At 36.4% G+C, this 72,089-nt stretch overlaps 1 protein-coding gene across 1 annotated transcript; it reads right to left on the bottom strand.

Annotated features, from left to right (window-relative positions):
* Window positions 1–47,258: 47,258 nt before the first annotated feature.
* On the bottom strand, window positions 47,259–59,430 carry LOC132635887 (probable protein S-acyltransferase 14). The gene is made up of 7 exons (XM_060352482.1): window positions 59,015–59,430; window positions 55,389–55,608; window positions 55,207–55,298; window positions 50,022–50,145; window positions 49,838–49,923; window positions 48,758–48,823; window positions 47,259–47,902 (listed from the first exon to the last, which is right to left on the bottom strand). The coding sequence occupies exons 1-7, from the start codon at window positions 59,228–59,230 to the stop codon at window positions 47,780–47,782; spliced, it is 927 nt and encodes a 308-aa protein (XP_060208465.1). The 5' UTR covers window positions 59,231–59,430; the 3' UTR covers window positions 47,259–47,779.
* Window positions 59,431–72,089: the final 12,659 nt, after the last annotated feature.

Here is a 72,089-nt window from a genome sequence, read left to right as displayed (position 1 = left end):
TGAGACTCAGGCCCTGGAAAACAAAGGTGACATTACAATGGATAGTATTGATAACTAGACCTACTACTATTGTGAGCATCCCTATGGGACAGAAGTTGTTAATTGGAGCGGATTTAGACATTGACTCATAACTACTAGATGAGCTAAGTAAAGATACATCCTTGTTCGGATTGCTATATCGGTTGTGTTATTTGGTTACAAGACTGTAAGGTGAGTATGCTAAGACTTCACACATGAATTATTGTAGCTATAGATTAGGGGAAACGGTATGAATAAGATGTAGTATAGTGAGGGGTATATGAATTCAAGATTTGAAGGTGAGGCAACGGATTTAAGAATGATACAAGTAAAACCCTTAAAAGGGGGAAGCGAATAAAGAGGATACAAGTGTGGAGATTGAAATGATGGACCCTAAGATGTGACGGATATAGACTCTAAAATAAAGGGTGAGAGTTATGCAAAAATGAGTCTAATGACTAGTAAATAAACGAACACGAATTGAACAGGCATCTAAAACTGTAATGGAGACCATTCCCAAAGAGCTTGAACAAACGTGACTTTGAGAGGAGATAAGTCAAGAGATATTATAAAAGATAGTGATGCTATGCTAGAATGGAGACAAAGGCACTAATGGTAGAGTCGTTGTTAATGATATTGCTATTTATGAGTGACAATTAAGAAAGGAACCTAAGGTTTTCTATAGTAGAACATAAGATATGATAATCAAGGAAAACAAATAAAGGAAGGAAGAGAGCACGACGAGATAAGTTGCTACAGCTAGACAAAAGACTTTTGGTATGAATGATCACCGAGCCTAGTCATGGTCGGGTACACGAAACACCGAACCTTCGTGGTCGGGCATGCTGTGTAAATGATTGTACATGAATATGACCATGGATACGATATGTAAATGAGTACGATTATGAATACAGATACGGATATGGGTACATGTATATGTATAGATGTGTATGTACACGAATCACTTAAGAACGATTTTGTAACTTGCAGATATTTATGTGTCACCAATGAAACCAAGGGGGTACTTAAAAGAGGAGTAAGAGGTTAAAAAAGGATAATGTAGTCATGATGCTCCGGGTCAGTTGAAGGAAAACATATGGTAAATTGAGTTGAAATGTTGAGTTGGGATTATCGTTAGGGGCAAATAGGACAATTACTTGGAATATGACATAAGTACATGCTATACGCTTCCTACGGTAGCCCTGGGGTGTGACAACTTACGAATGAAATAAGATCACTGAATGAAGGGGAAGCTTAGTCCTCGATACATTAGGCCTTATGAGATTGTATGCAAAATAGGCAAGGTGGCTTATGAATTAGATCTACCATCCATGTCTTGATGCTTCGTAAACATATTGGAAATCCTACTAGGATCGTGCCAGTAAATGATGTTCGAGTGACAGAAAAGTTGATCTATGACAAGGTACCCATTGCCACATTAGATAGGCAAGTATGGAGACTTCGAAATAAAAAAGTGGCCTCAGTTAAGGTCTTATGACAGAATAACAACCAAGAAGAATGATTCGGAAAGCGGAAGAAAATATGAAATCCAAGTGTCCGCACTTCTTTCAGCCCTGGAAGACATTCGAGACGAAACATCAAGATCATGAGGTATGTATGATTTCTTTTTATGTATATGGGTCGCGTGTGGCCAATTTATATTACAATTGTGTTGTGGCCCTGTGAGGCAATATTATTGTGGGATTTTGTGACAGGATGGTAGTGCCATATTACAGGAGAAGCTCTAGCGAAATTTTCATAGAATTCCCGGATAGTTTAACATTCGGGGACGAATGTTTCCAAGGGGGAAAAATGTTACACCTCGGAAAAATTTTCCGTTCATGCACAGTGAATAGACTGACGAAGAGTGTGACTTATGCGATGTTTTGATAAGTAAGAAATAGCGTTAGACGGTCCTAATCGAAATTTTAAAGACATTGGAGGTGAGGGAAGAAAGTTGTCAAGGAAGGCAAGGCATACATTGTGTATCGGAAGGAATTATGAGTAACGAGTCAATGATAATTTAATGATGCTTTGGAGAAGAGTAATAACGTCCTTTAGATTGGTATTGAAGTGTTAAACAAGTGTTAATAAGGTTCCATAAGGATTGGAGATCAAACGAGTCGACGAGAACGAAATCGGAACAGTTGGGCATTATACGGCCCAACATACTGGCCATATGTTAGGCCGTATATTTAGCCAAGAGGGGAAAAGTTCACTGGACTAAACATACGGCCATACATATGGCCCGTATAAAAGATGCGGACCGTATGTTGGTTCGTATATCATTGACGGGTCAGATTTTTGTGTATTATTAATAAGGGACCCAAGATCATTTCATTTCATTTCCCATTTCACTCCCCTTCTCTCTAGAACACCCTAGAATTTTCTCCACTCTTCAACTACAATAATTCAAGAGAAAACCGTGATCAACTACATCAAACCCAAAAAATAGAGTATATGAAACCTATCAAAGTTCATCTACAGCAAGAAATCCCAAAGGAGGTGAGTTAGGGTTTTTGTGCAAGAAGCGAATTCCTACTCAAGGTTCATTCATACATTATCTAAGGTAAGTTTTATGATCATTCTTAGTTGTATAAGGTGTTGAAAGTTAAAAACACTTGGATTGTAGAAAGATATAGGAAATGGGTCATGAATGTGTGAATAGTGACATTGTTGGGTAAAGGTTTGGATGTAGTCATTATTATCGATATGTTGTGATTGTAAATATGTTATGAATGACATTTAGAACGTGGAATAAGTATTATATATGAGAAAATGCAATAATGAACTATGACCATGATTATGGAGAAATGGGGGGTGAGATTATGAATTGCGGATAATATAGATGGATGGTGATTGTTGCTTGTGATATTGTGAATGTTGTTATCAATGTTTGGGAGTTGATATAGAATATGGGGAAAGTTGCATAAACAAAGGAAATACTGCCCAATTTTCTTTAGCTTTAGTAAGTACGTTTAAGTAATCGATTAACTAATGTTCATGCGACTTCTCTTGAAGGTAGAAACGTGGGAATCGAAGGAGAACAAACAAGCGATAGATTAGTTAACCGTAAAAGGTATGTGAGGCTAGTCCTTTCTTTTTATGGCATGAATCCGATGGCATGATTTTTCCTTCTTCTCCATAAATTCTCTATATCCCGGAAAACTAATAGCCCATGTTCATGAATAACCATATGAGATGAGAGATATTATGATTTCAATAATGATGATGATGAGTTAAGTATAAAGATTCTAGAGTTCATAATATGATGTTCCTATCGAGTTAATGATGTTGTTTATTGTATACACTCACCTCATATACTATTTCTTTCAAGGTGAGGCAGAATACTTATAAATGTTCCATAATGGAATCGGGGGTTCACGACCTTATGTCACCTCGATAAATTATAGCTATCTTCTAGTTGTTATGCATGCATTATGATGAGTACATGTGGATGATATTACATCGTGCCTATATGGCACGGGCAGACACACCACTTGCAGTGGGCAGCTTACACCCCGGACGCGGGAGGCCTGGACGCAAGTTAATAATTATCGCACCGTACCTATATGGACGGGCAGCTTAATTATTATCACACCGTACATATATGGACGGGCAGCTTATACATTTCTGCATACATGATGACGACGATTATGAAGTAAGCCAGCACGCATTATTTCTTTTATAATTGACAGTCAGTTATAGTTGCTCCTTATTTGATGCTTCCTTTGTCTCATTGACGTATTGTTATTACTTATTCCTGTCATACTCAGTACAATGTTCGTACTGACGTCCGTTTTCTTTGGACACTGTGTTCATGCCCACAGGTAGACAGGGAGGTGATCTTGATCCAGACTCGTAGGAGCTATTAGCTGACTTGAGAGCACTCCATTGTTCCGGAGGTGCCGTGATTATTCTTTTGTGTATATATGTATATTTTTGTCACGACGGGGTCCTGTCCCGTCCATATGTCTAGTACTCTAGTAGAGGCTCGTAGATACGTACGTGTGGGTAGTATGGTCTCACGATGCTACGATTGTATATATATATATATATATATATATATATATATATATATATATATATATATATATATTATTTTTTATTAGCCGAAGGGCTTATGTATATAAATTAATTATGTTTTCAAATGAAAAATAGTTGTCTTATGATTATGAGTATATGAATGGTAAAGAAGTGTATAATGACTATGACGAGTAAAGAAATGAGAGGTGCTCGGTGGTTAGCCCCGGTTACCCGTCACGGCCCCTAGTCGGGTCGTGACAAAAGTGGTGTGATTGGTAAGCATGAGAAATGACTGGTATGATTAGAACAAATAAGGATGAACAGAATATACTTTGAAAATGAGAAAGGAGTTATGTAGAAGTAGTGTTTTCCGAAGGATACGGAGTAGTATGATATTCCTCGTGCACAAAATAAAAGATGGACATAAATTGGAGAAATGATAAGAGAATTCAAAAGGAAACACCTTGGACAAATGTAATTAATTGAGCATGAGTATGGGACAAAAGGAAATATATAGCTACGAACTTAAGGTGTAGTACGACGAGAAGTTGGTAAGACAAAACTACTATTAAAACGAATTTGATATGATTTTGAGTAAGTCAGAAGTTAGTGTTGGGTATACAACAAGGGTGAAAGAGCATGAGGCATAAAGGAGCATTGCGTGTATGTGACTTCACCTCGGACATAATGAAATCCTTAAAGGACAAGGATTGTAGATTTGCGAAACAACTGATGTATTGTGAGGTTATTAGAGGAAACAGGTGATATCCGTTGGGATAAAGATAGTGTTATAAGAAAGCTTGGGACACTTATCATTAGAATATAAGTGCTACCAAATGGAGAATTTGAAACGACTATAAGCATTAGCTAATTACTGATTGGAATGAATGTGGCTTTGGATAAATTGCTACATTAATTACATTGCTCGGGTACCGACCATCAGATAAGATTTTGTACTATATATCAAGAGTTTTCATCGCCTCGTGATTGTGTTGGAGTTTCATACATGGGTAATCTAAATTATAGATGATATAAAGGAAGACATGGATATGGTGCGGTATACCAAATGTATTGGAAATGGAGACATAGAGTAGAATATAAATAGATAATGATGTAGGTACACCCAAAAAGGGGGAAGCGGATTAGAGAAATGCAAGTGTAAGATGAAAAAAACTGACACTACAATACATTTAATGTGAAAACTTAAATTTCAAGTGAGATCCCATGCTGAAACAAGTTGGTAAGATCTGAAAGCCAGCGATAAACGGATAGAAGCCAAGATGGCATTTGAGACAATGCTGAGAATTATTGGAAAGGATCTTGGATAATATGACATCAGAAAGTGGATGCTTATAAAAAGGAAGAATACGACAAGAAAATGGTAACGAATAGCTTAAGAGATATTATAAAGGATAGCAACGCTATACTGGATTAGAGGCTAAGGCGTTGGCAATAGGGTTGCTTGCTAATGATACTGTAACTTATAAGTAGCAAAGGAGGAAGGACAGGAAATCTCCTATAGTGGGATATGAGAAAATGTAATGGTGAATAAAGAAAGGGAAAGGAGAGGAGTATGACAAAATAGACAGCAAGTGAGCTTTAGTACAATAAGATATGTATAGCAGAATAAACCAGGAAAAGGAAAGACTATGACTAAGATTGGATACACTTTGTACGAATTGTACAAGAATAGTTATGCAACCTACGAATATTTGTATGCTAAGGACGAGACCAAGTAAGTACTTGATAAGAAGGGTAAGAATTCAATAACAACAATGCGGTTGCAATATTTTGGGTACACCAAAGAAAGGTGTAAGATGGTTTGAGGCAAAACTACAGAGGTATAATTAGTATTGAGGGCAAAAGCCATATTTGAGCCTTGGCATCAATTGAAAGAGATAAGAGAAGAATATAGGGTCTGCATAAAGACTAGCGTGGCAACGCTAAGGTATTTTCTGGGCGGATTTGAGCACCTACACATACCCGTGTAAAGATTGCAATAAGATGCGTGATAGGAGGACTAAGAGCAAATTTGAGTAAAGGGGCAATAGAAGAATTCGAGTCAAAAATAGAGAATCGACACGAGATAATATGCCTAAAGTATTTCCAGTTAGGGTAAAGGAAATTACGAAATAAATTAACCAAGACAATCGAAAGAAGCGGGTTACTGGTTACTGGATGACAGTGAAGTTATAATATGAGGGAATCCTAGCGCTACTTGATAGCCAACCCTAAAGATCAAGACAAAGAACTAAAAGCGAAGTGACAATTAAAAACCTTTAAAAAGAAAGTCGAAGAGTGACACATGAAGCTGAGGATTCCAGAATACGGACTGTAACAGCAGAGTAAAGCAAAAACATTAGAGTGGAAAAATGTTACCCTCTGGGAAATTTCGTTTTACTCACAGAACCTGCGAAGGATCCACAGGTTACCAGAGTCATACGATACCCCAGGGATATTAAAGTCTAATGAACCGACGAGGGACGTCTGCGCGTTATTAAAATCACATTTAAAGATTGAGACGTAAGATAAAGGAAATGATACCTTAAGGGAATAACTATAGGAGAAGAAGGAGTCAAGTTAAGACTAAGCGCATAAGGAAGAAAGTAAGATTTCAACGGAAGAGCCCGCAATACAACTGACAACCGACTGCGAAGCAAAGAGGAGAGTAAAGGAAATGACATGGAATTACTACCTCGGGAAGCAACAGAAAGAGGAGATATTACAGGAATGACTATGTAGAGGCCTGGAATGCGTTTTAATGAATTATAGCGAATCGACCAATGGAAGAGGTATGTGAAGGGCATAATTAAATAAGAGAACACTGAGAAAGTATTGGGAATTCATAATCAGTTTAACATTAAAGGACGAATGTTCTAAAGGGGGGAAGGATGTTATACCCCGTATATTTATACGTCAAATTATTCGCAAGCAAATCCACTCAAGTTAAAGGCGGAATTATTTTCGGACACGAAATAGGAACCTTTAATTTTCAATTTTAATTATTACATAAATTGTTTATAAATTTTATTTAGTGTAGAAATATTATTGGAAATTAGAAACTAATTAATTATGATTAGATTATTAAGTAAGGATTAATAATTTATTAAAATTAATTAATTTAATTATTAGTTGTGGGCCCCACCCGAATATAATATATATATATATATAGTGGGCTGCCACGTGGCACCAAGTAGGCTGTCACGTGGCATCAATTGACCAAGCTTAGTGGCATTAACGTGTCAACTTGTGGAGTAACATATATATGTAAGAGTTGATGAATAATTAGGAACTTAGTTTCATTTCTTTTGCAAATTAAAACAAAAAACAAAAAAAAAATAGGAAGAGAGCATGGCCATGGCTGCTGCTCACGGCCAGCCATGGTCAAGAAAATTATGTTGTTGTTTGCTTTGATTTAATTCCAAGATGATTTGCAAGTTCAAGGAGGTGATAGCAACAATTGATATTAAGTTGGGGAAGAAGAAATTGTAAAATTGGAGCAATTGAGCATAGAACTTCCTCCGAGAAAATTTAGGTAAGATTTTCTTATTTTGTGGTGTAATTGTGTTAATAGTGTTGTAATGGAATTATTAAAATTGGATTGGATGAAATTGGAAGTAAGAAATTGCATGAAATCGATGTTATGCGAAATTGTGGGTTGAAAGGGATTAAGAAGGATTGTTGGGTTGTTGGAATTGTTATGGGCTGAATTGTAAGAATTTTGTATGTATATCTCTATTGTTGGTATTTCTGTGATAACAGGAGAATAATTGGAAATTCGGGTTAGGCGAAAATATAGGGGAAATGCTGCCCGATTTCCGTTAAGTTCTTAACTAATGAAAATCTTAATTAAGAGAGTATGAATCAAAGAATGAATCCTATAAGCGATTGGTCACGGATTTATAAGCTAAGAAGTATAGTTTACTAACGATAGTGTTACTTTTATATTAAATAGGCTAAAGGGGTGACAAAGCGAACGGGTTGCGATTAATCGTTAACGGGTATGTAAAGCTAACCCTTCTTTCTTTTTAGCATGATCTTTATGAAACAAACAGACGACGTATATATATGACTCCAAAGAAGCTCCTATTCTTAGAGCCACTAGGATGGCTAATGTTCTTGATTTCCAGAAGCTATTTCATTGTGTCTTGATACGTGTTTATGATTCCCGAAGTTCTATTTTGATATAATCCATTGTGACATTCGAAGGGTACTTGATATGATTATTGTCTTGATTTTCAAATGATAGTTCATCTTGATTATTCTATCGAGTCTCGAATATGATTTAGTTTGCATATGGCTGCTCACTACTCTGTTCGTGCATGCCTCAATATATCTTTCACCGAGTCCCGGGCCGGGTATGTTTTCGTGCACAGTTGCACTGCATTGTTCACCGAGTCCCTCACTAGAGGGCCAAAATATGATATATATATATATATATATATATATATATACTGGAGTTATGTTGTGTTATGGTGTTATGCTATGTTTATGGAGTTATGCTGTGTTATGGCGTTATGCTGTGTTTATGGAGTTATGCTGTGTTATGGCGTTATGCTGTGTTTATGGGGTTATGTTGTGTTATGGCGTTATGCTGTGTTTATGGAGTTATGTTGTGTTATGGCGTTATGCTGTGTTTATGGAGTTATGTTGTGTTATGGCGTTATGTTGTGTTTATGGAGTTATGCTATGTTATGGCGTTATGATGTGTTTATGGAGTTATGTTGTGTTATGGCGCCAAAGACGGGGTGGCGACCATGTTCACCGAGTCCCATAATGGGCCGGGTATGATATATGATATTGACATGCATGATTTATGTTTCAAAAGGGCAAGTGTTTTGGTATTCTGGACATTGTACTTGTTTTTTGTACTCCCTGTTTCAGTTATGATCCTTTTTACTGTATTTCATGCTTTATATACTCAGTACATATTCCGTACTGACCCCCTTTCTTCGGGGGGCTGCGTTTCATGCCCGCAGGTACAGATAGTCAGTTTGGTGACCCTTCAGCATAGGACTTCTACTCAGTTGTCTTGGAGAGCTCCGTTGTTCCGGAGTTTAGACTTTTGGTACAGATCTTATGATATACATATATATGTATGTTTATCCAGGGGTACGACGGGGCCCTGTCCCGTCATATTTCACTGTTAGTACTCTTAGAGGTCTGTAGACATATGTGTGGGTTGTGTATAACCTTTGTTCAGTTGTGTCTATACGTTGTGCTATGTATATGTTCGTCTGTAATGGTAGCCTTGTCGGCTAGCATATGACATGATATTGATGTGTAGTGGCAACCTTGTCGGCTTGCGGATCATTTTATGATTTGATCAGTTGTGACTCCTCAGGAGACAGTCTATCTGGATATATATGTATATGATGACGTTATGAACCGTTAGAGTTCTTTTGCAAGTTTCCATATTGTTCGTAGTTTCAGTTTGGCTACATATAACAGGTACGTATACGGGTGTCCAGGTCGGGCACTAGTCATGGCCCACGGGGTTGGGTCGTGACACGACAGAACGTTCAAAGTCTAGAAATATAGCGCTACATGAGTATTTGAATCATCTACTCAAACAATGAAACAATTTGGAAAGGGAAACCCACTTATTTCTACTCTTTCCAATTGGTAGAACTATCACTTATGGTGAACTCATCATTACCTCTCTCCCAATGATCATATGATCATACTGTTCTAATCCATGGGTTTCTAATCAATTCAACCCTTTTACAAGCAGTTTTTATGCTAAAGTTACCATCTTTATGAAACCCTAAGTCTCAATACATCATTCTCATCCATTAGAACTTGAATTCCCACCCTAGGAAGTGATAATCTATAACCTTTGAAGGATAAAGAACAATAAAATCACTAACGATTCATTATTCAAGGGTTTCTTATGTTCTGGGACTTTAGTCCTTTCATTCACCATTAGAGAACCTTAAACTAATCATGGAACCTAAGTTGATGATGGAATGCACAAAGTAAAGGGTTGAGACTTACATTTAAAGAGTATTTTAGCCCTAGCCTTAGAAAATCGCTACAAGTGTTCTTGGGAACTGTTTTGGAGTTATGTGGCGAATGAGTTCGGAATAAAAAATATAAAATGCTGATTCTGCTCCCCGTCGACCGCTGGACCGGTCGATTTGTTGTTGTGGCGGTCCCGCTATAGCGGGACCTTTCTCGGTATAACAGACCTGATTAACTTTTTTCGCTCCCGCGGCAGCAACCATCTACCTGCTACGGCAGACTCACTACAACAGTACCACAACCATTGCAGCGGTCCATATTGACCAGTAGCTATGGTTTTTTTCCACCGATTTTTCACCAAAAATTCCAACACCAATCTGAGGCCCTACAGATGCAAACCAAACATGCACATATACATAAAAACATGCTATGTAGGGTTGTTCACGGTTTTGGTTAAAACCAAAACCAAACCGGAAATTTAACCAAACCGAATAAAAAAACCGACATTTGGTTTAGTTTGGTTTGATTTGGTTTTAAATTTTAAAAACCGATAATGTTTGGTTATGATTCTATTAAAAAACAACTGACTAAATAACCGAACCAAACCGATAAATTATATACATAAATTTTATAATTGTTTATATGTATAATATTAGTTTTTCATAAATAATTATAAATATTTTATACCTTTTAATCATTAATTTGATTTTTTGTCTACTTATTTCACATGATTGTTTAAGGCCCATGTTTTTAAGAATATGTCCAAGCCCATGTCTTTAAGTCTTTTAACTCTTTAAGTGTTAAGTGTAAGCCTACTAACAGAAGCTCACGTTAGAGTTTAATGTCTTTAACTTAAATTTTTAGCCTTTCTTTGTCAGCCATTTGATTTTAGGTTTTTCTTTTCTTTTTTTTTCGAATTTATACCTTTCATTTTTCTTGTCTGAATGGGTCCTAAACTTCTAATATTTTTCATATGAAAAGGACAGAGGTTGTAGATTTGGAGGTTCTTATAGAAGATACTTTAGTAATATCAGCATTTGCTGCAACTCAAGCACATGGTAATGCCCTAATACTTCTTCCATGGGTAATCCTCCTAAAGCAAAAAAGAACAACTCCTTGTAGTTGAGACCCTAGCCTTGGGGATAATGATAGAAAAACATCTGAAGTTTGGTGTCACGACTCAACCCCGTAAGCCGTGACTGGTGCCCGACATGGACACCCGTATACATACTCTTTAGCTATATGTTCATTTCACATCAAACTCAATATGGATCTTATAACGACCAAACCATGGTCTTAGAACTGTCACATAAATATTCATATAAATGCAAGCCGACAAGGCTGCCATCATATAATAATATCATATGCAAGCCGACAAGGCCGCCATCATATACGAACATCATACCACAGCACATCGTATAGACACAGCTGAACAGAACCCATACACAACCCACACATATGTCCACAGACCTCTAAGAGTATCAACAGTAACGTAACATATGACGGGACAGGGCCCCGTCGTACCCTTAGTCCACATAGGCATATAAATATATATCCGAGAAGGATTTGTACCAAATTCTGGACTCCGGAACAATGGAGTTCTCCAAATAACAGAGGGGAAATCTTAAGTTGTCGGATCACCAAAGCGAATGTCTGCACCTGCGGGCATGAAACGCAGCCCCCCGAAGAAAGGGGGTCAGTACGGAATATGTACCGAGCATGTAAAGCATGAAATACAGAAAACGGGATCATAATTGAAATAAGAAGTACAGAAAATGAGTACAATAACCAGAATACCAAGTACTTGCTTTTGAAACATAAATCATGCATGTCAATATCATATATCATATCCGGCCCCATTATGGGACTCGGTGAACATGGTCGCCACCCCGTCTCTGGCGCCATAACACAGCAGAACTTCAAAATATAATATATATCTCCGTAACACAGCATATCTCCGTAACACAGCATATCTCCGTAACACAGCATAACTCTGTAACACAGCATAACTTCATATCACAGCATAACTTCATAACACAGCATAACTTCAGAATATACATATATATATATATTGTACCCGGCCCTTTAATGAGGGACTCGGCGAACAATACAGTGAAAGTGTGCACGATAACATACCCGGCCAGGGACTCGGTGAAAGATATATTGAGATATGCACGAGCAGAGTAGTGAGAAACTATATGCAATTCAAAACATTTTTAAAGACTCAATAGAATAGTCAACACGAACCATCGTTCGCAATTTCAAATAATAGTCATCTCATATACCTTTCGGATGTCCCTGTGGATTATATCAAAATGAATCTTTGAAATCATGTGTACACATTAATATAGATGAATCAAAACATAAGTTATGGGAATCAAAAATCAATAGCCATCCTAGTGGCTCTAGGAATAGGAGTTTCCTTTGGAATCGTATATTCATTTCACAACGATCATGCCAAAAAGAAAGAAGGGTTAGCTTCACATACCTTTAGCGTTTATTCGTCACACAATATGTATACGCTGCCCAATAATACTTCAACCAATATTAAGATGCCAACAACTACGTTTAAGTTACGGGGAGATTCAAAACGTATTCTAACGTTAGTAACTCCTTTCTAGATGTTTAGGCGACGTTTACTCTTGTATCCAAACCAAGTACATATAACCAGCCCAACATCAATAACTATATGTTCAATATCAATCCGGACAGCCCACACAATATTCCAAACAGCCCACATTCACAACATGCAATAACAATTCACATACGGCTACTACATTCTCAAGTTACTTCTAATAGTTTGTAGCCTTAACGTTTGCATGTAACAACTTATAACAGCCCATCCAACATACAATATGATGTATACTCTTAACTTATAATTAGTCTTTCCAACTTAATGAAAACACAAGTCCAAAACCGTCCCTAACCAACAACACATCCAAAACAGTCCCTAACCGACAACATAACAATGTTCGGAATTCTTGCAAACGTTTACGAACATACTAAACCAACCACATACGATTTTTACACATAATTTCATGTCATCTTTTCATATAATTTCAGTAAGTTATGACCAGATATCCACACGACAAGTACAACATCAATTCATACGCAACTACGCTATATCGTCATTTCTATAATCCTTACAACAATTCTCAAACGACTTTAGTTTCAACTCCAATCATTAAACACCTTCATTTCCATCATAAATTTCATGATAATAACAATAAAAATATCAAGTAAAAACAGTTCACTAACTTCCTCACAAAACAGTCCACACACGGTTTCAACATGCTTCAACATCACTTCACATAAAATCATAGAATCACTTTATTTTCATACTAACACAACTTGACCTTTAACCTTCCAATTCTTTTCATTATTTTTACCATGAGATCTATGATAGTAACATCCATATTTATTAAAGAAAATTAGTTCATTAATTCCACCAAAACAGTCCCCTCGGTCACAACAACATTCCAACACCAACATTCATGATTTTATGCATGCGATTCATGTTCTTCAAGTTACAACCATACTTCAACATCAACACATATAAACTCATGGTTACTATCATGTTCCAACATCATCACACCTTATTTCATACATACAACTTATATCTATTCATCTACATCACCCTTAATGCATGGAAAAGAAAGTTAGATCTTACCTTGACAACTTGACTTCTCTACTTGGCTAGAGTTGGTGACTTGAGATGAAAATGGTTCTTGTTGCTCCAAATACTATCTTCACGTTTTAGGGACCTTCTAAAGGGTTGAAACACCTTGGAAAATAATTTTTGGATCAAGACTCAAAGAGCTCAAAAATCAGCCCCTTGGCCGAATGCTCTCTCTCTCTAGGCTTAGGTTTTCTTTCTTTGTGTTGTGTAGTTGAAATGAATTGTGATGGCTGATTTATTGGTCATTATTTGGTTCAACTTTGATGCCTACAAGTTGGTCACATGCTCCACTTATGGCATGATTCATTCCATTAACTTTACACTTAATATTTTCTAATTTTTCTCTTCAACTTTCGGCTAAGTGTGTTGGCTGATTTTTCATCTTTGTTTCCTTTCTTCTTTCTTTTCAATTGTTTACAAGACAATCTCATGTGTGTTGAATGATTCATACACCACCCTTTGTCTATTGTAATCATGCCAAGATGGATGAGCAATATTTAATGTGAAGTGATCCCTCCACCATGTTATGTCCTCCTAAAATAATGTATACTTTCATAAAGTAGTGGATGCCCAAATATTCAATTTTAGGCTTCAACTTTTTCCTCCTCAAATTTTTCAGCCCTTGGCCGAATTTCACACTTGCTTATAAGTGTATTTTGTTGTCCACAATATATTGAAAATGTAGTGGATGAATCAACATTTAATTGCACATTTGTATGTCTTCCATTTGCCTTATTTTAGATGACTTTGAGTCATCCGTTTTACCTTGGACGTTGTTGCTCTTGTTGGCTCCTTATTGTCACAAATTTTTACTTAACACCACAATTAAGTAATTCCTAATCTCCAATAACATTTTTTATACTAAGTGAAATTTATAACCGATTAGTTGTAGTTTAGAAATTAAAAATCCGAGGTTTCTATCTCATGTCAATTCCTTCGCGAATAACTCGACGTATAAAATACGGGGTCTAACAGGATCATTACACAAAGTATTTTTAATAAAATGGGAGAATTGAGGGTAAAATGCAAGTTCTGCCCCAAAGTTTGGGATCATTACGCAAAGCTTTTTTATTTCATATATTTTCATTTTAATTTTAGGTAGTCTTCATGTTTAATAAATATGTATGTTTGTAACAACAACTAAAAGCTCCTACGCTCTACTTTATTTCCAGGTATGTGTATTAAGATGACAAAAATGGTGCAGCCACTACTAAGTTAGTTATTAGATCTATATGTAATTCTTTAGCAACTTTCAGTAACTTGAGTACTATACTATCACTAATAGTGAAAATGTTTCTATGATGTATGTTCCACCTTAAACTATAAATAAAATTTGTCATTTGAACCAAAAAACAAAAGACAAAGACATGTCTTTTTCAACTTTCTAATGTTTTACTAATAAGTCTCATGGCTGTTAGTCATAAACCAAAAAATCAAACCAAACCGAACCAAACAGACAATAACCAAACCGGTGGTTATTATTTTATTTGGTTTGATTATGGTTTTAGACATTTAAAAACCGACTAAATTGGTTTGGTTATGGTTTTAATCACTAACCGACCCAAATCGAACCATGAACACCCCTAATGTTATGGACTCACCCGCGGCCTCAGAATTCCCAACGGAGGTCTAGTTTACTAAGTCACCCCCATAATGACCTAGCGGGTCGTTAAAAGGAAACATCAAAATAAAAGCTAGATACTTACCCCCTCATTGAGACGAGAACAACGCCGTGAAAATCACCTCAAACGGAGCTCTAGAACTCAAGATATGTTCATAATGATAAATGAACGCAGTTTGATTTTTAATACACAACGATTTTCGCTCCGGCGGACCAATTTCTGCCCCAGCGGACCAATTTCTGCCCCGGCGGACCAATTTCTGCTCCAGCGGACCAATTTCTGCCCCAGCAGGTCTGCTCCCACACCCAGAAGTCCGCCCCAACGGACACACCAGGTACAACAATAGTTGTCCGCGCTAAAATGACCATAACTTCCTCATACGAAGGTGAAATGCGACGATTCTTTTTCCTATGGCTTCATAATTACGATATGGATCTAGTGGTTCAATCGAAACACAAAGCAAAGGTTGTTTAATCAATATGGTACCCTTTATTGTAAAAGAAACTACGGTGAAAACATCGAATACGAGCGCGACACAATCCACATCCATCCAAAACTCAACGGAATCTCACCAAAAATTGCGGACAAGTCAAAAATCATCATACGAACTTGTTGGAACTTTCAAAACATCAACACACGGTCATCTTGACCCGATGTTGACAACTCTATCTCTTTAAATTAACTAAATTCTCCACCAATGACTCAAATCACACTCAAACCCTTCGGGAACCAAACCAATGACTCCACTATGTCATAAACCACATTCTGGACCTAAAGGAACTATCGAAATTTGATCACAGGCACGTTTACCTAAAAGTCAATTATTGGTCAAAGGTTTTTCCCTTTAAGACTCTATTACACATAAGTCATCATAGATCTGGCCCGATTACCTCGGGAATAGTACCACCCATCCCCGCTAGTCAAAATCGTACTAATAGGACTCGGAGAAAGGTCAATGGGGATAAATGGGTCAAAAGCACTATAACAACCAAATTGGTCGTTACAGGCGAATTATTCTTTTCTATTATTACTTTCAATATTGTTTTGGTACCATGTGTCATGTTTCAATGCTCATAGTCGACATCTATTGTCTATAACCACTTCAATACCAGCTATTTTCAAAATGTCTATATGATTTTTGGAGTGATATTTACTTGGGAAAAAATCGAGTATGTTGGAAGAATAAGGTAAGAATTGACCACCTCTCCTAATCTGTGTCTTTCCTTAAAATATGTTTGTTAATTTAGAACGACTATTCGTAATATTCATACATACTGACTAAATCTTATTTAATCTCTTTGCAGGCAGAACATGCTCAAAATATAAACCTTGCAAGTGTATGGCAGTTTATATTAAAGGAACTTTTAAGAAATGTCTATAAAATTAATTAGACAAATGAGTACATTTCAAATTGTAATATTTTAATGAATGATAAATGGATTAAACATAACTATTCCCAATACACTGGGTATGTTATTGTTGTCGTTGTTGGATTAAAAAATTATTAAAGAATCCAAATAAGAGAATTATGTGTAATATAGTAAACCACAAAGGAAAGTTAGTATTATATGGGGTAAAACTCGGACTTAACAGCCGAAAAAATAAGGAGGTGACACGTGGAGAGTATAGACAAATCAAGCATGACTCAGTGAGGGCAACACCATTATCAACATTTAAACACGGCCGGTAAGGTTTGTCTTATCCGTTGATAATCTAGATCCACAAAGTGAATCCTCCTAGCTCCAGAAACTCGTGACCGGGAACGATACGGGGGTCGATCAAGATAAATCCAAATTGCAACTATTCCAGGAGAATCCCAGGATTCCCTTGCAATGAACTGATCATGTAGATAATGATCATCACGGGGTGTGAATAACATTGGAGACATTACCTAGGGTAAGTTTATAGAAACACCCCTTCCCCTCACTTGTATCCTATCAGATTTTTTTCTCTAAAGCTATTACTTTCACTCAATTGTTGTTCTCAAGCTCTTAAGTTCAAAAAGTTCATCTCGGTGACGTAACCACAAAACTGACCCGGAGACACAACAATAAGAATCTCTTATGCTTTATTTGATTACTTTATTCATTATTGTTATTACATTCTATTTATTTAATCTAGCAATTTATCACTAAGAAATAACTATTTGGTCATCTTATATGTGTGTCCTTTAACTACTTAAACAAATTCAATTGTTATCCTAAATTACAGATTTAGGGGGTAAACAATTTGGCGTTGTAACGACCCGTTAGGTCATTTTAGTTGTTTTCTTGTTTTGCCGATTTTGCCCATGTGAAACCGCCCCTTTTCTTGTTTTGGATTGCTGTGTAGTGGGTGTGGCTGGCACAATTACCGAGTTAGTTGAATCTCTTAAGTTGGAAAATTTGCTAAGTTAAAAGAATCCTTAAGTGTTTGGTTGACTTTAGGCATCATCAGGGGTAATGGAGTGATTTTGGGAATTTTGTCGGTTCCAATAGCTCCGGGATGTTGAATATAGGCTGGTTATGTATTTGGTTCAATTCTCGAGGGTCTTGGGGGCACTTTGGTCATTTGGTTAGAAAGTTGGTTTTTTGTCGTTTACGGTTGACTTTAATGAAGGTAAAAACGTGAACTTCGGAGGAGAATGTGCAAGTGGTAAATAGTTGAACGGAAAGGTATATAAGGCTAACCCTTCTTTCATAAGGCATGGTTCTTTGGCCAAACATCTAAATATTCTATAAGTCTATGACGTCCTTCAAATGATTCTACCTTTCGAGCTATTGAGCTCATGATCCTCGATATGTATTACGATTGTACTAAGTTCCTCCGATGACGAGTAAGCCTATAAAGATAGATGTAATGAATGACGATAATAGTGAAAATGATATTGATGACGACTATAATGGTAATAGCGATGACGATAACGATGACGATGATGATAGTGATGATAATAGTAAAGATGCTTATGAGCTATTATTTATATGTGTCTATGTATGACTATTATGGAACCCCGAGCTTATAAGGCCGGGTAGAATATGTATGTATGTTTATGTAACGCGCGCGCACCACTGCAGTTGGGTACGGACAACACTGAGCCTTGGTAGGGCCAGGTATGTGTAACATTGAGCCTTGGTTGGCCAGGTATGTATGATCACCGAGCCTAGCTATGGTCGGGTACGTGAAACACCGAACCTTCGTGGTCGGGTATGCTATGTAAATGATATGTGTATGACTTGACTATGTATATGCTATGGGTAGGTATATGATATAGATATGAGTATGAATACGAATATGATACGATTACGAATGAGAAAATGTACATGATATAGATGGGAATAAGGATTGTAAATGAGTACGGATATGAATATGGATATGGATACGGATGTATGTACACAATCACGCACTCGAAATGGAAAGTTCCTATGTAAGGCAAGTAAGTGCTTATGATGATGATTCCACTATCTCCCATCTCATGCTATTTCTTATATTGCTTATTATGCTTCTATATTGATATTGATTATGCAACACATACTCAGTACATTCTTCATACTGACGTCCTTTTTTTTGTGGACGCTGCGTCATGCCCGCAGGTGCCCAGGGAGACAGGCTTGATCCATAGCTACATTCTCAGAGATTACATAGCAGAGCTCCACTTCATTCGGAGCTATAGCTTTTAGGTACTTATTCTTTTGTGTACATAATTATGGGCATAGCGGGGTCCTGTCCCGCCTGTATGATATGTTATACTCTCCTTAGAGGCTCGTAGACATGTGTATGTGGTTAGAGGTGTTTGGCCTTGTCGGCCTATATTTTGGATTTCCTTTTGTTAGCCTCGTCGGCTTATGTACATTGATATGGGCATAGATGTCAATGATGATATAAAGGTATTGTTGTCCCATGGGACTAGTGTGATTGGAGAATAGAAATATATGTTTTATTATGTGGCTCACCTAGACGTAAGTGTAAAGGTTCGATAAGAGGTGCCCGGGTGGGCTAGCACCGGGTGCCAGTCGCGGCCCCCTAGTCAGGTCGTGACAGTCCGTAAGAGAAGACTCGTGGACGTGAAGAATAGTCCACTGAAGCAGAAATTGCTGGGCAGAACCCTACTAAAAATCCTATATCGCACCTTAGACATTTCATTCTCATATTTGGAGTTTGGGAGCTCGGCTAAGGGTGATTTATGAGAGATTCTTTAAGGTTATTCAAGAGGGTAAGTTCCTAATCCCTCCCTTATGATTATATCATCCAATAATATGGAAATTCATGCTAGAAATCATGATTTGGGAAGGGGAATTGTGGGCTTTGAAACCCTAAATTAAGAGACTAAGATTCTTTCAATTGAGCATGAAAATGATGACAATTTTTGTTGATGTTTTTGAGTTATGTACTGTATAAATCTTGGGTAAATTGATTTTGGGGTGAATTTCCTATTTTGCCCATCGTGGCTCGGAATCATATTTTGGGTGACTTTTTGGGTTTGGATTTAAAGAATGCCTTATGGGTATCAATGGATTCATATGACTTCCAAGAATATTAATTAGACCATATTGAAACCGTTTTCCAAAAACAATTACGAAATTGACCTTTGGGGTTTAGAATGAGGTCTATGGGTTGACTTTTTGGACCCAGATCTTCAATAAGGTAATATGGACATTGTTGTCTCTTATTCTTACACTTAATCCGTATTTGAGCAGATTGGATTATTCGGAAGCTCTACGGGAGGACAAGGCTCTATTGTGATTTGGCTGGACTTTTTACCAGGCATGTTGAGACTATAAACTCTAACTTAAATGTTGTAGTTGATAAAACTGAACTAAATAAGAGGGTGTAACGGGGTTAATAAGGGGGTCCCGATACTCGTGAGGTGACGAGCACCTGTATCGGGTACCGGTGACATGTTATGGGAGCTTGTGCAATTTAAATTGTATAGTTGGTCTAAATGCCATATTTAGGGCACTACCTGGTAGATAGTATAATCCTATAGATCTATGAGTGGGGTATGATGTCACACCCCAACCTTGGTAAGGCATGACTAGCACTCGGCACCCTACGGGAACCGAACGAACCAAATTGTAACTCACATTTTTTGTATCTCGAAAGGCAACATAAGACCAAGGTACCATAAAACATAGGGGCACAAGCCCAAGAGATAACATACTTGTGTCTTCAAACTAATCTCGAGTGCATATGCCGGTAAGGCTATCCATAATAATGATACAGCATAGTATAAGTCGAGATGATTATAAGACATCTAACTATGCATATATTTCTACGAGCCTATATAGGAGTACATGACATAAAGTGGCCAGAACAGGGCCCCGTCATACCCATGCAAATGCATATGCAGCCATGCTGACTCACAGGGAAACTCCGAAGCAAGTGGAGTACCACGACTCTGCCTGTTGAGCTGGTATCCTTACTGAAAGATCTGTCAAGCTGTATCTCAAGACCTGCGAGCATTAAACGCAGCGACCGCGGCAATGGGATGTCAGTACGAGCAATGTACTGAGAATGTAAGGCGGAAAGTGCAACAAATAGCCATATAATAAAGAGAAGAAGGATAAGAATCAACCTAGCATTTCTGAACTACCGATGGAAATCTAGCATATGTATACATACCTCTTCATCTTCTTGCAGTCTTTACTAGGTCTGTATACCCTACCATGGCCCAGGTTACCTTATCATCAAACGTTATCCGAACATGTGTTGTGGCGTGCAACCCGATCCATATATGATACATGTCTCTCTATACTCTCGCATGCTTAACTATATCTAGGTATAGTGCTGTGTCTCTATCTTTCTAATCATCCTGTACTAACTGCCCAACTGATTAGTGGTAACTGCCTGACCGACTGCAGCCCGGTGGTAATAACGGCCCGTCCTATTATCGCCCGGCGATAGAGCGCAGCTGCTCGACTGATCAGCGGTAACTGCCCGACCGGCCGTAGCACGGTGGTAACTGCCCGACTGGTCGTAGACCAGTGGTAACTATAATCAACATCACGATCAAACCTCTACGAGTAACTCTATGCACTTCTCATGGCCGCCACTTATTGGCTAATGTCTACATAATCACATGAGACTGGTAACACATCTCTGGCCACAACATATAGATACATGTGCTGCAGAACGTGCAGCCTGATCCAATTTCTCATATATAATCCCTTATATAATTCTAGTACTCATTCCTTATCTATTCACTTCTAAGCTCTTCTCGTGACCATCATTTATCCGTCAACGCTTATAATGTCATATAAAACTCATAAGCATATTTCTAGGCCCTTAAGACTTCTTCCCACTTAACTAAACATTAGCCAAATCCTGAGATACATCATAAGTCTCTCTTCTAGCACCAAATACCTCATTAGGGATCCTTCACTAGTACTCTATTCATGTCCCACAAAACATTCCTTAAGACACCTTCCTAAACTCGTTGGATTATTATTGTTATGGAACTATCGTCATCGCTCTATCTCACCTTGAAGGAACAAGTATCATAAGGTGAGATCAATCACAATGAATAATTTCAAAGGTCGTGAATAAGCTCAATAATATCATAAGGATCATGAGATTCATAGGCTTCTAGCATTTGTGGAAGCAACAATATTATGGATATAGTACAAAGGTTTACAACAAGGAATCATGCCTTTAGAAAGAAAGGGTTTAGCCTCACATACCTTTCGGTCTTCTTAGTCGCCCAACGTTTATTCCCAAGCTCGTATGTCTACATATAAATCATTTATACTATCATTAGACTCATTGCCACACACTTGACTCAAGCATTTAAATGAAACCCCTTTTTGAATCTGCCGAAATTCGGGCAGCGTCTCCCCTGTTTATATGTCTAGCCCAAAATCATAATCCAACAACCAAATATAATAACAACAATACCAACATCAACCACAATATTATGAATACCAATATATTCCATAAAATATCCCACACGACATTTGTCCAATTTTTCCACCAACAAATCCACTAAACTTATATCCATAACAATAAGGAGAGATTCATGCCTTATTCTCGCTAGTACCGCAATATCTCCAATATTTTCCTTGAATTCCAACTAAGATTCACCGTAATACGATATTATAATCGCAACTACGCGCTGTCCAAACTTAAATCTGGAGATTATACTTAATTTGTGTTAAAACATTTTGGAGGAAAAGTTGGGAGAATTTTCTAGAGAGTTTTGGATATTTTGAGAGGTGTTTTGGATGAAAAATGAGGGGTAAAACCCCTTTTATAAGGTTCCAAAGTCGGTTCGTACTGTAGCAGTACTGTAGCAGTACTGTATCAGTGCCACTACTGTAGCACATCGGTTACTGTAGCACACGTTTCTGTTCTGTCAGCCTAAATTGTAACGTCCATAATTATCTACTCCGATGTCGTATCGACGAGCGGTTTGTTGCCCTGGAAACTAGACTCGATGAACTTCATTTTAGACTTTTGCTTTGCTTCAAAATTTCTCATATACTAAAAGATATTCTTTCTCAAAGTTGGACCGAAATTGCCCCTCATATTTTCCATAAAATCCAAGGTCTCAATAGCTTATTTCTTCAACTCTATTTGGTCGAGAGACTTCCCGGTACTCCTCATATACCACTTTGTCCATAAGTATACCCAATAATTATACCATTCCTTAAACCCGAAAGATGGCTCATCTTGATCATAATTCCACGTACTTGTACTTAAACTTAGCTAACGTAGTACGGGGTGTAACATATGAAGCCCATGTTTTCTGTCTCTTTGATTGTGAGTCTGTCTTTTCTGATATGTGTGGTACTCATCACTCCTAACTGCACATTGAAAAATGAAAATAAAGCGAAAATAATGACTTTATTGTGTAATTGGCTAAAGATAGGTCCTTTACAGCTTATAATAAATAAAGATGAGATCTTTTACTGTATCCATTGGCTTCTGGTCCCTGCGCATGTTATAATCATGCCTTATTTTGTATCTCATGCATTATATATATTGAGAAACATATGTGGATTCGAGAGGAAATGTTTCAGGACAGAGTGATGAAGTTAGCTTGAGACAGAACCTTATTGTGTATAAGAGGCTAAAGGTGAGACCTTTGTGATTATGAGAACTTTAAAAAGGGAATCTTATTTGTATTCCGACTTCTTATTATGGTGCATGACATATCCATGCTTATTATATACCTCCTGCATACTTATCATGACTAAATGTAAGGTCATTTACTGTATGCATTGGTTTGTTGTTGTTGATCATATCATATTCATATATATCATGGCATCTCATATGCATTGATGGAACTAATGAAAGGTCCGAAGGGTAATGATTCCGGATGAAGTGATGATAATTATGAGCCAACGGGCTAGTTGACAGGTATATGAGCCTAGGGGGCTGAGATATGATATGTGGAAAACCATTATCCGAGGGTGCTACCAGAGTGGTCCGTGATCCGATGATTTTACGGAGCTTTGGTATATGGACCTCGCGTGTCCCCCGTGGGTCAAGATTCGTTGATATTCGAACGTGTGTATATCGAGTGATGGAAAGGCCTTGCATTACATTGCACGGCATTACATGGATTTGTACTTTATATTATATCATTCATTCAATCTCGTTGTTATTATTATGGTTTGAGTAAGTTGATGGTCTATTTTGGCTTGATTGTGGTTTGGATTGCCTTTTTGGCTTGGGATGACAACCGGATTAAGGACTTAGGTGCTTATTTGATCTCTCGATAGCCCAAGGACTTAGAAGCTTATTTGGTTACCTGATGTGCTTATGGATTAGGAGCTTCACATAGGCTTAAACTGAGATTATTACAGCTTGATATATTATTACTATTATTGTGCACTAATGGCGGTTAAGTGTGGAAGTAGTAATCGTAGGCCAGCCCTCGTCTCCATTTTCTTTAGGGTCGATCGACGATGCTGCAGAGTACACGTTGTTCCCCGTACTCATGCTACACTTGTTGTACTCTTTTCGTGTGCAGGTTCTATTTTTAGATACAAGTGGAGTTCGAGATGCTGCTGACCGTTGTTATGTTTATCTGACGATTCGGGGCGAGCCATCAGTTGATCCATGGCACTGGATCTTCTTCAGTTATCATTATTGTTGTCTCTTATTTATGTACTTTCCAGATGTATGCCTAGATTTATACTTCATTTAGTCGTTCTTGTACTAGTGACATTAGATTTGAGGATGGTTGTACCTCTATTATCGTGTTTTATGAAAATAAGGATAACTTGATTGATTTCTTTTCCACTTTAATTCCTTTATTAAATTGTTCTAGCAGGTTGTGGATGGCTTACTAACTTGGTGGGAGTTAGTTCCTTCACAACTTATGAAATTGGGTCGTGACAAATTAGAATCGGAGCTTTAGCCTTCACGACTTATGAAATTGGATCGTGACAAATTGGTATCAGAGCTTTAGGTTAATCGATCTCGCAAGTACAAGAACAATGTCTAGTAGAGTCTTGAGGATCAGTGCGGAGACGTCTGTACTTATCTTTGAGAGGCTATGGGACACTTAGGAAAATTCCATTACTTCATTCCTTATCGTGCGTATCTGATTTTGGTAAGGTCTAAACTTCATTGTTCCAATCTCTCACTGATGGTGAGGACACATTTTTGGGTTCGAGCATGAGCGGTGGAATGCGACGTCGCGTAGTATGGTACGAGGTGTCACCGTGATGAGGACTTTGTTTTGAGATACGTGTGATGGATCTTCAATTACTCGACGGAACAGAGGTGTATGAAAGGAATTCGAATGGATCATTCTCAGTTATAGGATGAGCCTAAGTGGTGGATGTGCTCACCTGGCAATTAGAGGTTATAGATGATTGACTCTTGTGGAAATGATAGGGTATAATCCCTTGGTATAATCCCTTGGTAAAGGTTGGGGTTTGCGGGTTTGTTTGATATCTCGTTGGTTTGATAGTAGGGGAACATTTTGAGTGACGAGCTTGTTAGTTTTGCAAGACTACTCTACCTATGGAGTGATTACTAAAGGGACGTAAGTTTATCCGTAAGGTTGACTACATCATAGGTTTCTGTAAGAGACAGTGATCGGTTAATAGGAATGAATCTAGCGAAGAATGAGTGTGAAGATTTGACTACTTGGGGTATACTTGTGGATAGTGTAAATATGGTTTTGACTCAGAGGGATCTACTATTAACGGTGAATTTTAACTAGATCCAGTTGCGGGGTATATTTCAAGGGGTTATTTGAGGGTCAGTGAAATCAGTTTGAACAATGAGTAGTGGATTCGCCAAAGGACTTTGGATACTTATTTTGGGTCAGTATATTCATGGGCCAGGATGGTAGAGCTTTTCGTCTTTTAAGGAGTATTTGGCAAGGAAACCGGTATGAGCAATATGAGGTCGTTAGTAGGAATTCATGTGTAGTAGTAGTCAAGGATCGCCCTTCAGGTTATGGACTACTTTGATAGTGATTGAGAGTTACACCAGTAGGGATTAACTTCGTGAATGACCGAGGTTGGTTGGTATTTCCCGGTTGAAGGACTTCTTAAGGAGTAGTTTATGTGTTGCATTGGAATTAGAGGGGCTTTCAGTTTTGAGGTTTGAGTGGGGCAAGTGAAACTTTCAGACACTCAAGATTGTGGTTTGCTACAACCTCCATGATTGTCTTAGCTATTTTTTTTAAAGAGTTATGGTATTTTGATCTACCCCATGGGTGGATTTAGGTGTTTCTTGGTTGTTATCGATAAAAGTAATTTTTATGGAAAGAGATGAGCTAAGAAAAAGGCATGTTATTATCAGCTTTGGAGGATTAAGGTTCATAAGGCTTGAAATTGAAGCAGCGCGACTATTTAAATCATGGTCGAGATGTGGTGTCCTTATATTAAATCTTTCAAAAAGGATGTAAAGTGACAGGTTGATTAAGGAATTCTATGGATGATTTGACTTAGTGTGTGGAAAATGCCAGCAGAACTTTGTGTATGAGGGTTAGATTAGTATGGTCGATTATTTCTAATGGGAATGACTAAAGGTTATCCGTGTGGGGTAAGGCTCATGGTTTGTGAGATTGGTACTCTCGGATTTGGTAAAAGGCATGATAAGTATTGCACTCAGGGATTTGCGGTTATGAAGGGTGAAGTTGGGGCCATAGGTCTTACTTTTGGATGATCAGTTAATTTTACAGAATTGGTACAGCAAGATAGACAATGGGGTAGTGTGCATAGTATGGTATTCGAAGGATTAAGAGGATCTGTATGGTGATTGTTGATTCAGTGATTCCGAGGCTATGGGAATTGAGAATTGTGCAATTGGCTTTGTATAAGATCAATTATTAACGGAGATGCTTAGAGTTGGCTCAGTACAAGTACAAATTGTTTTTCTGGTCAGATGGAGTTAAGACTTGGACTGGAGACATGTGACTACATGATTTCTACAAGTTCTTGGTACTAAAAATGGCTTTGGAAGGTGAGGAAGGAAGATAAGTGAGATTGGAGAACTTTGCGGGTGCAGTTTGACAATGGGTTACGACTTCAGATAGAGGATTGTGGCTACTACTATGATAATTATGGAATTAATAGATTGCGTTCAGGGTTTTGGTTATAATCGAATCGGGTATCTCGAGTGGAGCTAGTCAAATGTAAAAGGATTAGACTTTTGAGCTAAGTTAGGAAGGTTTGACGGATTAAGTGAGCAAGCGAATTGCCACGGACTTCGTGGTAAGATTTTCATGGTTGTTGGGTAAATTTTATGTCACCTGGGTCGTGGTGGACCGTTAGACTAAGTTGGCTTATCTCAAACCGATTCAGACTACTTGCAATTCAGAGAAATTGGCTAGGATTTACATCCGAGAGTTGGTTTGTTTGCTTGGGGCGCACATTTCTATCACTTCAGACTTACTCCTCATTTTTGGCGTCCTATTCGGAAAGAGTTGAATTCTCGGGTAGAGCTTAGTACAGGATTCCACCCTCAGTTTGATGACCCATCCGAACGGGTTATTCGAGCCCTTGAGGATATGTTACGGACCTGCGTGATTGATTTTGGTGGTGATTAGGATCAGTTTTACCTTTTGCGGGGTTTGCTTGCGACGGCTATCATCATCTGAGGCTCTGTAAGGTAGGAGATATCAATCTCTGGTTGTTTGGCTCGATGCATTTAAGATTAGACCTTCTGGTACAAACTTGTTACAATATTTTCTTTGGATAGAGTTAAGACAGTTCAAGGAAGATTTCTCACAGCTCAGAGTAGGTAAAAGAGTTATGCAGATCGAAAACTTCGTGACTTGGAGTTTATGGATATTGAGCTGGTTTTGTTGAAGGGTTAACTCTGGAAGTGGTCATGAGGTTTGGAAAGAAGGACAAGTTGAGCCCTAAGTGCTTTGGTCTTTGTGAGATTAGGCAGCATATCGGTGAGGTAGCATACGCGTTTGACTTTGCCTCCATGTTGTCGGGTGTTCACCCTGTGTTTCACATTTCCCTGTTCTAGAAGTACCATTCGGATGGTTCTCGTATGATTCAGTGTGTTGCGGTGTTGCATGATCATAATCTGACTTTTAATAAAGGGTCGGTTACTATTTTGCGTTTCGGACTGGTGGATTGGATTTCCCTAACATGTTCGGTATTTTTGTTATGTTCCCTTTTCTTTCATGTTCGAGGACGAACATGTGTTTAGGTGGTGGATGATGTAACGACCTGTTAGGTCATTTTGGTTGTTTTCTTGTTTTGCCTATTTTGCCCTTGTGAAATTATCCCTTTGCTTGTTTTGGATTGTTGTGTAGTGGGCATAGTTGTCACAATTCTCGAGGTAGTTGAAATCTCTTAAGTTGGAAAATTTGCTAAGTTAAAAGTATCCTTAAGTGTTTGGTTGACTTTAGGCATCATCGGGGGTAATGGAGTCATTTTGGGAATTTTATCGGTTCCAATAGCTCCGGGACGTCGAATATAGGCTAGTTATGTATTTGGTTCATTTCCCGAGGGTCTTGGGGCCACTTTGGTCATTTGGTTGGAAAGTTGGTTTTTGGCCATTTGGGGTTGACTTGGTCAACGAGACCTCTTTTTGGAATTTCGAATGCGCGAGTGAGTAAGTAGCGCGTTTTTACATGTGTTTGCATATTTCGTTTGTATCAGGGAGGCTCCGGGAGAGTCTCGGGATTTTGAGGTGTGAGTGTCAAAAATCAAATTTTTGCTGGTTCTGGTGTACTCGCCCCTGTGAGCCTTTGTTCGCCCCTACTGGGTCGCTCCTGCGAAAGGAGGTCCTCAGGCTCTAGATTAGAGGAAATTGTTGGGTCTCGCTGTTGCGAGGATTTGTCTGCAGCAGCGGAGTTGTCCCTACGTGGATTGGCCCGCAGGCACGCATCTCTGAGATTTTTAAGTGTTTTCACCCCTTCGATGGTTTGTCCACAGGAGCGGACTCGCGAGCACGAGGAGTACGCTGTGCAGAACCCTACTAAAAATCCTATTTCGAACCTTAGACATTTCATTCACATATTTGGAGTTTGGGAGCTCGGCTAAGGGTGATTTTTGAGAGATTCTTCAAGGTTCTTCAAGTGGGTAAGTTCCTAATCCCTCCCTTATGATTATATCATCAAATACTATGGAAATTCATGCTAGAAATCATGATTTAGGAAGGGGAATTATGGGTTTTGAAACCCTAACTTAAGAGACTGGGATGCTTTCAATTTGAAAATGACGATAGTTTTTGCTGATTTTTGAGTTATGGACTCTATAAATCTTGGGTAAACTTATTTTGGGGTGAATTTCCTATCTTGTCCTTCGTGGCTCGGATGGGTAACTTTTTGGGTTTGGATTTAAAGAATGTCTTTATGGGTATCAATGGATTCGTATGACTTCCTAGAATACTAATTAGACCATATTGGTTTCAATTACACATGAAAGAGGAATCGAGAGGTCCTCGACGGTGATGCAATTACCTTTGATAACGAGGATTATGACGGACTCACACTCCCGCAGAATAACGCGCTGGAAATAACTCTCCATGATTTAAATTCTAACATTAAATGTGAGTTAATTAATCAAGGTAGTTGGACAAGATCATCCGGCTCTGGGTCCTTAATGAAATTCAATTAGTTGATATGATAATTTGGGCCACTAAATTGTTGGTCGAAATTTAATGGCAAGTCATCTCGGAGGGGTTGTTAAAGAAACATGGTTCAAGGTGATGGCTAGGGATATGTCCTACAACATTATAGGAAGGCCATGAACTAACGATATGCGAGAAGTTCCTTCAACTTTGGATCAAATAGTGAAGCTTCTTACCCTATGGGGGATAAGGGAAATTCGAGGCAAACCACCCGCAGCTGGGGAGATTAGCGTAATAGCTATTGCAACTGGTCAAAGGAAGGAGAACAACAAGTAGAAATTACAACAATCGAAACCTTATGTCAACCCCGAGTTAGAGAAATATCCGCCAAAAGAAAACATGGTTACGAGGAAGGTACCGAAGAAACCTCAAGTGCTCAGATCATTCAAAGTCCCAAAAGATATAGACGCCACTAAATACCAAGAACTCGAGGAAGTCATCCTCTTTATCGACTTCTTATAAAGAAATGTATATCTGGGTTCGGGTCTTAGTCCTGAACTCATGTGAAAACTTATTGAATTCTTAAAAGCTAATACAAATTGTTTTCTTGGTCCCATCTAGATATGACAGGTAGGGGTGTCAAATGGGCGGGTTGGGCTGAAATTGGCCCAATCAAAATGGGCTGAGGTAGTAAATGGGTTGGGTTAACATTGGCCCAAAAGTTACTTGGGCTGAAATGGGCTAAATATGGGCTGGGTCATGACCCGCCCAACTTGACCCAATTTTTTTGAAGTTCTATTTTCTAGAAAAAACATTTTTCGCGAAAAATATTTTTGCGGATTTTTCTTGAAAAATATTTTTGAGGAAAACATTTTCCGTGGTAAATATTTTCGAGAAAAACATTTTTCTTGAAAAATATTTCCCTTCATATTAAACATACCACAATCTTATAAGATACATGATTCAAGAAAAGTGTATACATAAAAAAAAAAAAAAAAAAAAAATCTCAAGCAATAAACCCAAATTTAAGTAAATCTTAAAAATGGGTTAGAATTGGGCTAGTATTGGGCTAAGTTGGAGATCACTTTAAAATGGGCTATGTTGGGTTGGGCTAAAATCAGCCCAATATGAAAATATCTTGAGCCCAACCCATAAAATTTTGGGCGGGTTGGGCGGGCCATCACCTTTTTTGGGCAAATTTGACACCTCTAATGACAGGTATTCCCCTGGAGCTAGTTACTCATCGTATCTTGGTTCCAAATCACCCTCCGTTGAAGCAAAGGAAGCAATCAAATTTCGTTGCCCGCAATAAATTTACCAAAGAGAAGGTTACTAATCTGCTAAAAGTAAGACTGATAAGCAGTGATTTTACCATTATTCAGCGCCATTTACTTACGCTTTTGTAATTCTTTTAGTAGATATTTATGCTTAATCTTATGAAATTCTAAATATTTCAGGTTTGTTGATCCATGAAGAGGTCGAGTCTAAAAGCAAGGGAAAGAAGTGAAAAAGAATATTTAATGTTAGTAGATCAGTGCCAAATGTACAACAAGTATGGGTTGAATATATGGTTTGAGTTTAATATAACTAGCTTAACTATGATAAGTGTCAATCTATGTTTATGGGGGTCAATTTAGTTTATAAGCACATTTGTTTCTGCTAGGCCTAGTTAAATGGTAAAGAGCCTGTTTGAGTGTATTCACTCTCAGTCAAATGCATGATGGTTTAAATCAAGTCTGGTTCAGATGTTCTTGTTTTTTGATAGTATGTTTATGTGTTCCCTAGTTAGCTTTTAGTCTATCTTAATGACAGTTAGTATTAGTGAGTGTTTACATCTGCTTTGCTCAGTCTGATTTAGTTCATATGTATTCATGTATGTTGTGTGATCAGTAAATTGCAGCAAATGTAGGTTCATATGCTTAATGCTAATTTAATCATTGTAAGCGTGTTTAGTATATGTGTAATCAGTCATGTATTGGACTAGTTGCTTAGTTCAATTGACATGTGCTTATAATGTCGCTTAAACATATATGTGGTGTTGTCAGTCAAGCTAAGTGTGAGCAGTATCTTGCCTTACTTGTGATCAAATAAAGATACATGGCTGCCCTTTTTGTACCTTGTGTGACTGTTGGCCTACTCAAGTGGTTGGACATTTAAACTCTGGTTTCAAATAAGCTCTATGGCATTATAAGGAAGTCATGTGGTAGAGTTGTTTGCTTAGTTGATTAATTGAAGTATGTTTAGAAAGCTAGAAACTTGAAGAGTATTTTGTTAACCTTCGCATGCTAGATTAAATTGAAAAAAATAGTAGAGGTATAAAGATTAATTATCCCTGGCTCTTCTAATTAGGAAAGGGGCCTATAAAGGTTGTCACTTTATTTGTGAAGAGATGGGGAGTGATGTCCTACGGATAAGGAGCAGGAAAGGCTTTGAGTACCCACTCAGCGTGGTACTAATTGCCCTATATTGCTGGGGTTCCTCCCTATTAAATTACATGGTCATGGGACCCTCTAAGGTCTCAGTGGTAACACAAAAATGATAATCCTATAGGTTTTATATACTAAAATGGTTACTAATATCTGTGGATGCATTTGATAGGTGCTTCTGTGCACTTAGTTTCTATCTAAAGGGGATAAAAGGGATCTTCATTTGAAATTAGTATGGTATATCTCTGTTATTGCATTATGGGATGTGCAATTTCATTTCAACTTGGCACAAGTTAGACCATGAATTTGTCCCTCCCTTCTACTGCATGTCTGCATAAAACATGATCAATATAACTTGCATCTCCAGTATGCCCTATCTAAGTATGAAATGATAAAATATGTGATCAAAGATAGAAGTCCAGAATTGATTTGGTTTGTTTAATATATGTTTAAACGGAACAAGTGCCATGCATGTTTGAAATGAGAATGGGGCTAATGCTCTACTAATTTAACTGAGATCATAAGTTGTGCTTGCCTATATGCACAAAGGAACTTTCCTGATGTAAATGAGTTGTGGTTATGAACTGAACATACTTGTTGACAAGTTCAAATGATAAGTAGGACCAAAATATAACTTAGGGCGTATGTTGCTAGGTACTATGATCAATTTTCTTTTTTGAAGGATAAGTGTGTCATGTATAGGGTGTTGGCATTGCCAACCCAATATACTTTATGAAACATGTAGATTCGGTGAATATTCTCAAGTTACAATGGACATGATCTTCCCTTATACCTGTTCCCTTTGTGGATTGTTTGTTGTCAACTATAAGTGGTATTTGCAAGAAAAATGATTGTCAAAATAATTGTGGTCTGTGTGTGAGTCTATATGAGAATTATATGGTTGGTTTAATGTCAAGGATAGTGCTGTGGACTTGGAAAAAGATGTAGGAATCCATCATGGTTTAAACTAAGTTTAAAGCAGATGCTGGCATCCTAATCACCTTAAAACTATCCCATAAAATATGGTAAACAAATAGGATTATGGGCCCAAAGGGCAATGAAGACGGAATACCATTTGAGTTGCCTGTTTCATGATAAACTGAGTATGAAACTTATGGAACCATTTGTGTAGTTTTCTTTATTCTGATGTTGTATGCTTAAGTCAAAAATGTGAAAGTAGGTTAAATGCATATGTTGTGTGATAGAGTGAAAAATTGGGGAAAATAGCGAGCTCACTGGTTCAGTGGCACCGCTGCGGCAGATGAAGTACCGCTGCGGCGGGGCCGCTGTAGCAGCAGATCTCTTGCCGCCGCTGTCAGATGGGAATTGGGGAGCAGACACTGGACCGCTGTAGTGTTTGTGCTATAGTGGGTCCGTGCTAGCCACAGCAGAGGTGAGCATTTAGTGCAGATCTGCTACAATGGGCCATTGCCTGCTATAGCGAGACTGCCGCAGTGGCAGAACGACCGCCGCAGCGGTCGATGGGGACAGTAGCCGTGTTTTAAACACTTAGTCCGAATTCTTTATTCATAAAACTCCAACACAGTTTCCAAGGAGCACCTAGGGCAAAATTCTAAGGCTAGGGCAAGAATATTCTTGAGGTAAGTCTCAACCATTCCTTCCTTCATTAGGCATTCATCTCTAAGATTATCATCATCCTAATGGGTCTACAATGGTGAATTGAGACTAATAACCCTAGAACTTAATAGAACTTTAATAGTTGGTGGGTTATGAATATTATTGTGTGATTATCACCTAAAGGCTTGGGTTATCACTTTCTAATCAAGAATTGGACCGTTAGAGGCATGAACTAAGTGAATTGATGCTTAGGGTTTCATAAAGATGGTAGCTTGACCATAGAAACTTCTTGTAAGAGATAATTTGATTGAATAACCTTATAAATCGATAGTTTATGGTTGCTAAGGCCAATGTTAGGATGATTTACACCTAGTAAGCATTCACCCGTTAGAAAGGGGTAAAGTGGAAGGGTGTTCATTGAATTGATATTGTTGACTAGAGTGATTGTGACTTATTTAGCATCTTAATTGCTAGACTTTGAGTGTTCCGAGGCATTACGAAAGGGGAATGCTATAGCAGAGTAATTTGCATTATTCCAGCTCTGCAGTTGAGGTAGGTTACGGTCTACTTGAGTTAGACTTTGATTAGTTGATATATGTGTTATGAGATTGATAGGAGAAAGCATGTCTAGTCTTCGGGCATAATGTGTGGTTGCAATTCCTATATGCTATTGATTGAGTGATAATGTGGGCTTAATGCCATTGTTCGATGTGATAGTGATCTATATTATGATGACAACTGTGGCGAGAAGTTAATATGATCTTCTTGATGAAATTGAGATACTACTTGATAACCGATCATTGAAAGTGATGTGAAAGATAAATAAATACATAAATAAATAAATAAATAAATAAATAAATAAATATATATATATATATATATATATATATATATATATATATATATATATATATATATATATATATATATAATGTGGGCTTAATGCCATTGTTCGATGTGATGTGATCTATATTATGATGACAACTGTGGTGAGAAGTTAATATGATCTTCTTGATGAAATTGAGATACTACTTGATAACCGATCATTGAAAGTGATGTGAAAGATAAATAAATAAATAAATATATATATATATGAAAAGACACATTTGACCGGGGTTGAGGATGTGGCCTAGATATGAAAAGGCACATTTGATAGGGGGTGAAGATGTGACCTAGATTATAGGCTCGTGGTCCGAGGTTTGTTCCGGAACGAGTGGTACATGAACACCATGGGTCCCCTGCATGTCATGGCTATTGGGTAAAGACACCAATTAGCATGTATGTACATGAGTGATCAGTGGTTGAGTAAGTGAGAATGTTGTTGGGAGGTTTATTCCATTGCTTGCTTCCGTTGATTTAATTGTAATATCATTGGTGGACTTGATTTGTTAATATTATTGATTGACTTGGTGTGGGCTATCTGATTATGTGATGTTGTCTGGTCTGTCTATTATATTGATTTGATGATTCATGCATGAAACTAATATTAGTCGGCCTATGATATCTACCGGTACATAGTGTTTGTACTGATACTACCTTGCTGCATTCTTTTGAGTGCAGATTGTGATCCGGAGACTGCTACTCGACCTCATATTTAGCTTGAGGCCATTTGATGACAGACTGAGGGTGAGCTTCTATCCATACCAGGCCACCCGAAGATCTTCCTTTATCTAATGTCTATTTCCATTCTAGACATTGATGTTCATTTATTTCAGACAGTATGAATTCCTTAGACATGTTTTGGATTAGAGTCCTAGTACGGTGACTTTCGGATTTTAGGGTTGTAACGGTTAGGACTTCCGCATTTACATTATTGATTTATGGCATGACTACTTTTGAATTATCAGCGTTTAATTTATTGTGAACTGAATGAATTGGCTAAGTAAAAATAGACTTTTAATGAGTAGATGGTTTAGCGTATTGGTTCGCCCACTAGGAGTTAGTGTGGGTGCCAGTTATAGCGGGTTGGGACATGACAGCCTTACTAATTTTCTTCTTCCACTGTCACTTTACTTCGGCTTTAACTTAAGCTCTTTAGGTTCTAACACATATTTGGTGTATTCAAACTGCTACCCACTCACTAGTATTAACCTGACTAAGGAAACAAAAATGTGCCTCTACTAGCTCTGCTAATATTTCTACTGCACTGTATCTACTCAAAACTTACTTACTATTCTTCTACTGTACACCTGCTAGCGTCATGTTCTCTTAATCTGCTTTGAATAACTAAAGTGCAGCATAAGGTTATTTCTAACTTCCTTCATCATCCGACCCTACTCTACGGTCGTATACTATCTTGTCTGAACTGTAGACATGGATCACACTTAGGGCAATTTCGTCTGTCTTGAATGAAAAATTCGAATATCTAACCCTGAACTTTTTATACACTTTAAGATCATAGCATACTATACACATCCGGGATAAACACTTACTAACATAACCTAAGAGGGAACTGTCACATCTTCCTATCTTATAATAATATCTGTTTCTTGCAATAACTTACTAGCGTAGTACTTTCTAGTTTTAATCTGAATAAACTTGAGAAAATTAAAATTATTCCCTAATATTCAATATCATCTGCTCTTGGTTCTCATTTCGTACATCATATTTTCTTATTCATGTGCATCAGTCGTTCGAAAAACACATCTTTTATAATATTAAATGTTTCTGACTCTCTGGTGTTTGCCCTTAGGCTCTTTTCGGTCCAAAACTATCGTTAGCAATTTATGCTCGTTGCGGCTAACTTCGTAACATGTTATCTTGTGGAGTATTAAATCTTAGCTATCATCCTCATACTTGTGGCTCCATGGCTTAAAAATCAAAATAAACTTATTCAGTAAGGTATAGAACATTCACACATACTACCATGCACAAACTTATAGAACATTCGCATGTACTACCATGCACAAACTTGTCCTTCGGAGAATACTATTACCAGATAAATTACTTCATGCACCATTGGAAAAGTCTTGGGTCTTAACCCGGACTTAAAACATGCAAAGATTTTGCTACAGTCATCGTTACTTGCACTTTCTTTTAGCACCCATAGGCATCATTGTATACTCACAAGTCACAAGAACTCGTATACACTGAAAATTGGACATCTGGTAACTAAATAACTAAATGGCATACCGAATAAACATAACCCTCCTAACTAAAAGGGTTGCATAACTGATAATTGAGATAAACTAATAGTCGTAAAAATGATAACTGTTGTTGTACTTTCTGTTGAGGGCTACGCTCTAGTCTGTAGTGACTATGCATTTTGTCCCAATTTCAATATCATCTTAAGTCTCATTCGCTACTATCAGACACTTCACAGTCATACTCCAATGGGTAATCGTCCTCACACGGACCTTGAACGCCCTGCTCATCGCTTGCGCATTCGATACGTACAGAATTCAATAGGAAGAGAAGGTTACTTATTGCTCTAGGCTTCATGTCACGATCTAGAGTAGAACGAATGGTACTTTCCCTAAATGCCCTGTAGTCTCCCAATTATAAGTGTAGCGCGCTTCACACCCATAATCAGGACTCTACTAGACATGGCTTCGTAGACTCCCTTGAACACTTGAACCTAGTGCTCTGATACCAAGCTTTGTCACGCCCCGGACGATGGCCAGGGCGCGACCTGCACGTGACCGAGCGAACCACATGGCTTGCTGAATCAACATGGGACATGTTCTGACGCGGAATGTGACTTCAAAACATGAAAGTAACTGTAAAACATGTGATATCATAATAATACTGAAAAATGTTGTCTCAAGCATGAGTGCAGAAAATATTTTGAAGACATAATAAGTACTGAGCCAACACTGGCTATACAACTCTGAACATCTGACGTGATATGCTAGACCAGTCTATGAAACCTCTGAACATGAATCTGAATGATAAAGTGTTTACCAGGAAAAGTCTCCCAGCATACCTAACTGTCTAAACTACTGAAAAAAGATTGTAAATAAGATAACACCCTGAAAGAATTGGGGCTCACCAAGCAGCTGATACGAGAATCCTAGCAAGCAGATCTGTCATCTTGTAAATCGTTACCTGCATCGCGAGATGCATGCCCCGGGCAGAAGGGACGCCAGTATATTTGAATTGTATTGGTACGTAAGACTAACTAAAAGAATAAATAGCTATGGCATGCTCGGGAAAGGGCAGCCCCAATAAACAAACAATGTACTGAAACTGAAACTGAACATATTGATAGCTAAACAGAACAAGAGAAGTGAAGTCATAAGTAATTCCTATTCTAAATATGGAATCACCTGTTTAACTGAATTAATAGCCTGCGGCCTCGGGCCCAATATAATTGCACAAATCTGTGGCCTCAGCCAAGTAAGTGCGTCAGTCGGTGGCCTTGGCCAAGTATACGTATACATAAGACTATGCCCTCGGGCAAAGATACAGGTGCTCAACATCTAACAATTTATATTAAGGCTCTTAGAATCATACTGTAATGCATAACACTGGAATACTGAACTTTACTATGCTGAGACATGTATTCATGAACTGATTATGGAGTTTAAGGCATTAACTATTCATAAGTATATGGAGTTTTCATGACTGAGACTCAGGGGATATCAAACACAAGTCTATACTGATTACGTACCGAGTTCACGATATTTGGAATGGCAATCATGAACGAATTAAGAAACTATATCGTTTAGAGAATAAAAGTTCTGAATCTCTTCATGAAACTAGGGCTTAACTCTATTTCTGAAGCAATCTGTAGTAATCGTAAAAGAACGTGGCGTGGGGAAGATCAATAATATTTCCACACGTAAAGACTTAGCCTTACATACCTTAATCGTTTCAAGACTTGAAGAAAGGTCTTAACTTGGAAGAATAAATCCAAAAATCTGACTTGAAACCTTGAGAAGGGTTTTCAAGAAAACCCTAGGATTGTAGAGTAGAATCTTTTTAATAATCCACATATGAGAGTTAATCCTTGTTAATGTGATGGAATAATACTTGGGGTTTTAGGAAGAACTAATCATAGGAGGGTTGGGGAAGCTCCAGGGTCTTTTCTTCACAAAAATTCGGCCAAAAAAGAAGTATAATGAAGTATTTAAGAAAATTTCACGTTCTGGGGTTTTATAGGTGAAGTCGTTCTGCTCTAGCGTTCTGAGCCGCATATCGCCAAATGTTGCAGCATTTCAATAAACGCTGGAGCATCTCACCAAATATTGGAGCATTTCAAGACACATTTCAAAATAGAACATCTGGCAACTTTTAGGTTAAAACATGTCCGCATAATGCCATCTGCGAGGCATTTTGGTCCGGCAGATCCTTTTAGTAAAATGGTCATAACGTTTTGTACAGATGTACGTTTGACCTCTAATATATATGGGTGGAAATGTATTTCAAAGGACTACAACTTTCATGAAGGAAGTTTTCCCAAATTCCGAATTAATAAGGGGGTTATAGTCGCTTGAAGTAAGCCCTTCTGCAAACTCACTTGAAAACATTCTCCGTAGAGTGGCTTCCGACTTTCCTTTATCCTAAGACTTTTCTTATGACTTGATTAGGTTTCAAAATACTTCCTACACCTCCCATCTTGTTTCCATTATTTCACAACATTATGGGTCAAACCTTAGCCCGAAAGTACAGGATGTTACACTAACCCTCGTCTCCTTTTTCGTTAGGGTCGGTCGGTGATGCTGCTGAGAACCCAGTGATCTTTGCACTCACGCTACACTTGCTTCACTCTTTTGTTTGCAGATTTTGTACCCGATACGAGTGAATCTCAAGACTTCACGATTGCTTGCTCAGGATGCTATTCCGGAGAGTTCGGGGTGAGCTACATGACGATTCGTAGTACCGGACTTTCCTTCTATTCCTTTATTTTCTGTTTTTTACTTCCAGACTATATTTCAAACTTGTACTTATTTAGTCTGTTCTTGTACTACTGACACCAGATTCGGGATTGGTTGTGCTTTTATTTCTGCATTTTATAAGTATCAACTATTTAAGACCTAGAATGACTTGATGATTCTTTTCCGCTTTAATTTCCTTATTAAATTGTGCTAACGGGTATCGGGTGGCTTACTAACTTGGTGGGAGTTAGTGCCTATACGGCTTAATAATTTTGGGTCATGACACAAAGTCTCTAAAATGATGAAGAATGAAATAAAATTCACAAATATGGCATTATAATAATCTAAAAAAATTGTAAAAACCTAGCTATGCAATCTCTGGTAGAATGGACATAACTTTTTGTAGAAACGTCGAAATGACAAACAACTTAAACCGCTGGAAACTAGACTAAAAGTGCTACAACTTTCTTTTATATATCATCTCCAAATTCTTAAAACGCGTTGAAACTCACTCGAGCCCCTCGGGATGTAAACCACTCAAAAATCACACTACGAACCTGTTAAAACTCTCAAATCACCATTCTGAGGTCGTCTAGACACATATTTGACCATGGTAAGCTCTTAATCTTCAAAATCAGTAGTTTTCAACTTAAACATGTGAATCACCCCCAAGCCCCTCGGGAACCGTCAAACCTCCAACTTAGTTCTAGATTATCATGTGAACCTATAGGAACTTTCAAACCATGATTCTAAGCTCGTTCTTATAATGTGATACCATTTTCGCTGGTTAGAGATTTAATTTCACGTATGGCGTTAAAACCCTGAGCGAGATTTATCTGAATTACACCAAACTTTTCAGACCAGACCTATAAATCCTTCTTGAACTCTCAAAAGTCTCGAAATCGAACTACGATCTCTAGAACTAAAAATAGGTCTTTGGGTCGTTACACTTTTATGAAACACATCTCAATTAAACCAATAATTGTTAATCATATTCAAACATCCCTGCGGACTTCTTCCAACAATCGAATTCTAATTTGGACCTCACATGCCCAAAATAAGACGGTGATGCTCGAAAACTACCGAATCATAAACTGTTGTAAAAACCCAACCAAACGATATTGGTTTCGTACGTAAATTTATAGAAAAATTCAAATGCATCATGCGATCCTGCTGAAACCTTTAAATCATTAATCGAAGCTCGTTTACTCAAATTGTTGACTTTGGTCAACTTTATGAACTTAACACCACTATTTCAATACAAATACTCTTAAACACTCGTGAGTCCTTTGGGATCTGTGCCACCCATGCTCGAAAGTCATAAATCACCAAGTGAACCTATGTGAAGTCTCAAAACAATCGAACGAAAATCGTAATACTTATATACTTTTTATCTATTACAAATCTTTCTTGCCTTTCCTTCCTCATAAAACGATATGATTTACTCTTTTTTTCAGCAACTGTTCTTCTTTCATGAGAAGTATGCCTTTTCTTTTGTGTTCATTTCTGTTAATGATGCTAAGCCTCACGAAGAATTTCACCTACTTCACTTTCAATATTTTTTAGTAAAATAAGTCGTTCTCTCTCACTGAAACCCTACGGCTCTCTCCTCTCTTTTGGCAACATGGTGGTGTAACGACCCGTTAGGTCATTTTGACTATTTTACCCCTGTTAACCCTTTTCCTAGCATCATTAGAGTGTATAGGACTTGTGGGGATGGGTGGCGCGACTCCCGAGGCATTCAAATATGATTTGAGTGAGAAAATGGAATTTTGGAAATTCATAAGTGGATGGCTGACCAAGGTCAACATTGGGGGTAAATGAGTCTTTCTATAAGTTTTGTCGATTCCATTAGATACGAAATATCGATTATGACTTGGTAGAGTATTTGGTTTGGTTCCTGAGGGACTCGGAGGCATTTTGGTCATTTGGTTGGAATCCTATTTTAAGGTGTTTGGGGTTGATGGGGTCAAGATAACCTCTTTTAGAAATTCGGAGTGCGCAAGTAAGTTTGTAGCGTGTTTTATACCTAAGATGCATATTTGTTTTGTATCCAGGAGGTTCTGGATGAGTCTCGGGTTTTCAGAGCGAAACAGCGAAAACCCAGATTTTTATGGTTTCAACGTTTTCTGGTTTCCTTCTACGCCAACTTAGTGGGCCAGGAGGGTCGCGTTGGGGAGCAAGGGATTGCATTCGCGAAGAAGAAATTGGGTCTGGGCAGGTCGACTTACCCATCCCGTTCTCAATGGGATGGTCACGTTCGCGTAGGCTTAAGTCGGGTCAATGGCCGTGTTCTTGAGGGAGCATGGCGTTCGCGAAGAAGGATTACCACCTGGACAGATTTTAAAACCCCATTTCGTGATTTGACCCCTCATTCACATATTTGGCATTTGGGAGGTCAGTCTAAGGGGATTTTGGAAGATTTTGCAAGCTACATCCATTGGGTAAGTTCATAATCTTCATATTTCGATTATATTATAGATTATTATGGGTTTTCATGCAAGGAATCGTCATTAGGATTGGGGGGCAGGATTTATGAACCCTAGGCTTAAACTAAGATTTTCTTCAATTGAGCATGAAATTGATGTTGAATTTGAATGATTTTGAGATATAGACTCTATAAATCATGGGTAAACTATTTATGGAACGAATTTCCCATTTTGCCCTTCATGGCTCGGAATACTATTTTGGGTAACTTTTTGGGTTCGGATTTTAAGTATGCTAGTATGGGTATTAGTGGATTCGTAGACCTCCTAGAAAAATAATTTGACCTTCTTGAACCCAATTTTTCTACGAAATTATGGATTTGACTTTCGGGGTATAGAACGAAATTTTTGGGTTGACTTTTTAGACCCGAATATTTCATAGAGTAATATGGGTATCGATTGACTCGTATTCTTACGTATAACCCGTATTTGAACAGATTGGGATCGCCTGAAGGCTCCATGAAAGGGCAAGGCATCGTTGTGATTTTCGGACTCTTATTACAGGCATGTTGAGACTATGAAGCTTAACTAAGGCATCTTGACTGGTTAAAATCGAACTAATAAGAGGAGACAATAGGGTAACTTAAGGAGGTTCAAATACTTATGAGGTGACTAGCACTTGTATCGGATAACGGTGTCATGATAAGGGTATTTGCATAATTTTCAGTGTATAGTCCGGTCTGAATGCCATGGTTTGGGAATTACCTGATAGCATAGATTGATTGTGTCTGTGATTGGGATATGAGGTCCCCTATTTGTTGCTTCTATGCTTATTACTTATCTTATTGTGATTATGTGTTCTCATCACTTCTAAATACTCGTTTAAAAGTGGAAAAAGAGCTAAATATTGAGTATTTATTGCTTAGTTTGATGGCTTGTTGTGTTGCATGTCATATTCATGCTTATTATAAAATCTCATGTGCATTTTGAAGATACTTGTGAAAGGTCCGATGGGAAATGATTCCGGACGGAGTGATGATGGTATTGTGTGCCAGATTGGCTATATGACAAGTAATGTGGGCCTATGGGGCCGAGTATTGTGATTGGAAGCCTAAAATGGCTAGGACCCGATGTGATCTGGAGATCTAAGAATGCCGGGTTCGTATGTGGACCTCGCGAGTCCCCCATGGGTCATGATTCGTTTATATTCGAACGTGCGTGTACCTGGAGATAGAAAAAAGCCTTCCATTGCATTACATATCATGTTATCCCATTGATTTCTTGGTTATGTTTTGCTTGATGTGTTGCCTGATTTACAATAAATGCCTACTGGGAAACTTGATAGATTTGTGGTTTAGAAGCTTTCACCTGGGCTTATAAACTGATAATGTTGAGATTATTGTGATTATTATGTTGTGAAGTAATAGCGGTTAAGTTTGGAAGTAGTAATCGTAGGCCAACCCTCGTCTCGATTTTCGTTCGGGTTGGTCAATGATGCTGCTAAGTACACGTTGTTTTCCCATACTCACACAACACTTGCTGCACCCTTTTGTATGCATATTCTATTCCTATTACGAGTGGATCTCTGGACGCTTCTGGCAGTTGAGGAGACCATCTAAGATGATTCAGGGTGAGCCATTAGTGTGATCCATGGAACCGGATCTTCTTCAGCTATCCTTACTTTCTGTCTTTTATTTCTGGACAGCTTATGTATTTTCGGGATGTATTCCTAGACTTATACTCTATCTTAGTTTGTTCTTGTACTAGTGACACCTGATTCGGGGATGGTGGTACTTTTATTTCTGCATTTATGTTTTTGAGGTTATTTAAGACTTAAAAGTGGCTTTGTCACGACCCAAACTGGTGGGCCATGATGGGCACCCGGGCCCGACCTGCTGAGGCACCGCTAAGTATACTTTCCTATAATGATCATCAACAAGAGTGGACCTCAGGAGTCACTAGATGAAAATCTGCTAAATCATACAAGAGATATGTTGAAAAAGAAATGAGCCCAAGAAGATGCACTATACAACTAAACTGGACAAAAACTATGCAAATTGACAAGGCCAACGTGTGATACTATACAACAACAATATAGGCCAAAGGGCCACATAAAGTCTAACTATACCATGACTGTCTACAAGTCTCTACAGGAATATCTGACATAAAAATGTCAGGACAGGGCCTCGTCGTACCCATATGCACATAAAAGAATACCGTACTAAGACTAGACCGCAACTCCGGAACAAGAGGAGTGCTCCAATATCAGCTGAACAGCAGCCTACAAAGGCGTATCGTCAACCTATCTACCTGAACCTACGGCCATGAAACGCAGCGCCCCCAGGAAAGGGACGTCAGTACAGACAAAGTACTGAGTATTTAAGGCATGAAGTAACATGTAAGAGACATAAGAGAACATAGGATGAAATGAGTACAACCTGTATGTCTGAATTGCCTCTGTGGGCCAATGATATACATAAATACTATGCATGCATGCATAAGGGTCATACATATATATGTGTTGATAACGCCTGTCAAGCCTCTGTGGGCATCCCATTGTATCATATCGGCCTCTGTGGGCATCATCATCATATGATCAGCTAATCAGGTGGTAGTGCGTATATAACGTCGTCACCTTCCCCATACCCCATACATATATATATATATATATATGAAATGCAATGCAATGCAATGCAAGAATATGATAAGAGTACATCCTAAATCTGTCGGAGTGACGGAAAGTCGTTACACCTCCGAACATCGTTATGAGAAGGCATTTCCATCAATAAGTGACTCTATGAATCTTACTGAAACTGAAGATATTACTGGAAACAATATTCTAGAACATGAATCAACATAGGACATCCCTAGCTACTAAGAGTAGAATCGTTATGAAATAACGTTACGTGTACGTTCTGTTTATAAGGACCATGCCAAAAGAAGGAATGTTAACCTTAACATACCTCAAGTCGTCTAAGCAATCCAACAATGAACTTCCCACAACTAGTGTCCCAATCCTATAACAAAGGAATGCACATACGAACTTAGATGGCGCTAGTATATTACGTATATCAAACGATAATTCGATTCTAAAATGAAACGGGCAGCATTTCCCCTTATTCTTTGGCTACAACAACATACACAGCAGCCAACAACAACAAGAAGCCCATACAAACCCCTTATACTTACTTCAACAAGTATTACAAGTTACACCTCAAACAGTCCAATTTACACTTCGTATACGGTATTTATGCACCTCTTCCCCACATACCCTTCTAGAAAAATCATAACAGCATGACAACAACATCAACTACTAACCAACTACAAGGAAATCATCTCAATAACACCACAACAACATGGTCAAAATAGTCTGTAAACTCAACATGGTCTCTAATCCATATTTGAACTTCCTTTTTCACTTTCTTCCTTCATTCAAGTTGTATAACAATTAAACAACCTCAAGAACATGTAATAGAGATGAAACTTTACCTTAATCAAACAAGAACAAGCATGGCTCAAATTACTTCACTAGGATGAAACCTCCAACTTCAACACCAAAGAGATACTTGAACTTTACTAACCCTAATAAGCTTTCTAGCACTTGAATCTCTTGATTCTCTTGGGTTTGGCCTTGATTAGTATATGAACTTGGGGAGAGGGTTTTGGAGAGCCTTAGGGTCTGAAATGGGAGGACAATGAATCCAAATGAGGGAAAACGAAATATAAAGCCTCACTTAAAATCCCGCCGACATAATTTGATGGCCACTTTGACGGACCGTCAAACGGTCTGCGGTCCGTCAAATGGACCGACAAAAGGTCCAACTAACATGACCTCTCTGTGACTGTTTCACAGTGGAGAAGCCACCATTTGACGGGCAGTTAAACAGTCTGCGGTCCGTCAAATGAGGCATCAAAACGCTCTTCCGATAAACTCATTTTCTTCGATTCGTTTAACCTCTAATCCTTCTCATACTTACTAAACATGAACTTAAACCTTCACATACATAACATGAACATGTTTAGTGTCATATAACCTCAAAGGTAATCCCAGTCCAAAACTAGAACGGCCAACTTACGACGAGCGTGTAACAGGCTTGTATGTTTATTTCCGCATTATTCTTCTCTTCTTTTGCTTTCATTTGGGTTGTGGATGGCTTACTGACTCGGGGGAGTCAGTGCCTTCATCACTCTATAAATTGGAACGTGACAAGTGGCGACTTAACCATCTCCATCACTGCCACCGTCTCTCCCTAGCCTTTGGCTACGGGAGAGCCTTCTCAAAACTTTAACAAACACACTTCAAACCCTAACCCTCAAGTTTCTTAGGCCATACGCCTAAATCCTAAACCAATTGAGTCATCTTTTTCAAAACAAACATAAAACCTATTGAAGTTATCTATGGTATTCCCACACTTCAGTTTACAACGGATGAATAGTAAGAACTTGCTAAGGAGGAAGGGCTTCATCAACCCATAGTGGTAAAGCTCTCTTCAGGTGCGCCAGATTTACCAACAATGAGAACTCTGCTATTGAATGTGTTTGGCATCATGGGGCATTGTTTGATCAGATTACTTTCCCCTAGACAAATACTTATTAGGGTTGATCAATATGACGACTTTGTAAATGCTCTAACAAAGTCAGTCACCTACTTACACACAAGGGGAATGAGCATCAAATTAGGGTTTGTCCATGGCCGATTAGTTTTAACCCTAAGGTGGTATGAGTGTGACGAGTTGGGCGACATGGCGGAGGAGGAGGGGCGGGTCTCTTCCCCTCCAACGTGCAGCAAGTTGTGTCTAGTAGCCCTAGCACTTTTGCCAAGTTGTGCCATTGTTCTTCCATCTTTAACCGCGGGGCAACTTGTGGCTCAAACGAGTGCACCTTTGAGTTCTATAATCCTACTAAAAGGAAGCCTATGGGAATAGTGGCCAAGAGGTATGAGCCAGGAGCTTTAGTGAAAGATCCATTGAAAGCTTTTGGTGGTGATTTGGGCATTGATATATTTAATGAAGAATATAAAAATGAAGTATTGGATGAATGCTTTGCTATGGTGGCTGGGGATGGAGATCTTTCACCTAGGCGGCAATGGAGTAGATTCAAGAAAAGGAGACTCATGGAAGAAAGCATAGTTGGGATGGTAAAGTGTCTGAAGAGATTGTTCTAAGGCAACTACCAATAAGAGTGGCAAAACAAAAGGAGACAAGATGTAACTACATCAACAAGGTCCAATAGATCAAAGAAGAATTGATGAGGTATCAAGATATTTTAAAGCGGTTGGAGGAAGAAGACAAAGTGAAGAAACAAGTTTTTATCGGTCTACAGGGTCCTGGCTCTACATTCTTGCTTAATTTAGTTTTTCATTATATAGTTATTATCATTTGTAATATCATCTTTAGGAGTGAGTTATGATCATAGAATATTTAGTTTGGTCTTCTTCTTATTTTTTACATGCATGTTAATTAGTAGAGGTTTTTTACGCCTCAATAGAATTAGTAAGGTAAAGCCTACCACCCCTTGTTTGTACTTTTTTCCTTTGAGCTCCACTTTTATTATATAAAAAAACTAGCCCTGCCGAATTTGCTTATATATATATATATATATAGTGCAAATATAACAGTTAAATTTAGAACCCTGACGTTATAGAAATATTTGGAACTTCTATAAGCATTGCTATAATCCAAAATTTCAGATAGTATACTTCCCTCCAGTGTATTTGAGACAGAATAAATGAACCAGATGGCAAAGTCACCATTACAAGACAAATAAACTAATCAGATGGCAAAGTCACCATTACAAGAAAGCTAAGACGTCACCATTACAAGAAAGCTAATAACAATCACCACATATTTGATCTGCCTTTTCCTGACCAAGAAATCAATACTTTCGAGTGGAGAATCTTCAGAGATCTAATCTGCATTTCTAATCAAGTAATCAATTACAAAAACACTGTTATCAGATGTGAAAAATCAGCATCATTTTTATGTTACAAAATCTCAATTTCACATAGATATCTAAAAATCATGGAATGGACATATCAATGCATATCACGGAATGCCGGCCTTGCTCCAATCCACAAGATGTTTGCCCGCTCAGAGTCTATCATATTCTTGTGTTGTTGCTTTGCATAATGCAAGTAGATGCAAAGGTCCCGTCCCTTGTAGTTAAAGCCGGTTAATCAGTTGAAAGGCCGAGGCACTCTATATTTTGTTACAGAGGATGAAACTTAGGTTTGGTATGCACATCACTATTATTCTTGGGCATCAAGATCGGGCTTCGACGGGTATTCAAGACCATGAAGAGCAGGTATCCGTCTTAAATCTTCTTCAGAGTAAGCAGGAATGAACCAATACCGCTTGTCCATACCAAACACCTGATTCATATAATACAATCTTAGAATGGTAAATTGAAAATAAAACAGATCGAACATAACTCGTAACATTACATAGGCAAGACAAGCAAACTCAACTTAGGGGATTATTAGGGCCCCGTTTGTATTGGACTACAAAAACTAGTTTTGATTATGAATAAGTTAATTATCAGATCGATGATCAAAAGTAATCAATTTTATTGCAGTCATAGTTATTGGCTGCCAAAACTGATTTTTAAACAGTAATCAAACATCTATGTTGGTTATTAAAATAATAGTAGATTATATCGATTAAAATTGGGGAGATAATCTTAAAGCAAATGAACCTATCGTGTGGAATTAGACAGCACAAAAAGTGTAAGAACAATAATGTTGAAAAACCAAGGGATCAAGGCCCTTCGTGCAAAGTGACTTCTTCTGAGTTAAAACACTTCTCTATAGCAAGAAAAATCATGGCCTTGACAAGCATTTGAGGCAGTTGAAGCATTCCACTATCCTGCTCATGCAACTAGGGGAGTACTAGGGGAAATATCATGTATATCTAGAAAATATGTAACAAGTCTTGTTCTTTCTTTTTAGTTTCAAAAATGTCTTGTTCTACCTCTGCTGATTTCTTTTTCTTTTTGATGGTTCTTTCCTTGCTAATTCTCAAATTTCCAATTAATAGATCCTAGGACTCTAATGTAAGACTAGTTATAAATGCCAAAAAAAAAAAGAGTTCAGACCGAACTTCTCTACTGCTGAGTATTCTAAGTTACTTAGAGAAGCATCTATCTGTTCTATCATATTCAGAGCAACCTACCATCAGAAATAAATAAATAAATAAATAAATAAGGCAATCTTGTGCAGTCATTTAACCTGTTCAAAGTTCCTCTTCCGACCAAGATCATAACGCCATTTAGGACTGGTCTTCTTCTCATATGCCTGAAAGCAAGACAACAAGCCTTTAAATCTGGCCAGAAAAGAAAGCTGCTGAGAACATCTTGAGTAAATGGGAAAATAACCCCAAGAAATTAAATAAAAATAAAACACATTCTAATGTTTATCTAATGACTTTTCTCTAGATAAATGGAGACCATTGATTAACATTCTATACCAGATAATACACCAATTTCCCCCAAAAAAAATGCTGAATCTTCAAGGAAATATCCTAGAAAGAAGGATATGACAAGCAATACTGCAGTAAAGGAACAAACTTTCTACGTTGAAAACTATTATTTGCAGGCTCTGTGCTTGTCGCAGAAATGGACCATACATCATCTTGCTAGGTTATTGAACAGCAGCTTACAACAACTTAGGATAAAAGAGTCATCAGCTTTAGGATAACAGTTATTGGCTAAAAGTGCTAAAAATTTAGAGGAAGACAAGGGATATTTGATGAAAGTACATTTGGTAACAGTGTACATTAGATTGAAAAAAGTTTGGTTTCTAATAGGAGGGATAGGTGGGGATATCAAACCGGTGTGACCAATGTTTTTCTTTTTGAGAATGGTAACAAGCTAGTGTGACCAATTAAACCAAAAACTGGTGATTAAGGTGGTTGGATGTTTGGTTAACTTTTAGGAACCCTGTTCACAAAACTATAAAAGTGATAACGCCAAGTCTTCTTTTATTTCTTCAGGGTGTGGGGGGCCTCGGATGAGAGTGAGTGGAACATGCAAGAGCAATTTTCAAACCTTATAGTTTCAAGAAACAAACTTTTAGTTTTTACCAGGTGATTAAACAAACAGAACCCCAATACACATGCTTGGATAATTTATCTAGCAACAGATACTTCTCCAAACTGAAGACCAAGAGAGATAAGTTCTATAAACTGGTTTTGCCTCAAGACTAAAAAGCTGTTTGCACAGCATCAATAATGTTTCAGATTATTAGGCACTTCATAGAAAGGAAAACACCTTACTTTCAAGTTAAAAGATGAATAAAAAAATGGAGTACCTCAATGGTCGTGGTATTAGCAGCCACCAATGATATGTGCATAATCAGAAATCCCAAAACACTCAAAGCAAAAGCAAGGTTCAAGACTGCAATGCACAAGAAATGTGGAGAAATTAAGAAAACTGGTGCATCTCAAAAAGAAATCACAGATTGCAAGTTCGGCAAGACAAATGATAAACAATACCAAAAGCAAGGAAAGTGGTTGCAAGAGTGCTCGGAGTCCCAGGTATCTCTCCATCACTGAAGAATGCAATAAATTGTGGCAGTAATGATAGAGTGACAACAGTAGTCTCAAGGAACGTATAAAACTGCAGTAAGAAAGGTTCTAATTAGTTGAGGAAAGGATGGTCATTAAAATATTGCCATGCAAAGAAAGTCCCAGAACATATTCGTACATGCATGTTGATGCATACAAACATCAATTGACAGGCACCAACAGGGAGGAAGAATACGGACAAAGAAAAATTCTCAATATGAACTGTCACTTGCAATACGCTAAGAAAACTGGAATGCACTCTCACGAAATATCCAGAAGAATTTTGGTAAATGATAAGGTGATAGGAAACAATATTAGAATGAGTTCCTCGCAAACAACTAATATGTATTATGTTGAGAACTATGCCCCTACTGTTAGGTTGATTGGCATTGTAATATTTCAAGTCTGATTCTGGAACTGTACTAACAATTCATGTGATATACTCAAGTCTGAACACAGCCTTGCTAGAGTTGCATTTCAGATGGGTTTTTGTCTTTTGTTCTCTCTGGAAAACCTTATTATAATCACATCCACTATGGTCGTTCAGATATTGTATGCAGGAATAGCACTAATATCCAAGTTAATGCTTATTATTGGTATTTGTACGACTAGCATCATGTCTTCAAGAGGAGCATGTCATACAAGAAACTCCTACTATGATCGTACATCATGTCTTCAAGAGGAGCATGTCATACAAAAGAACCGATTAAATAAAAACAAAGCATGTGTGATATATGCACATCAAAATCACTCCACTTGACATGTAAGAAATGGCATAGGAGACTTTTAAGACCAAAAAAACATAAATATAGCATTGTACTCCCTCCATTTAAATTTATGTGTCTTACTTTCCTATTTATTATATTTCAAAAGAATGTCATCAGTGTATTTTTTTTTTTTAAGTAAAAGGTAACTAATGTCATCAGTCTATATTTAGTAAGTTTTTCATTTCAACACTCATTTTATCCTTAACGAGATTTCCTCAGAAGAATGACATGGCATGTTAAAGAGTACTAGATTCAAAGGATATATTCGGTATGTTATATACACCTTTAGTTGTCTAACACCACAAAATTCAAAAGTCTTGTGCATATTCTTAAACTTCATACACAATTAAACTATGACACATAAAATGAAACGGAGAAAACATTAGTAAATAGGACATAGCTTCCTTATTTGGCCTTTGAAGAATATAATAAAGCTAAGAGGGAGTTAAGAAGACTATAGCTCGAGGGGAAGCCCTAGATGGCTTGTACCATAAGATAGGAACCCAAAAAAAGGAGAAAGAAACGTACAAACTAGCACAGATGAGAGAAGAAGAATAAGAACTTAAACGGTTAAGCCAGGTGCAGTGTATTAAAAACGATTCTCAACAAGTTTTGATGGGAGATAATGAGATCCAAGGAGAAAAGAAGAGGCTATGATTAATTGTTCAACTCGAATCACGAGGAATAGCTTATAGTTCTCAATACATTTGTGCACGATAAAAACTTTAGCTGCACTCGTAGAACTAACGAGTCTGAAGGAAAAGTCCCCATGAAAAATTTGTGGATTAAAAAGCCTATGATCCAATGGCATCCTCCTAGAGGCTTGGAAGTATCTTGGAGAGGTTGTAGCAGTATGGCTAATGTAACACTAAAAAGTGGTAGAATGCTAGGAAGAGTAGCTTGATTCCGATACATAAGAACAAAAAAGATATTCAAAAAATTTGGGAAATAACGTCACATACTTATTAACAATAAGATGAAACTGTTGAAAAGAGAGAGAGAGCATAGATTTAGGGACACTACAAGAGTAACAGAAATTCAATTTGGATTTATACCAAGTAAATCTACAACAGATGCTATTTTCTTGTTAGGAGGACTGATGAAAAATTAACCGCGAGAAGAAAAACTCACATATGGTGTTCATTGACCTAGAGAAAGCGTATGACTGAATACTACGAAAAGACATTTCATGGGTGTGCGGAAAGAAGGGAATTTATATTAACTATATAAATGCCATAACAATTATGTACAAAGAAGTTATCACTAGTGTGAGAACAGTAGTAGGAGACATAAGGAAGTTTTCAATTTTCACAACCATGAGTTTACACCAGATATCAGTACTAAGCATGTACTTATTTACACTAGTGATAGATGAACTAACTAACACAATACAAAGTGACATCCCATGATGTATGCTAATTGCTTACGATATTGTGCTAATTGACGAACCAGCAAAGGTGTCATCAAAAGCTAGAGAGTAGAATAGATAAAAACCACCCTAAACTGGTCCCTAATTTCCCAAAAGACACTTAAAGTTTGCAGGGTTCCTAGTAACCTGTAACCCTACCCCACCCGAACGACTTCTAAGTGGTGTTGTTACGCCGTTTCTCGAGCAACCCAATTGCTGAATTTTAAGAAAGGAAGTGTTTGTAACGAACAAATCCTAGCTCGCCACATGAAAATTTCATTTAAATTTTTTTTTTCCTTCATAGTTACATTTTCCTTATTTTATTTCTTTTTCTTTTCTCTTCTTTTCTTTCTCTCTTTCTTCCATCGTCAACAAACTCCCCGTGTCACCTTTGTCATCTTCACCCAGCACCCATCTCCATTTCTACATCACCTAATAGAAACCAACTTCAAAAACATCACCGATTCCATAAAAATCCCCTCTAGGGTCATCATTCAATCATGTGAAAACCAACAACCGCCTTTCAACCATTTGGCCACCTCTCTTTGGCAATTAGGAAAAATACACGAGCACATAGAACCACGATCCCAAACAACCCCATACCACTCTCTTCAGATCAAGGGAAAACAAAATTTCCGTTTTTTTTTCTTTTTTGATCAAGCAACCATATAGCTCATACCATGTTCAATTTTGATTGATCATGGACATTCCCCCTTTTAACTTTTATTTGAATTTTTTCATCAAAAAGTTGAAGGGAGAAGCGATTATGAAATTGTATTTCTGAAGGGAGAAAGAAGCTTGCGGGTGGCATTAATGGAAGGTGGCTGCTGGCAAAATAACGGGAACAAAGCATTGATGTAGAGGGATGTCTCGGCGACTGAGGCATCAAAAGCAGATTTTATGGAAGAAAAGAGAAGAGGGGAGACATTCATCTAGAGTCAATTCAAAAATAACAGAGAATAAGACAGAAGAAAGAAAAAGAAGAAAAGACGAGCTGCAGTGAATGCCATTTGGAAGATAAGAGAAGAAAAATAAAAAGAAAACAAGCATTCCCTCTGTTTCATTCTATGTGTTTGACGAGGCCCGGAGTTTAAGAAAATACGGAGTTTAAGAAAATAAGAGATACTTTTGAATTTGTGGTTCTAAACTAAAAATATGTGTAATACCAAAATGTCCTTTAAATGTTGTGGTCTTAAACATAACATATGGGATATTGAAATTAAAGAGTTACTACATATAGAAAATGGCATTCTTTTTGAAACAAACTAAAAAAGAAAGTGAGACACATAAATTAAAATAGAGGGAGTAATAAAATACAATTAAAAAATGTTGCAGGAATAAAAAAATTAATTTGTTTGCTGATCTCACATTTCGTAAGAGAGTGATATACACTTCCATGCTAGGTGGTCGAGAAAGGGGATACTAATACCACTTAGAAGTTGTTTGGGGTACTAGCATACTAGGACCCCAGCAAACTTTAAATAGGTGTTTGGCCATGCAATTTGGAGCTCAAATTTGAAGTTTTGATTTGAAGGTAGTGTTTGTTTATGACATTTGAATAAAACTCCAACTTCAGTTTGAAATTTTGATTTCAAATTCCAAATACGACTAAACGATGGGATTTCAATTCCAAGTATGTGATTTTAATTTTTTGTGTTAAATTTAAAACTTGACCCATAGTTTTAAATTTTGAAAAAGAAAAAAAAACAACTCATGCTCGACGTGAAGAGATTGTTTGTACCATGTGGGAGGATTATATTAAAGAATAGCTAGTTACTACTATTGTTGATTTATTGGACCAGTGATTTTTTGTAAAATTGTGTATATTTAAATGTTTGTAATACCATGTAATCGCAAGCATTTATTTATAAAACGAACACGGAAATATGTGATTTGTTAATACGGAGCCTTAGTATACCCTGGTACCTTGTTTGAACTATGCTTTGCTCATTGGTAAAATTGTAAGAATTGGGGAAAGTTAGATAGTTTTCACAAATTGTGAAATTTTCATGTTTATGAAAGAAAAGAAAGTACTACTTTAGATATCCAAATTGCATGTCCAAACAAAATTTCAACTTCAAATCAACCTGATTTCAAATCATGGCCAAATGGCCCTAAGTGTCTTTTCGGAAATCAGGGACTCTTTAGAATAAGTAGAAGTATCCCCAAAATGAGTGTCGTATAGATGCGTAATGGATGCATGATCATAGAAAATTAGACAACATTAAAAGTGACCACATTCACAGAAGGTGCAAGTAGCCCACATTACGATAAAATGAGAAAAGGTCACGTGAAACAATTTTTTCATGTCCTGCGTCTACCTCCACCTCCAGATGCACCACTAGGTATGACACTATGGTGAGTGAAGGTGCTTAACGGGACAAGGTAGACTTAAAATCACTATAAAAAGTTATCACCAAGGACCTATAATCTTTTGACATCCATGCAGACCTAGGAAAAATATGGCACAATGGAAGAAAAAGATCTATATAGACTACACCAATTAGTTACGATAAAGTTTTAGTAGTGTTAGTTTACTTTAGGTCCAATTTTTTTTTTCTAGAGTCCTTTATTCATGTCAGAGATTTATAAGCTAGCACTAAATGCAGATAACGTCTAGTACATTTTATTTTGATTTTTATATTTATTTTATATAATGTTGAACTGGGATGAGCATAAATGAAGCAATATCAACATTGAGAATTTAGATAGCCAATCCTAACTTGCTTGGGATTGAGGCATTTGTTGTTGTTGTTTATAGCCTGCTGATGTAGCTATAGGATAGAAATCCAACAACCACGGCAGCCAGCTATTAAAGCATAAAAGTCAAGAACAAAATTCATCTTCATCCATACTTGTCGTCATTTCTTGAGGCTACAAGTATGTTCAGAATCTAGCAGCCAATACTTCTCAAAATTCAAGAGTTATGATAAGTTACCAGGAAGAGAAGGAAATATTTGTAGTTTAATGCTCCGACGCAATTGACAACCCACACACAATGATGGTCCATCTTGAGCACACACCTTCCACCTAAAACAGGGAAACAAACACAACTCAATCTCAAACGAAAAATAAAAATAAAAACAAAAATCATCATTAAGGTGAAAAACAAGAACTCACAAACAGAACAGTGATGGCACCGAGGAGGTTTTAACTGGCTGCACTTTCTACAAAAACGTATTCCGGGATTCCCTGAGTCAGCTGGCGAAGCCCCGAACTCTGATGTGGTTAACGGATCAGCTTCCCCTCTTTCTTCATCCAACTCTGGCCTCCAATTTGGAGGCACACTACCAGGATCAGTAAAAACAACAGAAAAGTAACACCACAGAAGCATCACCAACTGCAACCATCACAAATATGTACTTTTAGCTACTTAGCATAAATTCTAATCCATCCAGAAGTTTTTTTCTACAATGTCCACTGCTTAGCTTTTTCTACTTAGTTTTTTTCTTTCTATAATCTCCATTGCTTATGCAGAAGTTTTTTCTTTTTTTTTTTAATCAAGTGATTTGTCAGCTTAATATTGAAAAACATCATCAGTTGGCACAAACATTAGCCCATTTCTTAACGCTTGTCAATGCCTTCAACTAGAATAAGACAATACAACAGCAACATACCCAGTGTGGTCCAAAAAGTGGGGTCCGGGGAGGGTGGGGTGTACGCACGGCTCAAGAAAAAACGATTTTCAGAAGAGTGCAAGAGTAAAAAAAAATGCTATGATGAAAATACTGAAGACAGAAAAGTACTAACATCAAAAAAGTAACGATAACCAAAGTATAAAAAACAACAGTAGTAATAAATGAAGAATAAGATTATGCTAGTGCTAGCATAATAGTGATAATACTGGTAAGGAAGCGGATACGTGCTCCAGGCTAGAACCATGCTCTACCATTGGAAAGAGAGAAATCACTCGACTACTAGTACCCGACTACCTTAATCTTCAACCTCCATGCTCTCCTATCTAGGTTCATCTCCTCGGTGAGCTAAAGATGTGCCATGTTATACAATAACCACCACAATTTAATTACATCCTATACAAGCACATTATCCACAGGATTCGAATTAGAGATGACTAAGAAATAGTTGACTTTAGATTTCCCATGTTCCAACTCTAACAAATACCCTATGATTGTATATTTGTACCGCCCATAAAAACCCAAGAACAACAACATACCCAATGGAGCCATGGGAGGGTGGTGTATACGCAGCCTTACCCTACCTTGTGAGGGTAGAGAGGTTGTTTCCGACAGACTCTCAGCTCAAGTAACACATATCAAAACAGTATAAAAAGGAAATACGTAGTGAAGAACCCGTGTAGAAAATACTGGAGAAAAAAAAAGTACTAACAATAATAATAAAACGATAACCGAAATAAAGGAAACAACAGGTAGTAATAAAATCGAAGAATAAGATAGTAGGAGAGTAATAATAATAAAAATATTGGTAAGGGAAACTAGACAACGTTCAACTACCATATAAACCCAAGAAGAAATTTAAAACAAAAAATGGAAATACATCACACACCCATAAATCATCAAATTTTATTAACAAAGCCCTCAAACATTCTTGATATACAATAATTAGGGAGAAATTTACCAGACAATGGAATAAGACAAGTACTGGATGTTTGTACCGCCCATAAAAACCCGAGAAACAAAATAAAAAAATGGAAATACGTCGTTAACAACAACAACACACCCAGTGTAATCCCATCTTAGTAGGGTAGGATGTCTGCAGACCTTACCCTACCTTTGTGGGGTAGAGATGATAGCCCTTCGGCTCAAAAGAAGTGAAAAAAAAAAAAGATTGAAAGGAAAATAGCACAGCAAAAATAACAAGATAAGCAAAGCAAATGAAGCAACAAGTAATAGTAAAATGGAAATACATCAAACACTCATAAATCATCCAAGTTTACTAACATACCTAGTGTAATCTTACAAGTTGGGTCTGGGAGGGTAGGATATCCGTACTTCTTTGTGGGTAGAGAGGTTGTTTCCGATACACCCTCAGCACAACAGAAGTGTAATCAAAGCAGGATAGAAAGGAACATAACGACATCAGAATAGCAAGATAAACAAAGCAAATGAAGCAACAAGTAATAGTACAATGGAAATACATCAAGCACCGATAAATCATCAAATTTAATTAACAAAGCCTTAACAGTACAATATAAAAGATAACCAAAGTAAAAAAAATAACAACAATAATAATAGAATCAAAGCATAAGATAATGCTAGCATCAAATTTTACTAACAAGGCCCTCAAATTTTATTAAAAATGCTCTAAACACCCATAAATCATCAAAGTTTATTAACAAAGCCCTCAAAACATTCTTGATATACCAGAATTAAGGAGAAATTCACCACACAATGAAATATGACAAGTACTGAAAGAGCAATAAGGGCATCAAGAAAAACATCACTAGTGGCAAGGGAAGGACCATAGTTGGTTAAAACGACAACGTAATAGGTCTTCCTTTCTTTCTTAAACACCGTGCGCACAAACACCCTCACATAAATTGGGATGAAGGGAGTAATAGAATCGAAGCATAAGATACTGCTAACATCAAATTTTATTAACAAGGCCCTCAAACACACATAAATCATCAAATTTTACTAACAAAGTCCTCAAACATTCTTGATATACCAGAATTAGGGAGAAATTTACAAGACAATGGAATAACAAAATCCCCTACAACTGTATGTTTGTACTGCCCATAAAAACCCGAGAATAAAATGATTAGTGCCCGTTTGGCCATGGGTAGTATTCAGTTTTTCAAGAATATTATTCCCGAAAACTGTTTGGACATACAATTGCTACAATTTTCCGGAATTCAAACTTGAAACTGAATTCCGGAAAAAACTCCAAAAAGCCGTTTTCATAATTTTCAATCCAAATCACTCACAAAAATTCAATAACAACTCCTACTTATATGCATGTCCAAACACAACTCCAATTTTCAAATACCATTTTCAACTTGAAAACAGATACTACTTTTTTCCAAATTTCACAATTCTTACGTCAAAACACCCATAAATCATCAAACTTTAACAAATCCAGAATTAGGGAGAAATTTGTAATTTAACAGAATATGGAATATAGCAAGTACAAAAGAGCAATGAGGGCATCAAGAAGACCAGCACTACTAGCAAGGGAAGGACCATAATTGGTTAAAACGACAGCGTAATAGGTAACTCCAACAACACCAAAACTTAATTACATCTTATACGAGCATATTATCCACAGGATTCGAGTTAGAGATGACTAAGAAAAAGTTGACTTAGATTTCCTATGAATGTATGTTTTTACCGCCCATAAAAGAGTTAATAGTCAAAAACACACTGAACTATCACTTTTCCGCAAGTTTCACACCCCCACTATCAGATATTCCTTTTTCCTACCTGAACTATCATCATCTATATATTAAAACACACCTCGAGTTTAGACATATATTAAAACACATCTCTCCATATTTCCTACCTAAACTATCACCATCTACTCAGATGAGTTTTAATACATAAATAGTGATATTTCAGGTAGAAAGAGGAACAACTAATAGTTGGGGTGTAAAACTCACGAAAAAATGATATTGAAGGTGTTTTTTTCTACCATTATCTTCCCATAAACCCCAACAAGAAAATAAAAAATGGAAATACGTCAAACACCCATAAATCATCAAATTTAATTACAAAACCCTCAAAAAACATTCTTAAAATACCAGAATTAGGGAGAGAATTGCAATTTACCAGACAATGGAATATAACAAGTACTGAAAGAGCGATGAGAGCATCAAGGAAACCAGCACTACTAGCAAGGGAAGGACCATAATTGGTTAAAACGACAGCGTAATAAGTAACTCCAACAACACCAAGTACTAAAAGGATCATTATCGAACCAAGACCTCGTAAGGCAGTACAAAATCTGAACACGTTCCATGCCATTATAGCTCCCGATCTATACATAATAATAAATATATCTTAACAAAAATAAACAGATAAAAATGAGATTTTTTTTAATAACTAATAGGGTTTATGGATTGGAGGTATGTAAAGTGGAATCCATAGGTGGGTGATGGAGTGAAATACTGAGGAAGAAGGAAATTTGTTGTTCCTAATTACAGGGATAAAATTGAGATTATAGAAAAGAGTTTAGAAGGTCTTGTTATATTGGAAGATTAATAAGTCTGCTAATTAGAAATGGGCGGTCACAAGTTTGACCAGATATGGTCAAACTTATCTTCAAAAATATGATTAAGTTAAATGAGACTCAATCATAATTTTAAAAAATTTCAATCTTTTATAAAATATAAAAAAAAAAAAAAAATTAATTCTAAAAAAAATCACCAGCCTCCCTTCACCTCCTCTCACTCCTCCACTCACCCCACACTCCCCCAAATTTTAAAAAAAAAAAAAATTGATATTTTTTATTTACTTTTTCACCAGCTCCCTCCTCCCACCCCCCCCCCCCCTTCCCCCACCAAAAAATTTTTAAAAAAAAGGTTTTAAATTTTTTTATTTGCTTTTTCACTAGCCACCTCCTTCCTCCTCCTCCTCCTCTCACCCGCCCCACCCAAAATAAAAAAATTAAAAAAAAGTTTTGATTTTTTTAACAGCCCCCAATCTTCCTCCTCCCACCACCAAAAATTTTTTTTTTTAAAGTTTAGAAAGGTTTTTCTTTTTATTTTTTTGCACCCACCACCCTTCCAAAAAAGAAGTTTTACAAAGTTTTTGTTTTTGTTTTTTTGCACCCCCGGCCGCCCCCGCCAACCAAAAAAATGATTTTTTTTTAAAAGAAGTTTTGAATTTTTTATTTTTTTTGTTTCTTACTCCCACCAGAAAAAGAAAAAAAAATTGTTTTCAAAAAAAAGTTTTTATTTTTGGTTTTTTGCACCTCACACCCACTCCAAAAAAAAATCTTGAAAGGAAGCTTTGAATTTTTCATTTTTTTTGAGTTTAGGAAAAATTTGGATAAAATCCAGGTTGTTGTTGTTGTGTGTTTGTAGTGAAATAGATGGTTTTTCTGTTGTTGTCCTGGTATGGTTCAGGATTTAGAAAAATATATCCAACAAATAGTTTTTTTGTTCTTGTCCTGGTATTTATCTGGTTTTGTTTGTAGAAGATAACCAACAGATTTGTAGTTATTGCAACAAGTAGACAATCTGTTGCAACGACTCACTAATCTGTTGGACATAGCTTCAGTTATTTGCTTCTGTTTGTAGAAGATATCCAACAAATTTGTAGTTGTTGCAACAAGCTCTACATTTATTGTCACAAGTAGACAATCTGTTGCAACAAGCTCTACACTTGTTGTAACAAGTAGACAATCTGTTGCAACAACTACAAATCTATTAGACATAGCTTCAGTTATTTGGTTCTGGTTGTAGAAGATATCTTACAGATTTGTAGTTGTTGCAACAAGTAGACAATCTGTTGCGACAACTACAAATTTGTTGGACATAGCTCCAATTATTTGGTTCTGTTTGTAGAAGATATCCAATAGATTTGTAGTTGTTGCAACAAGTGTAGTGCAACAAGTTCTACACTTGTTGCAACAAGTAGACAATCTATTTATGAATCAGCAAATGTTGAGGAAATATATAGTCTAATTGACAGCCAAACTGACAATCAATCCTCAGAAATAGATGAAGAACAGAGCCAAGAAGCAGTAGATACAAATGAAGAAAGTGAAGAAGAACTAGAAGATGAAGAAACTAATGATGGAAATGAAGGAGATGGAGTAGATCAAGGAAATCTGCTACACCCCAGAAGGCAATTGCTGAACAAATTATTACTTAAGTTGTGGTATTTGGAGCCAAGGTGGCTGTTTAACAATTTCTGTTTTTTTTTTTTTTTTGTCCTTTATGTTATTTGTGAATGATGTTTATGAACTTATTTATTTTGATTAGTTGTGGTATTTGGAGCTAAGGTGGCTATTGAAAAATTTCTGTTTATGAACTTATTTATTTTGCTTACTAATTATTGCAACAGATGCATACAATTGTTGAAGAAGTTGTAACAAGTTACTAATCTGTTTCAACAAGTTACTAATCTTTTTAAACAAGTTGCTTAGTTGTTGCAACAAATTACTCACCATGTTGGAAAAAATCAAACAATTGCTTAAATTATTGCAAAAATTAAAAAATATGTCGCAACAGATGAGTTAATTGTTGCAACAGATTATACATTTGTTGAAGAAGTTGCAACAAGTTACTAATTTGTTTCAACAGATGGATTAGATGTTTAAGCAAGTTGCGTAGTTGTTGCAACAGATTAACACCTTGTTTGAATTATTACAACAACTTACTCATATGTTGCAACAACTTACTCATATGTTGCAGTAGATATCTCATATGTTGCAATAACTCCTCCATTGTTGCAACATATTCACGATATTGATCACATTGAACTCTTTTGTTTATCCTAAATAACATTGAATTCATTTTTTATCACTAAATATGGTCGAATTAAGTAGTTCACATCAAATCACTCTAATGATCACTCGATTTAGGAAGAATACACTTAGAATTGCCCATCTAATCCATAAAATTACTATCTAATCCATTAAGAATGTTAGTAGATATATATATTCATCACTAAATACCATTTATTTTCTTTGTTTAACACTAAATATGGGTGAATCAAGTAGTTCGCATCAAATCACTCTAATGATCACTCGATTTAGTGCATACTGACTTAGTAAATCATCTTTCCTGACTCAAAATACATCAAATTGATTAAGTATTATACATTGATCACTAAATATCTTTGATTTCCTTTGTTTATCACTAAATATGGGTGAATCAAGTAGTTCATATCAATTCACTCCAATGATTACTCGATCTAGTGCATACTGACTTAGTAGATCATCTTTCCTGACTCAAAGTACATCAAATTGATTAAGTATTATACATTGATCACTAAATATCGTTGATTTCCTTTGTTTATCAGTAAATATGGGTGAATCAAGTAGTTCACATCAATTCACTCTAATGATCATTGGATTTAGTGCATACTGACTGAGTAGATCATCTTTTCTAACTCAAAATACCATCAAATTGATTACGTATTATATATTGATCACTACATATCGTTGATTTCCTTTGTTTATCACTAAATATCTTGTTTATCACTAAATATCATTGATTCCCTTTGTTGATCACTAAATATGGGTGAATCAAGTAGTATCTGTTGCAACAACTATAATATCTGTTGCAGCAAGTGTAGTATCTGTTGCAACAACTGTAGTATCTATTGCAGCAAGTGACATAGTTGTTGAACAGGTCCTTACTCTTGTTGGATAAACACAACAAGTTACCCAGTTTCTGCAACAAGTCACTCCACTTGTTGGAAAAACCCTAACATGTAACTTAGTTGCTGCAACAAGGCCTGTCAGTCGTTGCAACAGATTGCTTACGTGTTGGAAATCTTTTAGCAGTTGGATAAAACCCAACAAGATACTAGTTGCTATAACAAGTCTTGTTACTTGTTGGATAAAACCCAACAAGTTACAAAGCTGTTGCAACAGATTCATTACTTGTCGGGAATTGTTCAGCAATTTATTAACAAGAATACACACATTTGTGATTTGAACACGATCAACATATCATATAAACCAAGTTCACAAACACCAAGAACATAAATTATCATTCTAAAAAAGAACAACATTAAAATGTCATAAAGTTCCAATAAATAACTATTATTACAACACAGTGCAATTAACAACTATGGAGCATTTCGGCTTGGACATGTTGTTTTTTGTGTCAGCTGTTTTGCATATGGAGCATTTGTTTTTCTCGTTCGCAATGATTCCATGCCTCCTTTTTGTCCGCCTTCTTCTGAGTTTACTAGGATCAACATATGGAGGAGGTATTTCTCTCTCTAATTCAAAACTTCTTTTCAAGAATTTTTTTTTGGGGGGTGGTGGTGCAAAAACCAAAAACTTTTCAAAACTTTTTTTAAAACCAAAATTATTTTTTTTGGGTGGGTGCGTGGAGTAAGAAACCAAAGAAAAAAAATTCTTTTCAAGATTTTTTTTGCGGGGGGGGGGGGGGGGGGGGGGGGGGGGGGGGGGGAGGGGGGAGGGGGGGGAGTGGTGCAAAAAGATTATAAACAAAAACTTTTCAAAACTTTTTTTTAAATATAATTAATATTTTTTGGGAGGGTAGGGTGCAAAAAACAAAAAAAAAAATTCAAAATCGTTTCTTAAAAAACATTTGTTTTTGTAAGGTTTGGGGGTGGGGGTGGGGGGTAAGGGCGAGGGGAGAGGTGGATGGGGTGGGGTGGTGCAAAAAATCAAAAACAAAAACTTTTCAAAACTTTTTTAAAAAATAAAATTAATTTTTTTTGGGAGGGTGGGGGTGGTGGGGCGGGGGTTGGGTGGTACAAAAAAACAAAAATAAAAAAAAGCTTTTTAAAATCTTTTTAATTTTTTTTGTGGGGCGTGAGGGTGGGGGTGGGGTCAAGGGAGGGGTGGATGGGGTGGGGGTGGTGCAAAAAATCAAAAACAAAAACTTTTTAAATTTTTTTTTAATTTTTTTTTTGGAGGGTGGGGGTGGTGGGCCGGGGGGGTGGGTGGTACAAAAAAACAAAAAAAAAACTTTTCAAAATCATTTTTAAAAAAATAGTTTTTTCATTTGGGGTGGGGGCGGGGGGCTAGGGGCAGGGAAGGGGTGGGGCCGGGGGGCCATGGGGGACAGGGGGTATTTTATGGTTTATATAGGTTAGGTTAAAGTGTTAAAAACATAACCTTGAGGTAAAGTGTAAAAAACAAAGCTTGGGGTCAAAGTGTTAAAAATATAATTTTGGGGCAAGTCAAAACTCCCCAATCACTAATCCAAAGTTTATCACCCCTACTCAATTAAAAAGACTAGAGTTACCCCAACTCAATTTTCAAATTTTTTTGTCACCTTTAATTAAAAGCCCCTATTATATTGGTATTATCATTTTTTTTTAAAGATGACATGTAGGCTATAGCGGTCAAGCTGGGATTTTTTTTTTTTTTTTTAAAGACATAGGTCTATTAAGGCAATTTTTATATTGTATAGAAGGAAGTACACCTTTCCAATTTTTCATTGGCCATGGATGATAATGTGGGCAAAAGTCATAGATAGCCCCCTAAACTTTGCCACATTTTCCTCTGGGGTACCTAAACCGAGAGTTGTACCTATTGGGTACCTAAATCCCTCTGAATTTGTACCCATTGGATACTTTTTTCACAATAATCAGCAAAATTAAGAAAGTGTATTACACTCTCCATGACGTGACAATTTTGTCCAATGAAAACGTGACACGTGACACTTTAGTTAAATAAATCAAGAATATATTTAAAAACCTTTTTTTAATTAACCCAAACACCCCCCCCCCCCAATGCACTTCTTCTTCCCCACCGAACCCCATACCCCTCCTCCCAACCGGCGCCGGCGCAACTCCTACCGGCTGCCACTCCCCATTACACCTTCTTCCCAACTAGTAACCATTTTCCCCATCCCATTTCCCACAATTACGAGGAGCAAGAACGGACTTTCACCCGAAAAAATAATTAATTTGTGGCAACCTTGCCGGAAAAAATGGAGCTTCGCCAGAAATTTTTGAGAACAAATTACCACATTTTGGCAACATTGAAATTGAATGCTTTTGTTAGTTCAACACAACTACAAAAGCATGCATCATCACACGACATAATAAGATGATGCATCAGCAAACTCCTGTACATCACTTGGCATTCTACCAACTAATACGCTGGGACATGTGTCAACGAATTGTTTTACATCACTTGGAACTATAACATTTCAGATCTAACAGAGTGAAAGGGGAAACACTGCTACAAATCAAGAAAGTAGAGTGGAGTAGATCCAATTACAAGGGCATCAAGACCAGATTTCTTAATGCCTGTCCAACTCAATTCTAGGATGGCATTATAAAATTCCAATTCTCACAATAAATAGTTATTTCTCTCAAGACTAAGTGGTGGACTTCCAAATCTAACAAGCAAAAAGCACTCTCAACTAGAGAAGCAAGTTCTGACCATTAGCAGAGTTCCCATGGGTTTGTGATTAGAAAACAAAATTCTTTGGGAGACACTACTTTTGGACAAGAAATTGATAGTTATTTAAATGCAGTAATATCTGCATTTAAGCTTTAATGAACAAAATACAAAGAAACTAAAAAAAAAAAGATATAATAAGTCGAATCGAGAGAGATGACGGGAATGGAGGGGTGGGAAAATAGTTGGATGGAAGAATTGAGGAGGAAGACCGGTCCAGTTGTCTTCCTCCTTTTTTTCAGTTAATTTTTATGAACAAAATATAAAGAAACTAAAAAAAAAAAAAAAGACAGAAGTGGAGAAGACGAAGAGGGAAGGAGGGAAGAGTGGGCCAATGTTTTTTTTTCTTCTTAAATTTAATTAAAGTCAAAAGGTGAGTTTTTAATCAAAATAAGAAAAAGAAAATTAACATTTAAGAGTGGGCCACACGCCCAAGGAAAGTGTGCTTCACTTTTTTTGCCACATCAGCAAAAAGTACTCAATGGGTACAAATTCAGAGGAGTTTAGGTACCCAATAGGTACAACCCTCGGTTTAGGTACCCCAGAGGAAAATGTGGCAAAGTTTAGAGGTCCATCTATGACTTTTGCCTAAAATCTAGAAGGTCGTGTTATATTGGTAGTAGCATGTGCATAGAACCAGGGTCAGCCAGAGGGCCAAGCCACTAAAGCGGGGATTAAAATTTTTGGGGGCCCTCATTCATTTGATATTCGATATCTGTATTGACTTTTCCGATCAATTCTATTTCAAGACACGCAAGGCAGATTAAAAATGGAATCACTCCCGAGCAAGATTTTTTTAATCACAGACTCGAACCCAAAACCTTTAGTTAAGGGAAGATGAGGCCTAAGTTTTACCTACAATAGATTTATAGGTTAATTTTTCTTTTAAAAATTATTGAGCAAAAATAAAAAAGGCCTCCCGTTAAAGTTGGCTTTAGGCCACCAATCTTATTGAACTGCCCCTGCATGGACCCTACTCCAAGAAAGGATTAATTTTGATTTAATATTATAGACAGTCCCTTGAATTTGTTATTAAATTTTATTTATACACTCAAACATGGTTTCTTTCAATTGAACACATGATAAAGTGTTCCTACTATACATTTTTATTCTATTTTGGAAAAACTTTTGCCATGCTCTCAAACGTCTATTAGGTAGTTAAGTAAACCAAATAAAATATGTTATTTCTTTTAATTATATATTAGGCTAATTTGTATAATAAAAGATAACTAAAGTAATAGTAACTCTCAGCATCAAATTTTATTGACAAAGCCCTCAAACATTCTTGATATACCATAATTAGGGAGAAATTTGTAATTTACCAGGCAATGGAATATGACAAGTACTGAAAGAGCGATGAGGGCATCAAGGAAACCAGCACTAGTAGCAAGGGAAAGACCATAATTGGTTAAAACGACAGCGTAATAAGTAACTCCAACAACACCAAGTACCAAAAGGATCGGGTAAATATCTCAAAAGATCATTGGACTTTGAGAAATTATGTAGTAAAGTTATTAAACTTTGCTACATATCAATAAAATCACTCAACTTTGACCCATTATCTCATAAAATCACTCAATTACATATGTCATAATTTTTTTTGACATGACAATATTAATTAATTATTTTATGTCATGTAGACGTGGCCACACAATAAAATAAAATAAAATAAATCCATTTTTTTATTCTATTTTGAATTGAAGTATTCTATTTTCCTACAAAGACTGTCTCAAAGCTAATCCAGATTTTGTTGCAATTTCTACCAATAACTTTTCAGTTATTGATTTTAGAGTGATGTAAATCATTGACGACAAAAGACACACACCATGCGGAAATGTTTCAAGTTAACAGGGAATTGGTTGGTTTTTCATTTTTGGTTGTATCATAGTACTATTTCTTCGAAGTTAGATGATTGACCAAAATAAACGTGAACTCGCATTTCTTAACTCCAATAACCTAATAAGATTATTTGTCTTTTAATAAATTTATAAAATTAATTTTTGTATATACACACACACATTAAATACTTTATTTCTTATCTAAAAGAAAACTACAAAAAGTATTTCATAAGTTCTTACAACCGCACGAAGTGCGGGTAAATTCACTTGTTGTACAAGTATTTGAGAACTAAGATGATTATAATTTCCTTAATCAGTATTATTAGAAAAATGTTATTAATTTTGATACTTTAACATTGGAACATTTATTTTCTCTTTCTGGAGTTGAAATTTTTTAACTTCTTTAATTGTACAACTAGTGAACATTTATTCTAAGTAATTATTTTGATCCAACCTAATTTTAAGAAAACAGTGAGAAGAAGGTATAGATAAGGGAAAAATGGGTTTTGGATGAAGGGTTGGTAAGTGGGTGTGGGTATAAAGATATGAATTTATTTTATTTTCTTGTGGTGCCCACATCTGCATGACATAAAATAATTAATTAATATTGTCATGTCAGATTTTTTTGATGACATATCTAGTTGAGTGATTTTATGAGATAATAGACAAAGTTGAGTGATTTTATTGATATATAGCAAAGTTCAATGACTTTACTACATAATTTCTCAAAGTTCAATGACCTTTTGAGATATTTACCCCAAAAGAATCATAATAGAACCAAGCCCTCGTAACGCAGTACAAAATTTGAATACGTTCCATGCCATTATAGCTCCCGATCTATACATAATAAAATACACTGATAAAATTTGGATTTCTTTTAATAATTAATATGGTGTGAATTTTCTTGAGAAATTGTTTAGGCTTTATGGATTGGTGGTATGTAAAGTGGAATCAATGAATTGAGTGAAATAGGGGGGAAGAAGGAAAATTGGAGGGATAAAAATTGGGATTATAGAAAACGAGTTAAATGACTTGCAATGGTCAAGCTGGGAAAATTTCAACACCTACTAATGGTGTACTATTTTTAAGATAGAGGTTTATTAAGGCAATATTTTGTATCAGAAGAAAGTACATTTTCCAATTTTCGTTGATCATGAATAATAATTCCCTCCGTTTCAATTTGTTTTTCTTATTTTCCTTTTTAGTCTGTTTAAAAAAGATTTTTTTTTACAACTCTTTATTTCAACTTTCCACATGACAAGTATAAAACCACAAGATTAAAGGATATTTTGGTACATTTTAAATACGGTCCATTTTACATATATTTAGCTTAAGACGACAAGACTTTCTTAAATTTTATGCCAAGTGAAAACCAAACAAACAAATTGAAATAGAAGTAGTAATTATTTTCAATTATATCTTATATTAAAAAATTACTTCTTCTTAATAATGCTCAATTTTCAAAAAATATTTAATAAATAGGGGCAATTTAGTAAACGATCTGAACACGCTTCATACCATTACAGCTCCCGATCTATACATAACAAAATACACAGATAAAAGTGGGATTTTTTTAATAAACTAATGTGGTGTGAATTTTGTTGAGAAATGAAATTGTTTAGGGTTTATGGATCCATCCATGGGTGGATGCTGGGAATGAAATAGTGAGGAAGAAGGGAAATTGGTGCTCCTCGGAGGGATAAAATTGAGATTATAGAAAACGAGTTAAATGACTTGCGCTGGTCAAGCTGGGAAATTTTCTTCACCTAATTGTTAGTACTATTTTAAGATAGAGGTGTATTAAGGCAATTTTTATGTATAGAAGGAAGTACACTTTCCAAATTTTCATTGGTCAAGGATGATAATATTACTACTATATAGAAGCATGGGTTCAAACCCATGCTTCGTCGTCAAAAAAAAAAAAGTGTGGACCTCATCTAAACATCAATCAATATTAAAAAAAAGTGTGGGCCCCAACTAAATCAAGCAATATTAAAAAAATGAATCCTATATTAAAAAAAAAATAATGTAAAAAAAAAAGTGCATCTCATTTTAAAAAATCAAACAATATTTATGTAATTTCCAAAGTATCTCATTAAATCAATAATGATGGATTTATTGCCACATGCGTATCAATCCATTAGTGGGAGCAAATGAAATTATTGTACAGTAACATACTTAAAATACTTATATATTAAAATAAGATAGAATTTAATTACTTTTTCATTTTTATCCTTACTCTAATAAATGTGAAAAGAGATGAGATCAAATAATGAATAAGGTAAATTAGTCAAATTATAATTCTAATTCACGTTTCCTTAAAAAAACCATGCAAAAGACAACATGACAAGTAAAATGAACTAAACCAAGAATATTTACCAAAAATTAAAAAATAGCATTTCTTCGATTAAATAGAAAATCAATTTCTACTTTGTTTCGTTTCAAACATGTAAAATTAATTTAACAATTTGAATTAGAATTATCCAAATAAAAATTTGACAAAAAATAATAAGTATTTTACACCTTTAAATTAATCGAATTAAAATTGAAAGTATCAATTGATGCTTAAATATTGCTATTGTTTTATCTCAAAGAGAGGAAAATAGTTTTCTTTTAAACAAGTCTTTTCTTTTTAAAAAGTATTAATAAATTTTCGTAGCAAACACGAATATAATAAAGTTTTAGATACGGAGCACAAAACCATGCTTCGTGTATATATATATATTATCACTATCCAAATACAACTACATATACATAGATATACTATAATCTAAAGTGTTGGGCCCGTGCGCAGCACGGGCATAGACCACCCATGCTTCGTCGTCTGTTTCCACTGAAAAAAAAGTGTGGGCCCCACCTAAACATCAACCAATATTAAAAAAAAGTGTGGGCCCCAACTAAATACCAACCAATATTAAAAAAAAAGGAAAAAAAAAAGTGGAACCGCCCTCTCCAAACTCACGGAAAAAAAGTGGACCCCATATTAACAAAATCAAGCAATATTAAAAAAAATGAATCCCATATTAAAAAAAAAATAATGTAAAAAAAAAAGTGCATCCCATATTAAAAAATCAAACAATATTTATGTAATTTCTAAAGTATCTCATTAAATCAATAATGATGGATTAAAAAAGTGGATCCCATATTAACAAAATCAAGTAATATTAAAAAAATGAATCCCATATTAAAATATTAAACAATTAATTTTCAAAGTATCTCATTAAATCAATAATGATGGATTAAAAAAGTGGACCCCATATTAACAAAATCAAGCAATATTAAAAAAATGAATCCCATATTAAAAAAACAAACAATGTCAAAAGAAAAAGTTCATCTCATATTAAAAACTCAAACAATATTTATGTAATTTCCAAAGTATCTCATTAAATCAATAATGATGGATTCATTGCCACATGCGTATCAATCCATTAGTGGGAACAAATGAAATTATTGTACAACAACATACTTAAAATACTTATATATTAAAATAAGATAGAATTAATTACTTTTTCATTTTTTCCTTACTCTAATAAATGTGAAAAGAGATTAATGTCATAAAAGAAAAAATAATATTAAATGGAGATCAAATAATTAATAAGGTAAATTAGTAAAATTCTAATTCTAATTGACGTTTCCTTAAAAAACCGTGCAAAAGAAAACATGACAAGTAAAATGAGTTAAACCAAAAATTAAAAAATATTAGTTCTTCATTTAAATAGAAAATCAATTTTCTACTTTGTTTCATTTTAAACATGTAAAATTAATATAATACTTTGAATTAGAATTATCCAAATCAAAATTTGATAAAAAATAATAGGTATTGTTTAGGCCCAATATACATACATTAAAAATAGAATATTTTACACTTTTAAATTAATCGAATTAAAATTCAAAGTATCAACGGTTTCCTTTTGAATAAGTCTATTAATAAAATTTTGCCAACTTTGTATTCGTAGCAAACACTAATATAATAAAGTTTTGGATACGAAGCACAAACTACAATATTATATTAATCGTGTTTTGAACAATATATATATTACTTTACTACTATATAGAAGAGTCAGTTTATAAGCAAGATCGTCGTTCGTCCTTTGATCCCACTTTTTTATTTAAGCGCAAAAAAATGACATTTTATACTTTATATTACCAACTCTTTTAAAAATTAGATAGAAATACTTTATTATATTTCTATTTTTCTACTATATAGAAGCATCGGTTTACCCATGCTTTGTCGTCAGTCACTCTTAAAAAAATGATTCTATAAAAAAAGTGCTTCTATATAGTTTTTTTTTTTTTAAAAAGGTGGACCCACCCTCTCCAAACTCAATAAAAAAAAAATGATCCCACCCTCTCCAAACTCAATAAAAAAAATTGATCCCACCCTCTCCAAACTCATAAAAAAAAGTGACTCCCATATTAAAAAAAAAAATCAATGTCAAAAAAAAAAAAAACGTGCACCCCATATATTAAAAAATCAAACAATATTCATGTAATTCCCAAAGCATCCCCATCAAGTCAATAATAGTGGATTCATTGCTACATGCGTATTAACTCATTAGTGGGAGCAAATGAAATTATTGCACAGCAAAAAATATGGACCCCATATTATTGTTTTTCTTCAAAAGATTTAGTTTTCTTTCTTTTCTTATATTAGCCTTAGATATTTAATTGTTGTATTTGCTATTCCGCCATGTCATTTATTTGTTATGATTAATAAAATAAATATACTTAAAATATTTATATTTTAAAATAAGATAGAATTTAATTATTTTTTCATTTTTATTCTTACTCTAATAAATCTGAAAAGAGATTAATATCAAATGGAGATCAAATAATGAATAAGGTAAATTAGTCAAATTATAATTCTAATTTACGTTTCCTTAAAAAATCATGCAAAAGACAACATGACAAGTAAAATAAACTAAACCGAGAATATTTACCA

The sequence above is a fragment of the Lycium barbarum genome, chromosome 1 (assembly GCF_019175385.1).
Source record: "Lycium barbarum isolate Lr01 chromosome 1, ASM1917538v2, whole genome shotgun sequence".
NCBI classification, from domain to species: Eukaryota; Viridiplantae; Streptophyta; class Magnoliopsida; order Solanales; family Solanaceae; genus Lycium; species Lycium barbarum.
Note: the sequence above shows the minus strand (reverse complement) of the source record. Positions and strands in the feature narration are given on the sequence as shown.

Bases quoted from the DNA above. Each gene is read 5' to 3' on its own strand.
- LOC132635887 (XM_060352482.1), bottom strand. From the start codon at position 59,230: ATGTATAGATCGGGAGCTATAATGGCATGGAACGTGTTCAGATTTTGT. The intron at 55,609-59,014 runs GTAAATTGCAAT...TGATGGTTGCAG, and splicing joins TTGTTATATTCCATTGTCTG to TTGGTGATGCTTCTGTGGTG. The intron at 50,146-55,206 runs GTAACTTATCAT...TTCTTACTGCAG, and splicing joins AATATTTCCTTCTCTTCCTG to TTTTATACGTTCCTTGAGAC.